General features: G+C 38.8%; 2 protein-coding genes and 1 long non-coding RNA gene across 3 annotated transcripts; all 3 read right to left on the bottom strand.

The window, feature by feature from the left end:
- Nucleotides 1-6,040: 6,040 nt before the first annotated feature.
- Nucleotides 6,041-8,090, bottom strand: LOC109205120. The gene is made up of 3 exons (XR_002064604.1): nucleotides 7,851-8,090; nucleotides 6,538-6,587; nucleotides 6,041-6,457 (listed from the first exon to the last, which is right to left on the bottom strand). It is a non-coding gene; the product is annotated as an uncharacterized LOC109205120 (long non-coding RNA).
- A 17,056-nt stretch (nucleotides 8,091-25,146) lies between these two features.
- LOC109205119 lies at nucleotides 25,147-28,938 on the bottom strand. Its single transcript, XM_019367796.1, has 13 exons — nucleotides 28,529-28,938; nucleotides 28,312-28,416; nucleotides 27,721-27,825; nucleotides 27,556-27,642; nucleotides 27,364-27,479; nucleotides 27,177-27,278; nucleotides 26,986-27,099; nucleotides 26,841-26,897; nucleotides 26,697-26,763; nucleotides 26,558-26,611; nucleotides 26,388-26,462; nucleotides 25,716-25,751; nucleotides 25,147-25,535 (listed from the first exon to the last, which is right to left on the bottom strand). Exons 1-13 carry the CDS (start codon nucleotides 28,649-28,651, stop codon nucleotides 25,392-25,394), a joined length of 1,185 nt encoding a protein of 394 aa, XP_019223341.1. The 5' UTR covers nucleotides 28,652-28,938; the 3' UTR covers nucleotides 25,147-25,391.
- A 1,277-nt stretch (nucleotides 28,939-30,215) lies between these two features.
- LOC109205118 (chloroplast sensor kinase, chloroplastic) lies at nucleotides 30,216-39,433 on the bottom strand. Its single transcript, XM_019367795.1, has 9 exons — nucleotides 38,868-39,433; nucleotides 33,750-33,911; nucleotides 33,374-33,670; nucleotides 32,973-33,038; nucleotides 32,791-32,859; nucleotides 32,550-32,642; nucleotides 31,919-32,112; nucleotides 31,199-31,472; nucleotides 30,216-30,932 (listed from the first exon to the last, which is right to left on the bottom strand). The coding sequence occupies exons 1-9, from the start codon at nucleotides 39,318-39,320 to the stop codon at nucleotides 30,678-30,680; spliced, it is 1,863 nt and encodes a 620-aa protein (XP_019223340.1). The 5' UTR covers nucleotides 39,321-39,433; the 3' UTR covers nucleotides 30,216-30,677.
- Between the last annotated feature and the right edge of the window lie 32,656 nt (nucleotides 39,434-72,089).

Raw genomic sequence — 72,089 nt, 5'->3', positions numbered from 1 at the left:
GTTGATGTAACCCGGGATTCTGAGGAGGAAGAGGAACAAGATGGAAGTTCCTTGATTAAAAGGCCGCGGTCCAGAAGACGCGTCTTTTCAGACGATGAAGCGACTCCTCCCCGTTATGTTCCCGTGACCGAGCCTGTTGAAGCCACCTTGGTGAGTTCTGATGATGATACTCCTGCGGCAGCTCATGACTCTGATGAACAACTTTTTTCTCATGGGTTTGATAGTGAGGATTTGGATTTGGTTTCTAATGAAGTACCCCTTGCCTCTTTTACCTTGTTTGTCCCTGTGGTGCATTCTTTGCCAGTTGTTACTGCTACTATTTCTGCTCCACCCTAAGCTGTTATGACTTCTTCTACAGTCCCCACTACTACCATTCCTCGTACTGAGGTTGGTTCTTCAAGTGGAAGTGGAGGGATGAAGCAGATTACCATTGAGGTCCCTGCCGATGGTAATCTTTTGAAAAAGTCAGGTCGGGCTGACGTATGGTTGAAACCCTTGATTGGTCCAGTCGAAAAGTCCAAGCTAGAAAGTCATAGTTCTTTGACTTGGATGAATGATATAGTGCAATCATCACTGAAGGTATCCGCTTCTTTTTACGCTTTATTCCATTCTCCTTTTACTAAGGTTCTTACCCCTTTCTTCTTTTTTAGATCAATCTCATTGGTACGGAAATGATGAAGAGGGTTTCTCATATGGAGCAGTTAATGCATGACTATCAAATTGAAGCAGGCAATTGGAAAGGACAATATGAAAGTCTTCAGGTGGAGATGGAAGTGTTAGAAGAAAGCAAGCATACCTTAGAGCAGCAGTTGAAGGTCTTGATTTCAGAGTTAGCGGTTGAAAAAGCTTCTTCCAATCAGGCTGGCAAGGATAAAAACCTCCTTGAGGCATCATTTTCCGAGCAGCTCTCCAAAGCCAGTGAAGAGATTAGAGGATTGAAGGCCTTGCTAAACGAAAAAGAAGTTTATGCGGGTGAACTTGTTCAAACACTCACCCAGACCCAAGAAGATCTTCGTGTGTCTTCTGACAAGGTCAGATTTTTGGAAAGTTCACTTGCCCCTTTGCGATCTTCTTATGATGTTGCTTTGGCCGAGAAGGAAGAGCTCAAGAATGATATTGACCAATGGGAAAGAGATTATGAAGCTCTTGAGGACAAAACTACTATTGAAATGAGTTGGGCTATTTTAAACACACGCCATGATACCCTTGTGGAGGCTAGCCAAGAGGGTTTTAATTTGAATGTCGAGTTAGCTAAGATAAAGGAAACCATTGAGAAAACTCGGCAAGGTCAAAATTTTCCTTCTCCCAGGGCTGATACTCTTGAGTATGTTGAAGCTAATATATATGCGGTGGATATCCCAGCTCCTTCAAATCAAATCGAGCCTTCTGTTGTTGATGATGCTGCTTTAGACTCTTCTTCCGCTCCACAGTGAAAGTTTATGAAGTTTGACTCCTTTTTTTTTCCTTGGTAGAATTTGTGGTTTTATCCCTGGTCCCATTTGGGGGTTAAGTTTTTGGTAATGACAAGTCCCCAGGTCTTTTCGGGGCATTTTGTAAAAAATGACAATCAGTTTATGACTAAGTTCATACTCAGTCTAAACTTAATATTTTAAAGTTTCGTTTCAACTTAATTATTTTGAGCTTCTATTTTACTCTTTTTGCCTTGTTTTTTTATATAAGTCCAAGGTCTTGTCTTTTAATATGTGGGTTTCTGTCTTACCCTTTTTGTGTTTTTTTTTATAAAAAATGCTTTATTACCTTCATAGATCTTTGAATCAAACATGAATTTTATAAAAGAGGGCCCTTTAATATACGACACTTAATGAAGATGACGTCTCAACTTCATAATGGTGTAAATATACGAAAAAAGAAATAGCAACACACATGTTTCTTGAAATAACTTTGATAAAATTTTCGTTTGAACTTTGTCAAGTTTAAATAACATCTTACATGTATCTAAATATCTTCTATTACTTTTTCGTAACTGTTTTCTTTACAACAAATTTGCAAAAAAGAAAATCCAAGGGTTTCTTTATGACCCATGGCTAAATACTGCCTTTAACCTAAACATCGTAAGATTTTGAAATCTATATGAAGGTTTTTTGGTTGGCTTGTGACTTGTGTTATTGGCTCGTGACTTTGCTCTGAACTTGATATTTGATGAGTAGACTTTTGGGCTTGACTTTAACTTTAGTTGTTTTCAGTCTTCTTCGCCTTCTTTATACATATATCATATGTATATTATATAGTCCCCCAAGTGTTTGAGCTTTGAAGTATGAAATCTCGAGCACTTGATTATTCCTTCCATGCGTTCCTTTTCCTGAAAAGGAAAAACATGCGGGACTTGGAGGTATGATTTTAGATGAAGACTGCTCAACCCATTTAAATTTCCATCGGAATAGTTGTAACCCTAGACCGGAAATTATGTTCTTTCCGCGTGTCTTTCAGGTCGTAATTCATCATTTAGTGTGGGCTAGCTTTTTGCCTATCATCTAAAATCGTTAGTAAAATTTTAATAATTCAAAAATAAAATTGTTAATGGGGATACCTGCCCGCGGGTAATTCTATTCCTTAGAAATAGTATCTCTTCAGATGAACAGCATTCCAATTTGAAGGTAGAATCTTGCCATCCAATGTTTCAAGCTCGTATACTCTTTTTCCTGCGATACCATGAACCTTATAAGGTCCTTCCCAAGTTGGACTTAACATTCCTGCATTAGCTGCCCTCGTGGATTCGAAAACTTTCTTGAGTACGAAGTCCCCAATCTTGAAGTATCTGAGACGAGCTTTCCGGTTGTAGTACCGCTCCATAACTTGTTTTTGTGCTGCCATCCTTATTGATGCAGCTTCCCTCCTTTCTTCAAGTAAATCCAGGTTTACCCGCATCTCTTCTTCGTTTGATTCCTCAGTAGCTTGAGTATATCTCGTACTTGGTTCTCCTATCTCGACTGGAATTAAAGCTTCAGCTCCATATACAAGTGAGAACGACGTTTCCCCCGTACTTGTTTTTGTTGTTGTTCGATAAGCCCACAAGACCCCGGGTAGCACCTCTAGCCAATTGCCTTTATATTCCTCCAATATTTTCTTCAAGTTGTTGATAATGACTTTATTTGTTGATTCAGCTTGTCCATTACCCAAAGGATGGCAAGGCGTTGAGGTAATCCTTTTAATTTGCCAACTTTGGAAAAATTCTGTGATTTATGCGCCTATAAATTGCGGGCCATTATCACATACGATTTCCTTTGGTAACCCGAATCGGCATATGATGTTTCGCCAGATGAAATCCCTGACCTCTTTTTCTCGTACCTGTTTAAATGCTCCTGCTTCCACCCACCTAGTAAAATAATCAGTGAGTACTAATAAAAATCTTACCTTGCCTTTGGCTTGCGGTAATGCACCCACGATATTCATTCCCCACTTCATAAAAGGCCATGGTGCAATGACCGGATGTAATAACTCAACAGGTCGATGCATGTTGTTACCGTATCTTTGACACTTGTCACATTTAGCCACAAAATTTTCCTCTTCTTCTTCCACTTTTGGTCAATAATAGCCGGCTCTAATCATGGTTTTCACTAAAGATATTCCTCCCGCGTGATTTTCACAATGTCCCTCGTGTATTTCTCTCATCACATACTCTGTTTGAGAAGGCCCGAGGCATCTTGCTAATGGACCACCGAACATTTTACGATAAAGATTGCTTTGCTTTAAACAATATCGAGCAGCTTTTTTGCAAAGTGCTTGAGCCTTTTTCTTATCTTTAGGTAAAATTCCATACTTTGGTACGTTTGAATATAGGTCCCTATGGGACGTCTACTCCACCGATGATCATGTGAATGGCATGTTGAGGTTCTTCAAGCTCATTCTTCCTGCCTGTATCTCTCTCCCTGAAGTGACTCTTAGCCCGATCACTTAGGAATTCTCGAAGGTGGCCCTCATTGAATAACCTAGCCACTTCTTCCCTCAGCTGCCTCCAATCCTTCGTTCTATGGCCATGCGTGCCATGATACTTGCACGTCAAGTTCGGGTTCCTTTGGGAGGGATTGGTCTGGATTGGCATGGGCCACTTGGTATCTTTGATTCTCCCAATAGCTGAGACGATCCCTGATGCATCTATGCTGAAGTTGTACTCTGATAATCGAGGGACCTCGGCAGGGTTGACATGCTTATCGAACCCGTTCTTGCTCATGAGTCCTTGAGAACCTTGACCCCGGTCACTTCTTCGATCGCTCCGAGAGGTGTTGTGGCTCGGGCCGTTGTTCCTTCGATCGGCATATGGTTGATACCGTTCCTTGTTGAATCTTGATCCCCGGTCTGTGTCCCTCGGGGGCTTGGCTGCGAATGTATTAGGATGGACCGAGCCCGATGGGGCTCCCAACTGGTCGTCCTCGACCCTAATATTTTTGATTGATAATGATTGTGTACATCCGACCATGTCACGGCTGGATATTCGATCAAGTTCTGCTTTAGCTGTCGAGACGCGATCGAGCTTCTTTCATTCAAACCTTGCATAAAGGCCTGAACTGCCCAATCATCGGAAACCGGCGGTAATTCCATTCTTTCCATCTGAAACCGGGACACGAACTCCCTTAGCATCTCGTTATCCCTTTGTTTTATTTTGAAGACATCCGATTTTCTTGTGGCCACCTTTATGGCCCCGGCGTGTGCTTTCACGAAGGCGTCCGCCAACATAGCAAATGAATTAATAGAGTTAGGAGCTAAGTTGTGATACCAGATCATAACTCCTTTTGATAGTGTTTCCTCAAACGTTTTCAATAACACTGACTCGATTTCATCGTCATTCAAGTCATTTCCTTTGATTCCACAAGTGTATGAAGTAATATGTTCATTAGGGTCAATTTTTCCATTATATTTCGGTATATCGGGCATGCGAAACTTCTTGGGAATGGGCATTGGAGCCGCACTTAGGGGGAAAGGTTTTTGTATGAACTTTTTCGAGTCCAGTCCTTTCAAAATCGGAGGTGCTCCTGGTATCTGGTCGACCCTTGAATTGTATATCTCCACCTTTTTGTCATTTTCTTCAATTTTCTTTTCTCCGGATTCATTTCTTTGGTTAGTTCTTCGAGCATTTTCATAATAGCGGGATCAGTTCCCGAGCCATTTTCATCGGGCCTTTTAGGCGCTGGTTCCGTATGCTGGGCGTCCACTGGTTCGGTGGTGTTTGGAGTTTTTTTTTACTCTGAAGTTGAGCAATGACGACTTGCTGAGCTTGCAGAATCTCGAATATCACTTGGAGGCTGACTCCTCCTTCTTCCATTTCTCGCGTTTCCTGGCCTCCAGCTCGGGCTTCCCAGTGTGCATTCCTCACGGGGTTTGTGCATGCATCCATGTTTAGAGCGTTATGTGAACTGATATCAACGGGCTCCAATTTGGCACTCCCTCAAGGTTTATGGGTGGTACACCGACCCCTATACCGCTGTTTTCTTTGAGTCCCTCACTATCATGAGCTGGTGCGTTTTGTGTGCTAGACATATCTCAGCCTGAAATCAAAGAATCTTTGACAAGAAAAAGTGTGAAGAATATCGTGTGTTATCAGAAAACTAGCATTAAAATAATCACTATTATCTTTAGCCCCACGGTGGGTGCTAAACTGTTTACCTCGAAAAATGCGAGTAACAATCAAATTTGATTTGTGGCTGTAAAGATACGTGATTTATTCCAATACTAGTGAATGTATGAATAATATTAAGCTTAAGTAAAAAGAAATTGATGAACCAAACCAGTGTTGTTAGAGCAAAAAAGACCTCGAGCTCGATTATCTCAGGGACCTCGAGGTGAGCTAAGTATAAAGTATGAACAATAATGTAAAGACAATAAAGCTGAAGAACAATTGTTGAGCACGTTAAACAAGAAAAGCAGAGTAGAATGTTCTATTGTAGAGGATGAGATATCCTTTTACAAATGATTGGGGTCCCTTTTATATAGGAGGAGAAAACCCCAATACAGTACATTCCTAATTGCGGTAAAGAATTCTATTGGTACAGGTGTACAACAACCTAGTACGGACATGTACCATTTCATACAAATCTTATCCTATAATTTATGCCTTGATCCACGTGTCCTTGAGAAATTCCCGCTCTTTCTTGAGTGTCCTCGAGATTGTGCTACCCTCGATGTAGGTCGTGCCAGGCCTTCGATCTGCTTCGTCGAGGTGTGTGTCCTTCAGCCGGGTCCGACCTCCACTTCGAGTCGCCCGGACTCGGACTCATAGCTCAATTTAAGACTTCGAGATCGGGCTCCTTTATTTTGACCATATACACAGAGTTACTTCAACATACAACTATATAACTTTTCCCTTAAACTTCTTAAACGATCCGCGCCAGTCATAGCTTAGGTATCGTCCTTTTGATAGAAAAGCTTTAGTGTCCATGCTTTCCCAAGTCAAGGATTCCTTTGCACTGGTTGCTCACATTCTTCTTAAGTGTTGTTCCAAGAACTGAAATAAAAAAAGAACAGAATCATCACTAAACTAATTTAGGAAATTACTAAGTAGCAAAAAGAACAACGTGATTGTACCTCGTACAATATCTTGAAGAAGAATATATTAGTCATGTGGTTACTACCTTCTGCAAGAAAACATAAAAACCATTTAATATCAGAAGCTTAATAGAAATTACCAAATCGGCATCATTAGCTTATTGAAAAGATCACTCCACTAATAGAGATAGAGTTATATACAACTGTAGGAAGTGTTTCGCAAATGATATTCACTTCCCAACCAGCCGTATAGGTGGACACACATCTTGTGCTATCTTTTCCTAAGTCCTAACTGTCATATTTCATTGTCCCAAGTAAGGTGGATAATACTTTCTATAAGCTAAAGGAAAGAGAAATAACATTAAAAATATTATTATGCGGTGTGACATTATATCTCAAGTATTATAAGTAGAAAGAAACATAACAATTTAGTTTCAGTTTTTCTCTTGTTTACAGAGAAATGATTGATTAGAATACAGAGTGCCATTTTACTAGATCAATATAGAGTAGTTTGTCGGGAACAATTTGAACATTCAAACAATGCCAATAATCTAATCAGTACAAGTACAACATCATTTCAACATGAAAAGATGCAGCAAAAGCACTGACTTTGAAGAGAAATCCTCGAGGTTTACACGGCAAAGGTAAAAAATATTACTAATCTTGTGGTCTTATACTATTGACATTTGCTTTTTTTTTTAACTTCTTGCCAAGAAATGTAGCACAAATAATTATCAGCTTGGTGATTCATAATGAAGCTCTGTTGTTGCAAGCGTGACAAGTAAAGATAGTGTCAAATGGCAGTACTTAGACAGCCTCAACTAGTGTCACACATAGTATATAAAGAAGAATGGAATGGTGGACAAATTACGAAGTGTACTTGCACAACCTCAAGTAGTTATCTGAATGTCATCTATACAGAAGAATCCTATTCCTTTTTTGAGAAGGAAAAAGGATTTCTATTCTATCAAGCTGCTATACTGATAATAATAAATTCTATTCTCCTTAGTTATGAGAAAATGACTATCTACGGAAGTGCAAATCCAATAAATGTTAGTTAATCCTTTAAAGCATTTAATCAAACAGTTGGTAGGAATAGAATAGAACGCAACAAAAATTTGCAACCATTTTAAAGGCAGTGAACTAGAAATTCAATCCAGAATAGCACCTAATATAGGTGAATAGAACTTACCCGAAACTTAATAACCTTGACTAAAAGATCGAGAATTATCAACAGTAGTATTATAGACTAGAGAACGGATTAAATATGATAGTTGATTGTATATGAAGGGAGGTTTAAATTTTGGTAAATTTCTGTCATGTTTAGAATTCTAGAACAGTCTAATACCAACCTGGTCGTCTCCCCTTTTGATTCCCTGCGTCATGCTGGAATTGGTTTATCCGCTTATCGAGCGCGACTATGAATTTAGAGAAAAATTGATTGGAGCGCTCGAAAAGTATATGAAGAAAATCTAGAAGAAAAATCCCATGGCAATCGTGATTTTGTGGTTGAGGAAAGGACAGAGATCATTAGTACGTTTATGAGAGAACATTAGACCGACGGCCTTCCTTAACGGTATCTCCAACGACCCAAAAAGTTATCTTATATTTTAGAACTCAATTATGCGCTTTTAAGCCTTAAAAATCTTGTTTTTACCCTCCTCGATTTGCATGCGTAGTTCGGGCGTGCTTTTAGAAAGCTTTTATGTTAAGTTGATAAAAAGAAGAAATTTTGCCTAAAAATTTCATTTGAGTTGACTTCGGCCAACATTTTTGGTAAACAAACCCGGATTCGTGTTTTGACAGTCCCGATGGGTCCGTATCGTTTGGGACTTGAGCGTGTGCCCGGAATCAAAATCGGAAGTGCGTAGCCCAAGATATCGGGCTTTGTCGAAATTTGAAAGTTATAGGCTTAATGAAATAGAAATGTTTGACCAAGGTTTGACTTTTTAGATATCGGCTCCGTATTTTGTTTCGGAACCCGGTATAGGTTCAATACCATATTTATGACTTGTCTGTGAAATTTGGTGAGAAACGGAGTTGGTTTGACGTGATTCGGACGTCCGGTTGAGAAATTAGAAGTTTCAAAGTTTTCTTGAAAATTTCATTTGATTTGGTGCTAAATTCGTATTTCTAGGTGTTATTTTGGCGATTTGATCGTGCGAGCAAGTTCGTAAGATATTTTTAGACTTGTATGCACTTTTAGTTTAGAGCCCCGAGGGCTCGGGTGAGTTTCAGATAGGCTACGGAGTGAAATTTAACTTGAAAAATGTTGCTGGTGTTCAGATTTTTGTTGCAAGCCTCAGACCTCGCATTTGCAAGGTCAATCATCACATTTGCGACCACTGTTGGGTTCGCATTTGCGAAGAGTGGCTGGGAAAGCCAGGGTTCGCATTTGCGAACCAAGCTTCGCATTTGCGAAGTAAGTCTGGGAAGGGCAGTGATCGCAAATGCGATCCTAGGATCGCAATTGCGAAAGTTCATGTTCGCATTTGCGAAAGTTCATGTTCGCATTTGCGAACCAATCTTCGCATTTTCGAAGGCAGCAGAGCTGTGAAGGACTTCGCATTTGCGATGGTTCCTTCGCATTTGCGGGCTTCGCATTTGCAAAGCCTGGGTCGCAAATGCGACATATGCAGCTGGGTAAATATGACTTAGACGGGATTTTTCATTCATTCTTAAAATTTTCAAAACTTAAAACCTTAGAGGAAAGTTTTCCTAAGAACTTTTCTTCCCCAAATCATTGGTAAGTGATTCTAAACTAGTTTCTTTCATTCTTTCACTTTATTTTACAAGATTTCAACTTAAGATCTAAGGTTTTCATGGTGGAATTGGGGTTTTTTGGGTAGAAACTAGGGATTTGATAAATTGGGGATTTAGACCTCAAATTGAGGTCGGATTCCAAAACCAATTAGATAACCGTGCTCGGGGGTGAATGGGTAATCGGGTTTTGGTCTGATATTCGAGTTTGGACCAAGCGGGCCGAGTGTTGACCTTTACAATAATAGCCTAAATTAAATTCTTTGCAATCGTGGGTAGTTCCTAAGGCTTAATTTGAATCGTTTGGTTGGTAATATGCTAGATTCTACTGGTTCAGAAGCTCTTTTGAGAGGAAAAGTTGTGGTTGAGCTTTGAGTTTGGTCGTTGGAGTGAGGTAAGTGTCGTGGTTAACCTTAGCATGAGGGATTAGGTCTTATTTTCCTATTTGCTACGTGTTTGAATGTTGGGTACGGCGTATAGGTGAGGTGACGAGTACTTATGTGTTGTTGTCGGATCATAGCATGCGAGTGGGCTTATTCTTGCAATTGTTGCTTTTCGTGATCATATTATCCATGCTTAGACTTATTAATCATTATGTTGATCGTTCTTATCATGTTTACGGACTTTGGTATTGATTCAAGGTTGAGGTTGGTGTTGTGGGGCCAAATGTTAAAGTAAGACTTGTTCTTGTTATTTCTATCTCCCAGTTGTTATTATTCATTGTTTGGTGAGGGAGAGTGTTAATGCACGAAGGGTGATTCCGTGCCATGCGTTGTGAGTGATAATGCACGAAGGATGATGTCGTGCCATATTATGAGAGAGTTAATGCACGAAGGGTGATGCCGTGCATTTTCCTTTACTGTGTTTACTTGTTCATATCTGTTCAAGGTATATCGGTTGCTCTAGTTCTTATTACTGCTGTGATTCTTTATCTTGTGATCCCCTCAGCATGTCCCCTCTCGATATTACTTGTCTCGTTCTTTCATTGATGTTAGTAGTACATATACTGTTAAATTGCACAGGTTTTATTTGTGGGTGCCTTGTCTTAGCCTCGTCACTAATTCGCCGAGGTTAGGCTAGACACTTACCAGTACATGGGGTCGGTTGTACTAATATTACACTGCACTCCTGTGTAGATTTTGGTATTGGTCCCAGTTGATTGAGAGGCATAGCAGCTCGGGCTGGACCACCTAAGACTCAAGGTAGATCTGTCGGCATTCACTGACCCTGAAGTCCCCGTCTATCTCTTTTGTTTGACTGTTTCTATCGTTCAAACAGTTGTATTTCTTTCAGACTTGTGCTTGTAGTAAATCCTAGAATGTTCGCGAATTGCGGCTCCAGATCCGGGTAGTAGTACCTATATTGAGGATGTTATAAATTTTCGGTTTCACTTTAACTCGTTGTAGCTTATTTGCTGTTAATTACTGAAATGTATAAGAATTGGCTTAATAATTCTCTAACGTTGGCTTGCCTAGCAAGTGAAATGTTAAGCGCCATCACGGTCCCGATGGTGGGAATTTCGAGTTGTGACAAGTTGGTATCGGAGCACTAGGTTGCCTAGGTCTCACAATTCACGAGCGGTCTTAGTAGAGTCTGGAGGATCGGTACGGAGACGTCTGTACTTATCTTCCAGAGGCTATGAAGTTTAAGAACAAATATCAATTCTATTCTTCTCTATCGTGCGATTTTGTTCTCTCATTGCTAATCGAACTCTTCTACTCTTAATCTCTCGCAGATGGCAGGAACACGTACGCAGCAGCCAGAGCCCCTAGTGGTAGCCCTACGAGGGGCAGAGGTTGAGGCCGAGGCAGGGGCAGGGCCCAGCCCAAACCTCGAGCAGCAGCACCAACGGCAGAGCCTCAGGTAGATTTTGATAAGGAAGCTCCAACCCAGACCCTTCCAGTAGGACCAGCTCAGGTCCCAGAGGGGTTCATCGCCACCCCGATACTTCAGGATGCTTTGGTCCGTTTAGTGGGCCTCATGGAGAGTGTGGCACAGGCCGGCACATTTCCTGTAGCACCAGCCGTTTCTCAGGCTGGGGGAGGAGCACAAACTCCTGCTACTCACACTCTGGAGCAGATGGCTCCCCAGTTTCAAAGTCCAACAGCTCAGCCTGTTGGGTTAGTACAGTCGGGTGTTGCGACACAGACCGATGATGGATCAGCTATGTCTTTTGAGGCTTTATGGAGATTGGATATGTTTACCAAGCTTTTCCCAGTTCACTTTAGTGGTGCATCTTCAGATGACCCCAGGATTATCTGGACAGCTGTCATGAGGTATTACGAAACATGGGCATAGTAGAGACCCATGAGGTTGATTTCGCTGCATTCCAGTTGTCGGGTTCTTCCAAGAAATGGTGGACGGATTATATGTTGACCAGACCAGCTGGGTCGCCGGCTCTCACTTGGGACCAGTTCTCTCAGTTATTTCTTGAGAAGTTCCTTCCTGTCACATTGAGAGAGGACTATCGGAGGCAGTTCGAGCGTCTTCAGCAGGGCTCTATGTCTGTCACTCAATACGAGACCCGATTTGTGGATTTGGCCTGTCATGTTATTCTTCTGCTTCCTACCGAGAGGGAGGGTGAGGAGGTTTATTGAGGGACTTGCTCAGCCTATCAGATTGCAGATGGCTAAGGAGACTGAGAGTGAGATTTCTTTTGAGACGACTGCCAATATTGCCAGGCGAGTCGAGATGGTACTAGCTCAGGGGAGTGGTCAGAGATTTGACAAGAGACCTCATTATTCTGGTGGATTCAGTGGTGCCTCGTCTAGAGGCAGGGGTACTTTTGGTAGAGGCCATCCTCCCAGGCCGTTTCATTCAGCACTCCAGGCTTCTCACGGTGCTTCAGATGGTCGTGGCCCTCATATGCATTATTCCGATCAGCTAGCCTACAGTGCACCACCAGCTCCTACTAGTGCACCTCCACTCCAGAGTTTCAGGGTGGTTACTCAAGACGACAAGGCCAGTTTTAGGGTCAGCAGTCATAGCAGCCGAGGTCTTATTATACTTGTGGTGATCCGAGGCACATTACAAGGTTTTGCCCTCGAGCATCGAGCAGTACTCAGTATTAGGGTTCTCGTGCCATGGTCCTGGCACCGGGTGTTTCACCACCCGCTCAACCAGCAAGAGGTAGGGGTCAGATAGTTAGAGGTCTAAGTTGGGGCATTAGAGGTGGAGGTCAGGCCGCTAGAGGTGGAGGCCAGCCAGACAAGGCCCGTCCTCGAGATGTAGTTTAGAGTGGTAGGGCCCAGCCCCGATGCTATGCTTTTCTAGCTAGGCCTGAGGCTGAGTCATCTGACGTAGTTATTACAGGTACGGTTTCAGTTTGTAGTAGAGATGCCTCAGTACTATTTGATCTGGGTTCTACTTATTCGTACGTGTCATCCTATTTTGCTTCATATTTGATTGTGCCTCGTGATTCCTTGAGTGCCCCTGTGTATATGTCTACCCCTGTGGGAGATGCTATCGTTGTAGATCGTATTTATCGTTCGTGTGTGGTTACCATTGGGAGTCTTGAGACTCGTGTAGATCTTCTACTTCTCGATATGGTCGACTTTGATGTCATTTTGGGGATGGATTGGTTGTCACCTTATCATGCTATATTGGATTGTCATGCCAAGACGGTGACCCTAGCCTTGCCGGGGTTGCCTCGATTGGAGTGGAGAGGGACTCCAGGCCATTCTTCCAGCAGGGTTATCTCTTATGTGAAGGCTCGGCATATGGTCGAGAATGGGTATTTAGCTTATTTGGCTTATGTTCGCTATTCTAGTGCGGAGGTTCCTTCCATGGATTCAGTACCAATTGTTCGTGAGTTTCCAGAGGTGTTCCTGGAGACCTGCCGAGGATGCCACCGGACAGAGATATCGACTTCTGTATCGATTGAGCATTGAGTGGCGCGAGGAGCGAGGTAAGTGTGGTGTCTAACTTTGACTCGAGGGATTAGGAACCCTGGACTTATTTGCTATATGAAATTCATGTGAGCGGCATATATGTGAGGTGACGAGTACTTATGTGCCGTCAATTTATCTATTTTTACTTGTTTCTTCCCCGTTCTTCTCATATTGTCTCTTTCCCTGTCGTAATTGTTTCATGCTTTACTTGTATTTCCATGCTTGGTTGCTACTTGTTAGACATTGATTCTCTTTGTTGAAGGTATTAGTTATTTCATAGCTTCGTTGTCTCATATTATTTGCTTAGGCTAGTTATCGGTACTTTCATGATATATTCTGGATTGGTCTCGCTGAGTAGTATTACTTGTGTAAAGTTTTGTAGTGTGCAAGCTTCCTAATTGTTTGGTTGGAAGTTAAGACTTGTGAAGGGTTATGTGATTTGAATTGTGAAGTTGTTGTACGTACTGAATAACTGATACTGATATGGTGGGACCGGGTTGCGCGCCACAATAGGTGTAATAAGGGGGAATCGAGGTGTAATAAGGGTGAATGGTGGTGTAATATGGGTGAACTGTGAATGTGATTATTGTGATATGGTGGGAGTTGCACGCCGTAACACTTTTATTTACATTCTGTCGTTTATGTCAATAAGAGGAAATAAGGGAGGAATATGAGATGTACGGTGGGATCAGGTTGCACGCCGCAACAACCTATATATTTATACTTTTCCTTGACTGTGTTAGCTGTACGGTAGTCTTAAATTGCACTTAAGGATTGGTAGTAGCTGAACACTGATGATGTGCTTCGAGAGCTGTATTCACTTCTTGCAAGTTACTGCTTTATTTTATCCTGTCTTCCTTTCTGCTTTTATTATATACTGTATGCAGGTTATATTGTGATTGCCCCGTCGTAGCCTCGTCACTCCTTCATCGAGGTTAGGCTCGGCACTTACCAGTACATGGGGTCGGTTGTACTGATACTGCACTCTGCACTTCCTGTGCAGATTTTGGAGCTGGTTCAAGCTTATCGAGAGATTTGCTGTAGGATCTATCGGCTAGGAGACCCAAGGTAGACCTGTCGGCGTCCGCAGGCCCTGGCGTCCCCTTCTATACCTCATACTTTACTTTTTTCTTTATTTCGCAAACAGTTGCATTCTCTTTCAGACAAATACTTGTAGCAAAATCTTAGAATGTTCGTGAATTGTGACTCCGGGTTCTGGGTAGTAATAGTATATGATCAAAGTTGTTATTTATTTACTTTCGCGTTCATTTTGACTTGTTTTAGCTTGCTTATTGTTAACCACTGAAATGTAAAAAAATTGGCTAATAAATCTCTAACGTTGGCTTGCCTAGCAAATGTGATGTTAGGCGTCATCACGGCCCCGATGGTAGAAATTCCGGGTCGTTACAACATCCCAAATGAAGATATGAATTCCATCAATATTTTAAAATCCCTTTGTATCCCACAGTTGGCCATCTTCAAAGATAATATATAATTGATGGAGCACTAATTTGAGAAGAAGAAAAAAACAAAAAGTTTAAAATAAAATAGAACACTACAAGTGAAAGAAAAAAAAGAACACAAGAAATTTTTAAAAAGGGCTCGATTGGATAGGGCAAAAGTAGGAAGACATATTAAACATGACATGACAAGGCGAGTTATAATTTAGGCAAGGTTAGTCTTTCCCTTAGTCACCCTACCCGTTTATCATCCTGTAATCTTTGCGTATATTTTTTTTCTTTTTCTAATTTTAACTCCTGAAAATCCTGCCTCCGCCGATGGGACAGCCTAAGCTAATCCGATGAGGCTAGAAGCTGACTTGGGCTGAGCTAAAAAGCTCAAGTCTTAAATGAGTTAAAGAATATATAGGAATTTACTGCTAATACAACTTATTTAGAAATTATTTAAATAAGTTAGAGTTTTTGACCAAAATTATCCCTTATCTTTAGGGGTAGATATAACTTTGTCCTTTAGATATAGCCCTGAGCACTATTCGTCCTCTTAGTTTACAAAACGTGCGCACATTTAATCCACTAACAAAATTAAGTTGTTTGTGAGAGGTAAAATTCGTTTGCCATCTCGTTTATCCCCCGGCATTTTCTTATTCCACTAAATCCATGAGCAACAACTGAATATGCTCAACCACTCAAATAAAAAAGACTTTTACATTTCAAATTCGTATAACAAAGCCTTACTCATGATTCAAGAAAACAAAACTGCCAAAAGCAAAACTTTATTTCACATGAGAGCTAAAAAATTTGTCTCCCATCTCGTTGCCTCCACCAACAAATCTGTTCTTACCAAGTCAATTTTTCCATCATTGAATACCTCTTGTTACGCTGTATTACAACAGTTGAATAAATCATAGCTTTCTGTTCAAGCAGAATTACGAAACCATCAACTGTATAACGCTGATGCTACCAAAGTTATAAAACATCAAATGTAACTCATATAATCGCACTCAACCCTGTGAAGTAACAGTAAACCAATATAATTCACCGAAGCTGCATAAGAACCAGACAGTTTTCCTCATCATTTTCAAAATATAGCAACATTAGTTAAACCCCAGAACATTCTGGTTTCAATTTTTCAATCCTCGCATTGTGCTAGTTGGGAAATTCAACCTTGTATTAGATGATGGAGGTCAACACGAGCGTATGATAAAAGAGAAAGCCTTATATCAGTATTTTTTACATCTAAGTATCAGTATGTGAGCTTCTTGGCTTTTAGTTTTCTCTCATCTGAAGAAGCTTTATTGAAGGAAGAAGAAATCGTCAGATTTGGGGTGAAGCAGATTTTTTTTTCTTTTTAAAGTTCGCCGTTAGATCTAAAATGGATGGGGTGTTTTTTGTTAATAGACTAATGTGCGCACGTTTTGTAAACTTAGAGGACGGATAGTGCTCGGGCCTATATTTGAAGGACAAAGTTACACTTATCCCTAAAGATAAGGGATAATTTTGGCCAAATACTACTTTTAGAAAATTATATTAAATACAATTTATTTTAAAATCTACAACTTTTTATATCCCTAATATATCTCTTGATATTCTCTCACCTAAAATGTATCCTAATACTATATATCTCATGAGATTCTCTCTCATCTAAAACGTATTTATCCTTATTAATTTTCTACTAATTTCTACATTAAAAAGTTTGAGTATATCCCAATATCCCTATCCTCTTCCCCCGCTTTTAAATATATATGTCGTTAGGGGTGTACAAAGGAAAACGACAAACCGCACCAACCCGATAATTCGAGTCAAACCGAGAAAAAAAAACCCGACTATGGTTTGGTGTTGGAAAAAAAACCCGACCATAATTGGTTTGGTTTGGTTTGAACTAAATAAAGTCAAACTGAAACCAAACCAACCCAACGTTACATATATAGAAATTTTAGATATATTTAATATATAAATATACTTATTGTGATGTAATTTATAAATAATTTTTAAACTTTTTCATAATTTTATCTTTTAACGTATTATTTCTAGGTTGGAGTTAGAACTTTTGGATGTTCCAATAAGTTTTATAGCCATTAATATTAGTAACTTAAATAATGCTGACAAAAGCCCAAACCAAAATCAAATCAATATTAATGCTAACAAAAGACATTCAATTCAATACTACTAACACAATGTATTGAATATCTATTTTTTGTTTTGCAATAATTTAGATAAAAATGCATAATCTATTTTTATTTTTTCTTTAGCGTTTAGTCATGTAATTAATACTCCCTTATTAGTCTACTTATTATAACATGACTTAGTACTTTTAGATTATGTTTATTTTTATTATGGCATTTTAATTAGCAATATTTATATTACATAATTTATTGTCTTTATTGTTGAATATTTTAGGATAATGCCATGACACATCTCATATTTTGTATTATTTTCTTGGAAAATACCTTATATAGTTGTATCTTACTAGGATTAAAAAAAAATTTGAGCACAAGTTATATATTTTGTGCTACAAGATTTTATCGGGAAAAAACCGAAAAAAAACCCGAATAACCCGAAAACCCGAGAAAATCCGAGATTGAAAAATCCGAGTTTTATTGGTTTTGTTTGGTCTTTAGATTTAATAACCCGACACAATTGGTTTGGTTTGGTAATTGCATAATCCGAACCAACTCGACCTATGTACATCTCTATATGTCGTCACGAATGCGTATTTTAGGACTCTGCGGTATTCTAGGGTACATTTTTTATTACATTGATCATGTTTATGTCGTAGAATATGTTATTATTTTAAAAGTTGTAGGTTATGAAATCTTCTATTAATGACTAAATGGCTTCGTGGCCACTTAAACTTGTACGAGATTTTAAAGCCGATATTTAAATTTTGGATTTTCCCATTTTAGCACCTCAACTCAATCAATTGAGTATAAATAAACCCGCGTGTAACTCAATTGCCTGAAAGAAGAACACGTCAAATGCTAAGACCATTTATTATTTTACATGTGTCATCTGTGAGTCCCTTTTTTAAAATTAATTTATCAAAATTTCTTTCTTATTTTACTTCTTTCACTATACAAAATCCCAACCATCACTTGACCGACTCAATCAGCCATGAACTTCTATAAAATTCCTTCCATCTTTAACTTCTAACAATATTCATAAAATTATTCCCCAAGTCAAAGAGTCGATGGGCCACCCACTAAAATTCGGTTAAGGCAACAAAAGAGCCGGCAGAGCTATATCAAAGAAGGATACGAATGGTGAAATCAGAAAGAGAGAAGAAGTCAGATTGCATAAGTAGAATTTTTCAACCAAAATTCGTCAATTTTCCGATAGTCTTTCTCTTGTTGTCTTCCAATTTGAGATCAATACAAAAAGGATAGAGGGAGTTAATGTGAAAGAAAGGATTGACAATTTTATTTGACAAAATCTATTGTTTTTCCTTGTTTCTCACTACTGCTGGGCTTTGGAACAAAAAGAGGAAGAAGCAAGGTAAGATTGGAGTGGGGGATAAAGAAAAGAAAAGGGGAGGTGGGGGAGGTGCAAACGTCAATGGGGAAAGGGGAAAAGAAAGAGAAAGGGGTGAGGGGAAATAAAGGTATTACTTATTTTGGAGGGGGGCTTATTTTCTTTCTTTTTCATTTATAATTTTTTTCTTCTGGCTTTACATTGTTTTAATCAAAATTATCGTAGTCACGCGTTTAGTTTACGTGACTTGCACACACTTTATTCATATCACCTCTGCCACTGCCATATGTGCATGGTCAACGGTCAAATAGGTTTATTAGTTACCAAATATGTAAGTTTGAGTGTTCAAATGAGAATGATGTAAGTTCGTGTATCGGCTTTACAAATGAAAGCAAGTTTAAGTGGCTACAAGGCTATTTCACCTTTATTAATCCATAAGTAAACATGACAATTCCCCCAACCACCTTCAACTGGAGGGCTAGATTCGGCCGCGCCAAATACATTTTGATGACTCTATGAACTTTTCTGGAGAATATGGCGGAGCTTGTGGCCACTAAGATCAAAAGCAATCAAATCTTGATATGTTATAGTTTCGACTAATTTCTATACAAGTGTACAACAAAATTTCCAGTCACGCATGTCTATCTCCGGTGTAAGAATCTTGAACATATCCTTCTACGTGCTAAGGAGGCAAGTCCGAAATTGGCTTTTCCCGAGAATTTTTATTTCCTTAAATATTTTTGGCGTAATACATACGGACACCTAAAGTTGGTACAATCTTTCACTTAGACATTTAAATTAAGCCTCTTTCCAATTAGACACGTTTCTTAGGCAATTCTCATACCAATTAGACGCATTATTTGCTGGCTTATTAATTAACCAAGCGCGTGTTCTGCAATCTCCGTCTACGTGGCAAAAGTAACCATTATAAATCGTGCCACATCATTTTTTTTGTCCACCTCACTGTCCACCTCAGCTATATAGTGTTATTTCCACTAAAATACAAATACCCCCTTCGTCCCCAACCTCCAACGTTCCCCCACCAGCCGATGTCTCCAATCCCGTCGCCGACATCACCCCTACTCCCTCTTCGTCGTTGTCCAATTTTTGTCGTCTGATCTCGTCTGCAAGCGGATCCAAACTCCAAAGCCTAAAGTTCATAAAACCCACTTATCAAACTCCTTAATGAAGAAAGTTCATAAAACCCACTTATCAAACTCCTTAATGAAGCCAAGAATTTCCGCAAAAACATTAAAATTACATAACAATGGCCAAGTAATTTTATTCTATTTATTAGGATGTTGGTCTCATTTGTTCATCACTTTTTAGTTGTCTTTGTTTGAGATTGATAGTTCTGCTTGATAGTTTTTTTCCTGCAGCTTTATTTACTTTTTGGTGTTATGGCAGTGAAATATTATGGTAGTTGGAGGAGAAGTTTTGGTGGGATTTTGGAATTGGGGGTTGGTGATGATAAATGAAAAATGGTTGCTGCTAGGTAATTTATGAGGAGAAGATGACTTATTGGAGTATTATTACGGAGGAGGAAGGTTTAAGATAGTGGGGGAGCTGATATGGTGGAAAAATGAAGAAGATGATGGAACACAGTTTGTGTGTGTGTGGTGTGGTGGGTTGGGGGGGGATAGGGTTTTTTGTGGTCAAATACATTTTTAATATTTAATTAATTGGAAAATGCCATGTTTATTTCATTCACGCGCTTAAGGAGACTGAGAAACACTTTCTTTGCCATGTCATAGTTTGTGTTTAATTGGTACAGTTTGAAATGAATTCTTGTGTCTAATTGGAAAGATGCCTAGTTTAAGTGTCTAAGTGAAAGATTGTGCCAACTTTAGGTGTCTCTATTACACCAATATTTTTCATAATTTTTGACAAAACACCCCCCCACCCACACCCCACACCGAAAATAAAAAAAGGAAATGAAGATGGAAATAGACGTGATTGCTGTTGGCTCTCTTGGGGCATGAAAGTTTGTAAGTTCATACCTTAATCTAATTCTAACCTAATAACATGAAACACGAAAAAACAATGGAAAAAGTATTTTGGATGGAAACAAAATGGAGATACACCAATAGCTTCCACAATTCCTCAGTTTCAGTCGGAAAAAAAGTAATTCAATTGGCAGATTTGTTATCTCCAGATGAATCAAAAAATACATGCTCTTTTAAGTTTGTCCACCTCAGTATCCACAAAGGATTAATCAGGAAATTTTTGTATGTTCTTGTCCTTTCAACAACTAGATAAGTGACAGTCCGAAGCAGACTCAAAATTTTAAGTTACTACACATCAATACATATACTATCCTTTGTATGGCAAATTTAATATAAACATATTATTTGGGGGAAAAAAAATCAACAATAAAAGTATATATCTAGTATATACATACGCATTGAGGAGGATTCGCATGATTGAACATATTTAATTTGAAAGTGACGCATCGATCGACTAACATAAATATAGTTTTAAGTAAAAAATAATGATTTTAAGTTCCACATTGGCCACCATCCGCGTCAAATGCATCATCTAGTAAAAGAACACTTAATAAAAAGTTACGCCATGAATGTGAGATAGGAGTTGAGGATTTCAAAGTTGTCTTAGACCTCCCAAATTTGGATGGAGATTAGAAATAAATCATCACAAATTACTTTGGTTGCTTACATAAAGGGAGAATTACACAGTTATCCACAAAACCAAAACTATTTACCCTTGTCTACCCTTTTGTTTTTTTACCCATCAAACTAATTACATTTCTTACCCATAGTAGTTTTTGTGGGGAATTTTTTCTTTATTCTCCAATTCTTTTTTATTTCTATGCTTCTTCTTTTTTTCTTTTTTTCTTTTCTCCTTTTCTTTTTTCTCGTTTTCTTCTTATTTTTTTCTTTTTTCCTTTTCTAATTTCATTTAACTTTTTTTTAAAATTCTTTTTCTCTTCATAATCTAATTTCATTTACTGTTTTCACTATTTTTTATTATTCCTTTGTTTATACTATTATTAAACAAAAATCAAATTGTGTATCAATTAAATGTAGCTAATACAACCAAAAAATATTAACTAATATATGATACCCGTATAGTATATAGTTATACCAACAGGGTACAATTGTACGCAAAGAGTTAAAAAAAATTCTTGTTTTGAGTTTCAAAATAACCACAAACTCAACAAACCCAATTTATGAGTTTCAAAGCTTCAAGGTCCTCCAATGGCAGATTAATGTTTTGCAGAAGTCAGAAGTCTTGGAATTCAAGTCATAGAATATATTAAAACGAAAAAAAGATTTGCATTTTCAATTTGCCCCTGACGCTGGATAAAAGCTTAAAGCCAATTAAAAGGGAAAAGACAAGTGAATTTACGGGTAATAAGTATATTACAGTATATTGCAAATTATTATAGTATACTATAACAGTATACTGTTGCAGTATAACTATATACTCCTATAGTATATTGTATACTGTAGCGGTATACTGTTAGGTAACTGTGTTCTTTTTCGATTATTACAATATACCGTTGCAGTATATTTGTAAACTATAATAGAGTACTGTTGCAGTAGAGCTATATACTCCTACAGCATATTGTATACTGTAGCAGTATAATGTAGTTGTGTTCTTCTTCGATTTTCAGCTGAAAATTTCAATCTCAATCACCTCAAATCAGCTCCAAATGCTATCAAATTTCAGTATGAACTTCCAGAAGGTACTATAAGCAATATTTAACGGCACCCACTTTGAATCAAACAAGAAATCTTCAAAAAAAGCACAAAATAGTTGGAAATTCATCGCAGGACTAATAGATTAAAAAGCAGAGGCAATACTTCCTCACGTCTTTCCCTCCCGAGTTTTTTTATAGAAATCTAGCACTCTAGCTTTGATATCTTTGCAAGGAAATTAGTTTTTCTATAAGCTTATGCGAGAAAGTTATACGGTGGAATAATTGGTATTTGGTACTATAAAATTTCTTTTTGTTATCAGTGGACAAGAGGGATAACTAGATAGTCGAAAGGTCTACAACTTCTGCAACAATCCAAACAAAGTAAATCATACAGTTGGACCAGCAAGCAATGATGTTCCAAAATCCACTGTAGCAGCACAACCGTCTTCACAGAAGCCTGTAAGGGAAAAGTATAAAGACACAAAGAAATTAAGACTCATATTCTTATCTTAGGCTCGTAATCAACAACAACGCTCACCTGTTAATTGGTTCCCAATAGAGAAATCTCCCATTTTAAACTGAAACAGAAAAAGAAAAAGAAAGGATGGGGGGACAGTATGATTTTATTTTATTAAGGTACTATGGAATTTTTTAAATGAAAGAAATGGCTGGGTGAAATAGCGTTAACTGAAGCATTGAATGAGGGGAATAAGCTAATGCATGGGCCGGGTAAATAGTTTGGGCCGCATGGGTAGGAGAAGTAAATAATTTGGGCCTGGACATTAAAGGGTAAATAGTTTGAAATTAATGGGTATAAAGTGAGATTTTCTATATAAAATGGGGCGTTGACTTTAACCCCATGGGCTTTACCCTCTTTAAACCAACCTCCTTCGTAATATGCTTGTAGAGAATTATTTAAACTTAAAGTAGCTTTAATATAGATATTTTTACATTCCTATACACTATATGAAACTATATTACTCTCTCTACTCAAGTTTTACTATAATTACATTTTATATACCCAATTACCATTTATGTACATTTTAAGGGAATTAATGATATTAATTAGTGTCCTAAAATAACTCTACCGTATATTCCCACTCCCCCCACATTTCTCTCTCCACATCTCGCCCACCACACCCACGTATCTTGCACTCACCCACGAGTTTCTCTTCACAAATCTCAAAATTCCTCCATTAACGCCTATCTCATCTCTTCTTAAAAAACCAAACGAAATTTTTACTCTTATTCAAAATTTCTACCTCCATTAACGTCTCTGATTAGCTTGATTTTCAATGAAGAAGAAGATATCTTCAAAGAACATCCCTACAAAAGACAAAGGAGCAGATATTCCTTCATTTGATTTGAGTGTTTTCTCAGCAAAATTGTTTCGTTTGTTTCCCTTTAATTCGAATTTGGGTTTTCGAAAAATATTATTTGTTTGAATTGGGTGTTGTTGCAAAGAATTGGTATTCTCTCTACGTCTATCTCTGTCTCTCAATCCCTAATTTTAGTAATGTAAAGCAAAGGAAAAGAGAGCAGCCATTCCACCATTGACAGACATTAAAAAGCTTTGAAGCTTTGAATTCGAATTTGGGTTTTCAAAAATCATTATTTATTTGGATTGGGTGTTGTTGCAAACAATTGAGAATATGGCTTGGAGTTTATATCTCAATTTTGAGGGTGTTTTGGTGAAGATTAGACTTGATTTTGGCTGAATTTCATATTGAAACTCGAAGAAGGAGAAGAAGAAGGCTTGATATACATTATATTTACGAAATTGTAGAAAAAATGTATTATGTTGTTTATATATATATTTTTATTTAACTATTGTATGAAAGTTGAACAATATTGTATAAAACTTATATTTAAGTTGTATGATATTGTAGTTGTATATAACTGAGTAGAAATAATGTATGAAAATTGTAGATAAGTTGTATAATATATAATTAGTTGTATGAAATTTATTTTTACTATGTATAAATCAGATACAAATTATACAAAAGACATATTGTATAAATTTTGTATTTAAGTAGTATGTTATTGTAGTTGTATTTAACTGGGTAGAAATAATGTATGAAATTTGTAGATAAGTTGTAGATAAGTTGTATAATATATAATTAGTTGTATGAAATTTATTTTTACTATGTATAAATTAGACACAAAATATACAAAAGATATATTGTATAAAATTTGTATAAAGTGGTATGATATTGTAGTTGTATATAACTTAGGAGAAATAATGTATGAAAGTTGTAGATAAATTGTAGATAAGTTGTATAATACATAATTAGTTGTATGAAATTTGTCTTTACTATGTATACAAAATAATGTAGATAAGTTGTAAAGTCAAATATTCTTTTTAATTTTTATCTACAAATCTCAACTTGAAGAATTCTGAGACCGCGCTCTGTCCCTTTATTAGCCCTGTACTCCAGCTGTAAAGCGAATGCCTATGGGCGCTCAAAATTAATTGTAGTAATTTTCACTCCTAAACTATGCTGCTAGCACCCCCACCGTCAAAATAGCACGGTATAGCCAGTTTTCGGACTGGTCATTCAAAAACAGCCAGTCTTTACCAAGTCAATGAAAAATAGCCACTATTTTGCTGTAACAGAGACCGGTCCAGCATAATATACTGGAGTCCGGTGCACCTGTGTATGAACTCCAGCATATTATACTGCACCAGTATACTTTGCTGGCTCCAGTATAATATACCGAAGACTGGATCACCGGTGCTCCAAACACCAGTATATTATGCTGGACCGGTATACTTGTTGGAACTCCAGTATATTATGCTGAAGTTCTAGTGTACTTATGCTGGAACTCCATCATATTATGCTGGAGTTCCAGCATACTTATCCTGGAACTCCAGCATAATATACTGGCGTATTTTTTCGGGTTTTGAACAGTATTTTCGCTCAGATTTATCTTTACATGAAAAGTGGCTAAATTTTGATTACTTTTGAAACTGGACTATTTTTGAACGACCAGTTGTAAATCTGGCTATTTTTAAATTTCACCCACCCCCACCCCATCCCCCAAAACCACATTTAGGGAACAGTTTCATCAAAGTGTTTGGACGAACTTAGGAAGAAATCAATAGCCCAGTCTGCTAGCGCCTCCATCATCAATGGCGATTACCAATTTTAGTTGCACAGTTGCGCTAGCAGCATCTCGTTTATTTAATTTGTTATCAAAACTTTTTTTTTTTTTTTCTTATGCTTCAAATTTTGAAGAGAAGAGGGGAGAGAGGAGAGAAAAAGGAAAAAGATGTGACTAAATCCAAGGCACAAATAATGAATTGGGAGCCTTTAAGGCGGACTATATATATTTTGTAAACAAAACTTGTTTATGTCGAGTAATTAACTAAACATGAACATTTAGGGTAATAAAGTTTCCAATAGTGTATAGGAATGAAAAACTCCCTTTAATGTAACCGTAATGGATGACCAATGTTTTTTTAAACTTAATTTATTATAAGTACATTGCAATCATGTATGCGATTATCAAAAGAATCTCTATAATATTCTTTACTTTAAAATTTTAATGTATCTTAAGAACTATTGACTATCTATTTTACAAGATGAATCACCTATTATCCTAGGCAAAATTGCCAAGAGTAAGTATAACCATCAATTTGACTAAATTAACTCAATGAGATGTGAAATTAGAAGGATCAAGTCCTTTTGACTCGAAATTGGAAGTATCAATTCCTTTTGACTTGAAATAGGCTTTCTCTGCATTTGCTACTCTTGATTGAAACATTGCCCATTCATTTTCACATCTCTCCCTCACCTGCCACAACAACACACAAGTTCAATTAATCACACAGCAATTCTCACCTGCTTCAAGTTTTAAAGTGGAAAATAATGAAAAACAAGTAGCTAAAGAGACATATTCCAAAGGAATAAATGAACAACAGTCAATAGAAAGATTATATGCCCAAGAGTTCAAATGTGACATAGGTCTACTTACCCCTTTCCATGCAGCCTTCCCATCTTTTGACTGCCCCTGTATAGAATGAATGAGGAAAGGAAAAAAGTGGTCACTTTGGTGTAAAAGCCAATATACCCAAGTAAATCTACTCCCTTTGGCATAAACTAAAGATGGCTTTATGTTACACTAACTAGCATATTACATGTCCATTAATATAGTTGGTTACGAAGTTGCTCGGACACGGATGCAGATTTAGAGATCGGATTCTTCGAAAAGTAAATTCTAAAATTCGGAGATACGGATCCTATTATGGATGCGGGTGCAGGGATCTGGCTAAAAATAATTCAAACAATATAAAAATATAAAAATATCTCTAAACTATGAGAAATTTTGTGGAATACTTAGGTGTAGCTTGTAAAGCGGAGTTCTTTTTTATTCTCAAGTTGTAGATAAGTAAAGGATTGATTTCTTGAATAAAATATGTTATTTTCTTCAAATTTACCCTAATTTTGGTTATGATTTCGGGAATCAAATTGTATATCCTCTCGAATTTTTCTGTATGTTGTGGTCAAAGTACTCAAAAGCATTTGACCAGATCCGGTACGGATACCCATACCCATACCTATACTAGTGTCGCGTCGACACGGGTGCGGCACCTAAACTGCCGTGTTGAAGCAACTTAGGTTGGTTACTATCACTTCATCTTGTTACCTGATTTCCAAGGGAAGGGACACTTTGATGAACAATCCATTGAGCATCTACAACTCCAATTTTCTCATGAGCAGGCTTCAAAACAGAATATGTATATATGCTTAGTGCCTTGAATACATGTGAAAGAAAGTAGCTAAGAAGACTGAATTCATTCGATGAGTTGAACTTACCTCAACACATTTATGAAGTGCAAAGTCAAGTCCCCAACCATGGACCAAGTCATTCTACAAGTCACAAAACAACACAGTCAATCTCAACATTGCACAAAGTGTAAGACCTTCTCCGCGTTTAACATGCAAGCTGAGATACCTGAATCATATGCCACACACAACGCCATGCATCTCGCGAAAAGACAGGAGCCATGATCTCTATGAATCTGAAAACATAGAAGAGTATGTGGTAAGGACAAAGTAAGAAGTGAAACAAAACAGCAAACAGGAGAAGTATTCATACGCTGAACATGGAGGCAAATGAGAGTCTGGACACACACCAGGTTTCTCTTCTGCTATCCTGATCAACAAGTACAAAAACAGTTAAAAGGATGAGAGCGAAACAGGACTCGATAGATAAATGATATCATGGGATTCCAAGCTCTTACATGTGAATTTCACCATCACCTCTTCTCTTTGTCATTTGCCATGTTGTTCCTTTCTTGGGATCTAAACCTGGCTGTGAAATCTCCAAACCATGCTTCTTGACAAGTCTAATGTACCTGAAAGTGTTGGACAGGCGAATTTAGAAAAACTAAGATATTGTGTCGTTAAACACGGGAAATTACAAAATACTTACTCCTTGGCATCAAAATTCTCAACTCCTAGGTCTTCATCCCAGATAAAAATATAGTCATATGGGGCGACAATGTCTGGATGCAGAAACCTTTTTGCATACCACCTTATAATGAGGTAAACTTCTTGTCACTAACATGGTTTAAAGTTGATCACAGGTAAAGTTGGTGTCACTAACATGGTTTACTTACCATTTTGTTTGTTTCCGAGCACTGACATGGATGGCTCGTTTTGACCACTCGAATTCATCCCATTCAGTCGTCTTACCATCATAGTGAAAAAGAAGAATCGTAAAGTCGTCTGAGAACTGCACAGGAAAAACGAGTGAGGAACTGGGAATAGAGAGGAGGGAGGGAGTTATAAAAGGAAACAGACTGATATACCTTTTTAACATTAGTATCAACATTATACTTCTGATTAATACCTACAGTAAATGTTACCAGATATTTTGGCTTGCTGGGTGGTAGGTCCTGCAGATAAAACATGATAAGAGTATCGGTCTATAGAGTTAAGCAAACATGACACAGAAGTTGTAACAGAACATTTACCTCATTGGGTTTTCCCCACAATCTCCGGGTATAGTAGTCGGACTCAGAAGCAATGATCTCTGGAGGTAATCTTTCTGCCCCTTTTGGGTTTGATTCAACCCAAATCTGGTTAGAATAAGGATTACTACTATCAGATAGAAAAATGTGATTATTATCTTAAGATTGTGATGCATTGTTAACAGTTGCTATGCAGGATAGGCTAGAATTTCCCCCCGGGCTTTGGTCTAGCTGTAACAGAGCAATGCATGATGTGTGGGTTAAGCGCATGCATTGGATCGAACCATGCCACAAACAAAGTCTGGTATTTAAGTTGAGAAAGGTAAACGGGCAGGCCCATTTTTCACCATGTTTCAAACAGTGTGCCACCGGTGGAGATTTCCAAAAAATAATAGAGTTGATGACCATATATTCAACTCTAGCAGGGATCTATCGAAAAACCATGTCACTCAATGTGCACACAAACTCCTTTTAAAGGAGAATAGCAAGAGTAAGTTCCTTCTGTATTCTTAGAAGGCATTTTGCACTAGTGTCTTCACATTTGATGTCTATAAAATTGTTATTTCTGGAAGAAGTGCAGAAAGAAGAAAATACCTTCACTTGATCTGTACCATTCTGAATTTTGGTAGAAGAATCAATGTTATTTCTGTCACTAGCAATTGGGAAGTTGCTTACAAACATACTGGTTGTAATATTTAGCTGCCAAATTGGAACCGAAAGAAGTTACTTAATTGGACGTATATGAAATTACAAAAACTGCACGAATAAGACCACCATATGATTGTATGAAAAAGGAAGGCGTTATCCATACCTTGGTTAATGAACTAGTAGGAAATGAAATTCCAATGAATAAGCCAAAAATGACACCGCAACATATGGAAACAATAAGCCTCATAGTTTCAGCTGGGTTTAAGCAATTGGAGCTGCACAACATACTTCAAGAGTTAAACAAACTATTATGGGGTGCTCGTGCGGAGGTTGGTTGAAGATGATGTGATGCAAGTGAACGCCTACGGCAAAGCTGTCGTAAAGTAAAGGTATGCGGGCTGCGAGCAAATCGAGGTAAACTCTGAATAGTAGATATGACCTCAAAATAACAGAGGTCAAGGTCCGCAAGTGAGACGATAGGAGATAAGCTTCATCATCGAGAGGGAAACAGTCCGGTTCACCAGCCCCAGAAGAATTGCCCATACACTAGATTGCCCCCAATAGATTTTTATAGTACTAGAAACCTTAAAACCACAGCAAAGATCCAAACCTCATGCAAAGTCAAGAGACATTTTGTGCATCCGCACTCAACTCACGTAACTTTACAAATCCACAAGCAACTAGAAAATTGGTCATGTGCCTCACTTAACTTTACAATCCTCAAGCAACTAAAAAAATGGTCATGTGCCTGGCTTTTGACTATAGCAACTTGATCAATAGATGAAGCACTAGCCTAATTTCAATTCCTCAATTCTATGTCCCCGAAAACAAGCCACTGTGAGTCTTATTTGACTTATTCTTTACATTCAACCTATTCTACAAATTCACGCCTCTTTAAATACAATACAACCATACTTTCTTGAATTTAAAGGTATAGCAATATATATAACTTAAAAAACATCTTCTCATCTGCACAAGTTAGCTCCAAAACAGACGAAGTGGATTAAGAAGCTCCCATCAAAACTTTTAACACAAAAGCACAAAGCTCAAAAATAAAAGTCAACTCTTGCCAGCAAAATCAATTAACCATAAAGACACTCAAAGGTTACACCTTCTAAACTTTTAAATGCTAAAGGCTGAGGATTTTTAAGAAAATTGCTATTATTATATATTTATTGACTCAAATAATTTTTGCTGACAAAAATGTCAAATATTATCTTTTTCTTTAAGTATAGTTTTTAAATATATTTTTTTAAATTTAAGAAATTGATATTCGAATTCAATTTAAAATTTTATACATTGGTGGCCTTCAATGGTTCAACCTTAAACCTACATTCTTTAGATGGCGAATGAAGTACTATTTACGTCAATAATTACTAAATTATTGAATCTTCTAGTACAAATAATTTGGAAATAATATCCATATTTATGCTAAAAGAATATCAACACATAGATCTAAGCACGTACCTCCATCTTCTTAATCGCTAGGTCAAAGATACAATGTTCTACTCTTTTCTTTCAACAATAAATGATTATTTATATTAATTAGCTGGATGAAAAATCAGTCCCAATGGAACAGAAAAATTACATTTTCCTATTATCTTTCAAACTGCTGATGCATAAGGTAAAGTGAAGTATAGAAGCAAAATTTGAGTCTTTCCCAAAATATTCTTCCTCACAATTTTGAATAGTAAATCAGAGAAAAAAGAATAAGCTAATAAAGAAGCTATCGCCATGGCTGTGGGGAGAGGATTTTTAGGAACTTGTAGAAACTAGTATTGAGATCGATCAATCGAGAGAGAGAGAGAGAATGTGTGTGTGTGTATATTTGCTAGTTTATCCAATAAAAGTCCCAGCAATGCAAAAAGTTTCATCTGGAGCATCTGTAGACGTATACTGATCTATACAACTGGCGAATTCTGTCCATGTAACTGGTCCATAGTCAATCAAAATATTGTGAGCAACACAACAGATAATAGACCGTAAAAGGGAACAGCTACTACGCTATAATATATACAAAAGAGTCTTCTTGCATTGTTTTTTCTGTAGAAGGCTTGAACAACGAGAGAAAGCGGTTGACAAAGCCAAAAGGAGCCTTCTAGTATCATTCGCTATACCTTCCACATTTTGCTCAGTTCCAGTAGGAGAGAAGTTAGTCATTTGGTAAATTTGTGTCTCTAGATGAATCAGAAAAGTACATGCTCTTTTAAATTTTTCCATCTCAGCATCCGCAGAGGATTAAGCAGGAAATTTTTTGTATGTTCATGTTCTTTCAACAACTGAATGAATGACAGTGGAGTTCCCAGTATTTGTTAATCCTCATGAGAAGGGCCATTTACGACAGATGAAGAAGATAAAGAGGGAAACCAGAGTTCTACACGGGTTCCCCCAGTTCCAATTGCAGCATCTGTTAATCTTGGTGAGATCACCCGCACGACACATCCATAACTCTCCAATATTTCTCGTGAAACAGTTAGTCCAGCCACAAAATTCCATGTCATGTTATCCTCTACCTTATCTTCAGAAAATAGATCTGCCCCAAAAGGTGCTAGAGAGTGCATCTGTGTCTATACAAAATGAGGAGAAAATACTTCAGTGCTAACTAGCACACAAGCCAGATGATAAAATCAATCATGAGCATATAGTTCATATCAATGCCCATCATCTGTCTATTTTAAAAGTTTTTTTTGAGAAGGTGTCTATTTTCAAAGTTATAAAATCCTTTACTATTATTAAGTTCCTATTTTCATTTTTAAGTCCCACAATGTATCATCTTTGTATCAAGGCATTGTCTCAATGATCACGAAATAGAATAGAGTTCATGACACTTTACCATATAGTGCATATCAAGGCCATCATCATCAATTATAACAAGAGCACCCCCTGCAGGTGCTCCAGTGGCAACAATTTCAACCTTTCCACCAGCTTGTATACGCAATAAAGCACCCTCGATCAGATTACCCAATGCCTGTCGTAAAGCAGGCTCTTCAATGGGCACCTGTAAAGTTCTCGGAACCTCAGAAAGTAAAACAGCTCTCCTCTGCTCGTGTGCTAAAGGCGCCACTGCTCCCACCAAATCCACCAGTACATCAGAAACATTGCATGGTCTTTTGGGCGAAGAGGTGAAGAGGAAAAAGACCAACCAAAATGAAAATGAAAAAAAAAGGAATTATTAACAATCTCCAAAACCAAAGAGTTGTTCCACACAGCACACAATCAAAACTCAAAAATCATCATTTGGCATCAAACTAGGAAAACAAAAAACGGCCATCCGTAGCTGCCTAAGTGAGTATTCATTAGACTTGTCAACCAATAGAAGAAGCATCTATACAGGGCAACTTTAAGGAAGAAACAGGAGGGAAAGGAGAGCCATCAAGCAAAAATCTCGGGAAGTTGATGGCTGAATAAAGAGAATGGGAAAGATTGAAATTCTTTAGTACGTTATTATGATGTCATATGCCTTAGCATTTTTTGAAGTTGACATAATGCAATTTGTACTTTCCAGATCCGTAGGTCTCTAAACCGAAAAAAAGTTTGAGAAACAAAAGTTTACCTGATTCCTTCCTGGCGTAAAGGTGCTAGAGCAAGAGGTGGCATCGGCATTTCTAGATCCTTGGATTTTAAAGAGAGAGATTCTTGCTCCTCAGACAAGTTACTGGATAACTGAGACCTCACCGACTCACGACCAGGATGAGTTGATTTAGGCATCTTTTTCAATGTTTCTTCACTATAACGCATTATATTAGCCTGAAAAATGTATAAGCCCATAATATTCAACAATTTATCTTTGTTATTCTCAAAATCACTTGTAGGCAAGTCAACAACTAAGGCAAACAAAGTTGACGAAGTCTAGATGGACCTTCTTAATGTGGACCTATATCTGTTGCAATGTATTCTAATTGATGTTTGAGAAGTTCAATCTTCTAGTGTTACTAATATCCTCCAGGGTTGAGAGATTTTAGTTCATGACTAGAATTTATTTCCTCTTTACATGGTCTCGTTGGAATTCCAACTTGCTCTTAGTATTGAATGCCTCAAGTTTGTACCCTTTCAAGTTTCCCAGAAAATTCTAGTTCTTTTAAACTGAAAAAGAGGCTTGCTTCAATCTTTCTCCTTCCCTTCTCGGTCAGAGACACATACAAGAAGTCAAGAACAAGGAGAGCGAGGCGCAGTTGGTGAAGTACCTTTGTTAGGGAAACAGCATCCTGGAGTCCCTTAAGAGAATCACTCAAGCAATCACCTTGCTCCAAGATGTCTTGAACAATATCATATGAAATCTGCAATAGGTCATATGTGCAGATTAATCCATCATTAAAGTAATTGATAAAAAAAAATCCCACGAAAAGTAACAATTATTTGGGGGAAAAAAGAAGATGAAGCAGGATAAAGAAAAGGTTGTGGGTGTAAATTTCTTGAGCAAAATACCTCACTCTTTCTAATCTGAGAAGATAACATCTTACTCAAAGTTCGAATACTGGAAAGCGAACCCCGAATCTGCACATTAAATATTCATAAAAAATCTATTATGTCCTGAAATCTGTATGCCGTACATGTCGACCACCTTAAATTGATGGCATATATGGGTGCAGCTGCAGTGCAAATCTTACTTGCTCAACCAAATTGCTCATCCTGATATTATTTTGCCAGGTGGACTGTTGGAGCAAAATTGCTTTCTGACAAGGACAAAATAAGTTAATTCTAAAACAAAATTATATCAATGCAAGATTTATGATGAAATTATTGTGCAAAACTGGAAAAAAGAGAAAACAAGAAAACTAAATAACAAAATGCTCAAAGAAGAAATTTCATGGCAACAAATACGAAAAAGTTAGAAGTGGTGTTATATCGTCAATATTTTAGCCATTTTTTAGATGATACTATTATGAGTTTTTGGATGTTACAGTAATTGCATATTTCAAAGAAATATTTATACATAGAGGGATGTAAATGAATTAATTGAATTCTAGACATAATATACTTAGCACCTTTTTCATATCATTGTTCGTACCTGATCCATGACATAAGCCATTGCAAGTGAACGGGAAATATTTATAGCATTTAATCTTTGCTCAGCTGTGAATTTTAACATCTCAAAGGAGTGGTCAGTTGAAGTTTGGATATTCAACGATTTCAAATCCGTGCTAGGAGGCAAGGAATAGAACTCCTCCTGGCCAGGCCATGCTTTCACATTAAACCCACCCTTATCAAATGCAGTTCTTGGGAGTTCCGCAACTAAAAACCCAACAATAAATGGGTGTTTTACCATAGGGAACACCACAGCTCCAAGCTCAGGAAGTAATTCTGCCTAAGATAAATAAGGCTACTCAAACACAGTAAAGTCATACATTCAGTGTAAAACAAATTTGAAGGAGAAACTGATGTACCTCTTGTCTCGAAAGAGCTGCTTCAGCCGCTCTTAAGCCCGCAGGAATGCTAAAGTTACCAGTTAGAATCACAAGATCAGTTGCATTAACACGTGGATGAAAAGTAATGCGACGCAACTCTAGCTGGTCCATTACATAACTACCTGCTGGTCTTACATAAACCTGCAATTCACTAAATTAGCACAAGGAAAGTAACTAAAAAGGCAAAAGTGTTTCAACCTTATATCTCCAAAAGAGCCAGGTGAGGGGGAAGTACTTTTCTCTTTAGTTTGGTTTTGTCCTATTGGTCTTCTATCATTTCGAAAATCCTAAAGAAAAATAGGTTAAATACCCTGCTGTTCACAACACATGAAGTCCAATCAAACATGGAAGATGTTTAGAGTTATCAAATGATACATCGTGAGATAGAGTTTAAACAAAGTATTATAGTAAAAATAGATAACTTGGTTTCGTTTATTGGTCGGTATTTTAGTGTTATAGGATAATAAAATGGTTAGAAATCCCTTTTTCTTTTCCACCTTTTCCTGAGACTGGTAGCAATGTAATAATAAAAAGCACTAAGGCAGTGCAAGCCATATGTACATGGAGGGTTGGATCAAGTATGATCCACCTTAATTACAAAAAGCCTAACATGTCTACCAAAGATTCTTACTTTCTACATGACTTTCTTTACACCAAAAATGGAACAAAAGGATACAATTCATCTTAACATCTTGGAGGGAATTGTATCTATCTTCAAAAACTCTTAAGTTCCTCTCTTTCCGTACTGTCCACCAAATGCAGGCAGGTATCAGTCTCCACCATGTCTTCTGCCTCAGAGAACCTCTATTATTGTTCCAAGATTTTAGTAAATCAACAGTGGTTACAAGCATGGCCCATGTGAGGCCCACAATGTTAAGGAACAGTTGCCACGATTGTCTAGTGATGGGGAAGTGTAGGAACAAATGGCTATTGGTTTCCAGAGCTCTGCCACAGAGCAGGCACCTAAAACAGAGCTGGAATCCCCTTCTCTTCAGGTTCTCTTGGGTTAGGCAGGCTTCTCTTCCACCAGCCATGAAAAACAGGCCACTTTAAAGGGAGCTTTAACTTTCCTTATATTCTTACATGGCCATCGATCTATGTATTGACCTGTGTTTGAGATCAAAGGATAGGCATACTTGACAGCATAAATCTCATTCTTGCAGTTGTTCCAAAGAAGGGTGTCTTCATACTCTTTATGTACTTTGAAAACTTCCAAACTCAATCAGCAATTCTCCACTAATTCCCGATCATTCAGTCTTATTCTGAAAGTGATGTTCCAGCCATGCTGTCCCAGGGTGTATTCATTTTAACATCAGGCATCCAATTTTCTTTTCAATCTTACACTAATTTATGCTGTTCCTAATGAAAGCTTATGTTGATCATCCAAACCCATTGATACAGTCTATCTAGCCTTGTTGGGGAAAGTTCAAGGAAAGTGAACCTCTCCTTTGTGAGGAGGTCTGTGTTGTTCTTTAATACTTTTAGAGTATTCTAACGGGTTAAAGAACACTTGTGCAAATGAAAGAACAAAAGCCATGTGCATTCTTAGTAGTGAGAGAGGACTATGCATTCATGATGCTCGAAATAGGACCAGTTGATAGGGTCCTAGTCCTAGCAAAAGTATGTTCAAGAGTATTGCCAGAAGATGCCTTCACCACCAGGCTATCAATGGATCCACCAATTTTTCCTAGCTGATGGCATCTCATCCCGTGGGCCCTCTGTGATCACTTTACTGTGTTGGGTCTTACTCCTAGTAAATTGGATGTGCCAAAAATTTAGGCTACATTTTTTTATCTAAAATCAAAGCAAGAAAGAGTGAAACTAATCACAATATTTGATACAAAGAACTAAAGAGGATTATAATCCCAAGAGCATCTCCCAATCTAACAAGAGCATCATTTCTTTCCTTTTTTCAAAAAGATAGAAGTTGCAATGACTAGAGATGATGCCTTTCTTGAGTTCCTTATCCTCGGACTGAAACTGCTCAGTTAAACTGAAGCAGCATAGACGGATCAATTTTCAGAGAAGAATAGTTCCTAAAGAAACTTAAGCACCACTTCACTACTTAATGCCTATTGGTGGACCTGACAAGAGCCGCGGTCCAGATGGCTTCACAATGGCCTTCTTTCAGAAGTCATGGGATACCATTAAGCACGATGTACTTGCCGCCATCAACCATTTCCATCAAAACTGCCACATGGTTAAGTCTTTCAACGCATCATTTATTGCACTCATCCCTAAAAGAAAAGGAGCTATAGAGCTAAGAGATTATAGACCTATAAGTCTCATAGGCAGCATTTACAAGATTGTAGCTAAAGTGCTTGCTGAAAGACTCAAAGGGGTGATAGGGAAGCTTGTTTCTGGTCATCAAAATGCTTTTATCAAAGGGAGGCAAATAACTGATGCTGCTCTTATAGCAAATGAAGTTTTGGACTGGAAAATGAGAACGGGGGAAGCTGGACTTTTGCTCAAGTTGGATGTTGAAAAAGCTTTTGACAAATTGGGTTGGTCTTATCTATTCTCAATACTTAGACAAATGGGATTCGGAGAGAAATGGATCAAGTGGATTAGATACTGCATCACTACAGTCAAGTACTCCATTCTTGTTAATAGAAGCCCAGTGGGATTCTTCTCTCCAAAGAGAGGGATTAGACAGGGGGACCTCTTCACCCTTCCTTTTATACTGGCTATGGAGGGACTGCAGTAGAATGCTTGAAAAAGCTAAACAACTACAATGGTTTGAAGGGTTCTCAGTGGGTAATAGCAGGAGCTCTCCTATTTCTGTGTCACACCTTCTGTTTGCAGATGATACCCTCATCTTCTGTGGAGCAGAAAAGTCTCAAGTCCTCTACCTAAACATCACTCTTATGTTATTTGAAGCTATGTCTGGCCTGCACATTAATATGCTCAAAAGTGTTATCTACCCAGTGAACTCGGTACCAAATTTGCTAGACCTAGCAGACATTATGGGTTGTAATACAGGCTCCTTCCCTACCACATATCTGGGTCTTCCTTTAGGTGCCAAATACAAGTCTACTGAGATATGGAATGCAGTAGTTGAAAAATTTGAGAAGAAATCGGCTACGTGGCAGAGGCAATACATATCTCTTGGTGGCAGGCTTACCCTCATCAATAGTGTATTAGATAGCATACCCACCTATTTCATGGCACTCTTTCCTATCCCAGCAAAGGTTCAAAAGCAATTGAACAGAATAAGAAGGAACTTTCTAATGGGAAAAGGGGAATAACATCAGTCACAAGATTCACCTGGTGAAATGGACCAAAGTCACACTTCCGAAAGCACTTGGTGGACTTGGAGTTAAGGACCTAGCCTTACATAACAAAAGTATGTTGATGAAATGGCACTGGAGGTTTAATCAAGATGATGCTCGCTTATGGAAGGAAGTTATCATAGCAAAATATGGTAGACTCAACCATTGGTGTACCAATAGAATTAGAACTCCTTATGGCACAGGATTATGGAAGAGCATACACAATTTATGGGGAGCTTTCTCTAATAACATTCATTTTCAGATTGGCGACGGGGCCACTACAAAATTCTGGACTGAAAAATGGATAGGGGACTCAACACTAAAGGAAGCTTTTCCAAATCTCTTTCTTATTGCAGGAAATACAGAATCCTTTGTTGCTCATAACAGAGAAGGCAACACATGCGGCCCGATCCTCAGAAGAAACCTGCAAGATTGGGAGGTGGAGGATTACATAGACCTGCTAAAGTTATTGGAGAATCGCACTATAAACACCCAGCTGAAGGACAAACTGAAATGGGGAAACTCAAAGGAAGGAACTTACTCTGTCAAGGCAGGGTATGCTAAAATGTGCTCCAACAGTATGATGATTGATCTATGGCCTTGGAAACTAGTATGGAAGACAAAACTGCCACCCAAAGTCTGCTGCTTCAGCTGGTTGTCCTTAAAGGATGCATGCCTCACCCAAGACAACCTCACCAGAAGAAATTTTCAACTGGCCAACAGGTGTTACATGTGTCAAGTGAACTCAGAATCTGTTAACCATCTTTTCCTCCATTGTTCAGTAGAAACAGACATATGGAACATGTTTCTTAGTATTTTTGGTCTACACTGGACTATGCCATTCAATGCCAGAGAGGCATATGTGAGCTGTAGCTCAAGGGAAGTTGACAGAACCATCAAGAAAGTCTGGAATATGGTACCTGCAAGCATTTTTTGGTGTATCTGGGTCGAAAGGAATAGTAGATGTTTTGATGGATTATCAACTTCAATAGGTTGCTTAAAGGCTAGATGTTTGGTTAATTTTTTCACTGGGCTAACCTTACTACTGTAAATAACTCTGATGTTTTTTTGGACTTTGTTAGCTCTTTAGTTTTGTAGCACTTAATTGTAAATGAGCTGTCAAACTCACTTCTTTTGTAACTTTTGCATCTTCCCGATGCCTTTTATGATATATTCTACTTACTTCATCAAAAAAAAACTTAATGCCTATTGGTGGAAGCTCATACTCTTAGAAACAGAATATACAGGTTGCATTCTTATAACAGAACCACTAGATAGACTTAAGGCTAGGTCGCTGTCCAGAGAGCGAAACAAACTGAACTAAGTTCTACAGGTTGCCATATGTAATTTTCGAAGAGCAGAGAAAAAGGAGCAGTAGCATTAATAGGCAAGCCATACAAACTTAACTGGAAGTTTCACTTATCTTAGACCTTAATGCAGCTTAATTCTGGAAATGGAAGACCTAACAGCAGGCACAACGAATTCAAAACAGTACAAATTGCCAAAGAACAACCAGCAACAAAAACCGAAACATAAAGCTTCTTATTCCAGGCAAATTAACATAGATACACAAAATACAGAAAATTATCTTACTCTGAAGAAGAAGCATTAATTAAAAACAAAAAAGCAAACAGAATTTCTTACGATAAGAACCGTTTAAATTCATGAAGACCTAAACATAAAGCTTCTTAAGGTAATGAAATTAAATAGTCATATTAGAATATTAGAATGTTATTGTGATTAAAAAAAGATGTAGAAAATTATTTTTGAACTACTGAATAAAGCATTAATCAAAACACAGTGAACAAAGGTAAATGTTACTTACGGAAAGAACAGACTGAGGATGGACTATACGGCGAAAGAGGTCGAATTGTTCAACGCAAAGTCTCTTGAAATCAGAACTCGGTAATACCAAGCCTCCGTCATCCTTTTCAATCCTCTGCACGAACTCCACCGGTGAAGTCGAAGCATTCCGTATGGCCGCAGCAACAGCTGACGCCGACGAAACCATACAGTCTCCATCGCCGTCGGAATCATCATCGGAGCACGTGCCGCTGACGTGCCGGAGAGAAGTATAGGTGGAGGAGGTAGCGGCGGCAGTGGTGAGAGCAAGTGGTGGTAGTCTCTGTGAAGAAGCGTGAGTAACTGTAGTTGCTGCTTTGTAGAAGGTAGGGGAGAAGAGGAGGGTAGGTTGGTGGTGATGGGGTGGGGGTGGAGGTGGGTGGGTGGGATTGGATAATGGTAATGGATTCTGCGGAGGAAATGCAGAGAGCAGCATTTTCTTTACTGTGCTAGATCGGATGCGAAAGCTGTGTGGCTCGGTGTCCACACATGGAGGAAATTGGTCCAATGCCGTCCTTCTATTGGTCCTCAAGGGTCTTATTGCTGTGGGGTCCCACTGACTACCAGTTTAGTTTTCTCTTTCTTTCTTTAAACTAGTATCCGTACGCGTGCTTTGCGGGCAAAATATAAAACATAACATTTAAAAAGAAGTATTATTTGGAATTTTTTTTATTATTGAGCCTATACATTGACAATCATAAGGAATTATGAGATAAGCAAGAATAAATGTAGAGCTTTCAATTTATAAATTTGTTCTCGACATCAACACTAGTTGCAAATGCCATAATTATAAATAGTAGTATAGATTTATGAACAGCTCTGAAGGCTAACTCCTACCTGAGCAAATACTTAAACTGCTACTCAATAATTAGACGTAAATCATCTCCATGTTATAACGTATGGATATGTGAAGTATGCAGTCACATTCACCACGGCATTTTTGACAGTTGAGCCAAGGTAGGCCTCAGCAATTTCCTTCACCTTTGTTAGCACCATAGAAGAGGTTTCTTAAACAACAAACTGCTTCTCTGCACTCCTGTTGTTTACAACAATCATTAGCTTATCACCAGGTCCAGGAATAACTTTAACAGGCCACAATTTCATATAACCCTGTAACAAATCTTATGAAATAGCAAATTACATGGAAAGCACAAAAGTTTCAGTAAAAAAAAATATGGACAACTAAATAACTGGGATATATGTGTCATTAATAAATATGAGCAAAATGAAGTGTAGGACCTTAAACTCGTATAACTTGTTCCTACAACGTGTTTGATTAAAAAAGTCAGACTACTCTCTGGCAATAGATAAAGCATGCATTAAAATATGATATCCTTGGAGATAAATACAGTTTCAAAACTCTCTTGACTTAGATTACTCCTTTATTTTTTTAACATGTGTGGCTTAATTTTTCGGGCAGAATACCAATGACACTTGAAATAAGTGCAACAAGTAAAAGCCAGTATGCCTTTAGTATTTGTGAAGCATGATGGTTAGGGTGGTGGACCAACTGATAAGGAACTCTTAAGGAATATTTTAGTATATATGTTGGTGGTTGTAACGATATTGTCAATGATTTTACACTGTAAGAGGAGAATTCGTCAATCTTATTTTCATATAGCTAAAAAACAAATTAGTCGTTGTAATTGTAAATGTGTTGAGTGAAATCATAATACGGTCACGGTAAATTAGTATTGTATTATGCAAGGGTGTCTAAACAATAGCCAATCAACCGGTTCGAGATTGAAACAGAGTTGATTGATATTTGTAATGGTTTCTAAATTGTGTTGTATCCAAATATTTCTTTATCTATCTTGATATATATCTTTACTAACTACTAAGCTACACCATGGCACATGAAATTCTATAGTTCGACTACATTTTAGCTCATTGATATGAAGAAAGTCGTTCGTGAATATATAGTACCAGACTTTATTAATTACTTTTCTTTACACATATCATCTAGATCATATGGTCTTCCCGAGAAATGGTTAGCTTTGGATTGAAACTTCTTCAAGTTGGTATTACCTATATGGGTTCTTTGTTTTATAAGTAGAAAAAATAAAAACTGTTTAAAATATAAAAATTAATTACTTTCCAATTGCATCATAAGTTACTGCGAGATTGCTATATACAGTTACACACCAACAGTATGTTGATGCAGAAGTTTTCACCTACTTGCTATTTTGAGAGTAAAAGGATTTCTTCTTTAACACCAGTATGCATGTTCTTTTCTTTTTTTATTTATGTATCAATCTGGACCGATTAGTAACTTACGTATTTTCTCTACTAGCATATGAAAAAATTGTGTTGAATCTTCATCAAGCTGTGCATGATATGTTTACACACACAAACTGCAGACATTTGTAATTATTAGTGGCCTGGAGTAGCAACTACTGTGACTCATGCTATGTAATGTTGTTGTTGTAAATTGATATTTTCGTTATTTGTTATACTTGTATATTCTGAATTTCCAATCTTTCATCTTCTTTCCTTATGATTGACTCTTTTACACATGGAATAACTCTTTGTAAAAGAGATGATTACCGAGAGTGTAAAATCTATTCTTTTTGCGACCCCAAATAGTGGAGACATGGTTTAAGCCATTTTTTATTTCAGCAAAAATTGATCAACTCCAAGTCACCCTATTTAATATGGGGAACAATTCTTGTTTTCAGAAGTCGAAAAGTTGGTTGAGTTTACTACGAGTTTAAGGTGATTCTTAGTACCCTTTTCTTTTATGTAATGTTCTTACTGATTTTTTTCAAAATAATTGCAGTAGTTAATTATAGTAGATCAGGAAAATTTGTCTTTGTTTTCTATTCTATACTTCATAATTTTGAGAAAGAAATGGAAGAGATTTCACAATTACCCTTCTGGGAGGACACATTTTACTTTCCTTCCCTCAAAACAACTCATTTACTGAAAATAGTAGGAACCAGAACCAGATTTCCAAGAGCTTCTCCACTGCAAGTGCAGTAACCATATGAATCTGAGCATATGGAAGATACAATTCGGTAGTTTTAGTGTTTTGCAGGGTAGCCAAAGATGTGGTGACATTTAAAATTTGAGTTTGGCTCAATAGCCTTAACAATGCACTAAACAGATGACGTATACTTAAAATTATAATCCATCTAGGTATATCTACTTATGTTTGTAATCATTTTATACATGTGAGGATTCAATAACTCATCAAAATTCATACTTGTAATTTCAGTTAATACCTTCACTGCTTAGCTGAGATATTTAAGTTGGTAAGCTGCACATTCTACAAATGGATTGACGTTTATATGCGCATCACAGGTTGATCTGCTAGCACTAGAAAAGAATGGCGAATAACCAATGTTAAAATAAGTAACAGAGGCATAATAGTAATGTCAGTATGTACGCTGCTAACAGAGTTGATTGATAGTCTAATGGTATCTAAACTGTGTAACATCCAGACATTATTTTATCTATGTTGGTATATGTCTATACTAACCACTAAGCTGTACCATGTAACATGAAATTCTGTCAAAGATCTATGTATTAATGAGTTATTTAGTTAACATGAATAACTTTAATGCATATTGAATTTATAACACAAGTAGTGATCCCCGAGTCCCTGAATGACTGATTATTTTAGTTTTACAATGGCTTCTTTAAATGAAAGAAGCGTATTGGGAAACACAAAATCAATTTCACACAAAAATTAACAACACGAACACACACACAGAGCAAAGCAGAGTAAAGCTTTACCTGAATTTCTGCAAAGCTGTTGACAATGATATACATTGCAGTATTTAGACATTTTGATTGAAATCATGTTCATCTTTCAAATATCTAACCATTGTTAGGCTCAATGGAAACTATTTTTGATCGACTATATATTTCTGGAATTATGCATGCATTGCCCACGTGCATATAAAATTTGAGGTAAACTGTGATTGTATTTAAAGGTTAATTAGTTAGATAAGTGTAAAATAACAACGAAACTAACATATAAGATTCTGCAATGAAACACCAAATTGTTCATTAAAAGTGTCTTTAAAATTACACCACATGAATAAGAATCTTCGCTACCATGAGAAATATTTTGTGAAAAGGTAATGTGTTGTGCCTGCAAATTCCTATATATTATGCTAATATGAAACTTACTTCATACACACTGTTATAATTTCTCAAAAACTAATCTTATTTCCGTTCAAATAAATGTAGAGTTCATAGCTACTGTGCAGCAGAGGGGTGCTGCCATTATCAAGGCTAGGAACCAGAAGAAGACAATATCAATGTAAATTAAATATAATACTTCACAAATATATATGGTCTGGTACTAACATAGTTTTAGCTTATTGGAGGTTTCTGCACCTAGGAGACTAATCCTATTTCACATTAGAAATCTCATAAATAATCTGTGTGACATTCAATACTAAGCCATAGGATAGAAGATCCAATATTATCGCCCAAACAGTAGTATTTAATAGCAAAATCGTCGACTAATCTAAATATCGTCTCCTCCGCTTCAACAAAGAAGCATATTAGTCACACACAACTACTGGAAAAGCAACTCTTCCCTATTAGTTTAGAACTATCGAATATATCTTGTACAAAGATTAAATGGATTATATTCTTCAGAAATCTGAACTTCCCCAACACATTCATTCAACAACCGGTTACTTCAAATAACTAACATGTCGCATAAAAGAATATTAACAGAAAGAGTGAAGCCACTGCTGATTAAATTCATGATTCATAAAGATGAATTTAGATTAATATTTATACTATTTTACTCCAGAATGAACTTGGACAAATAATAGAAAATGTCCCTTACAAACCTACTTAGCAAAGAAAATACATAATTGTGTAGCTAAGGTCATTTTAGTACAGAATCATGGATTCTTTTCTTTTTTAATCACTACGTAAACCGTGTTACTTGAGAGTTGACAATTCAAGTCGTCATCTGCTACTACTGTTGATGCTTTATTAGCGGATCTACTCCTCTTGTCATAGATCTTGAAAGGAGATAGTTTTGCGGTGCAATCATCACCATCTTACAAACATTGTAATATTTTTGGCAGAATTGCATATTTTAAGAATTTACAGTAGTTTCACAGAGTAAACGATTGTCAACAACCACTGTAATTTTTTTTGGCAGAATATGCCTATTTTTAGATTTTGCAGCAATTTCAGAGACATATAGGAGGAACATTATATTTCGTTTCCTAGATTCATTATTAGAATGTATTATATTGGTAATAAATTGTTTGTGCTGAAATTTTGTCTACAATTATAAATTTCGAAATAGAAATAGAAATAAAACTACAACACATAATCGCTTCAAGTAGATAGTTTCATATATTTGAGGATTGCTGGAAATTAATAAATAATTGATAAAGTAACGTTAGAAACAGAAAAAGAAATAAGGGTGCTGCGCAAATAGTTTCACGTGGATAGTTTCATCTATTTGAAAATTTTGGAAATTTTTTGAACTATAGCAACAAAGAAGAGGAAGTATAAAAATAAAATCAATTATAAATATGTTACCTTCGCATCTTGTAAAATCAACTCTATAGAATATGGCATTTCAGGCTTAAGCGATCTGAGATTTTTCACATTCGAACTACTCTAACTTTCAAATTCCATTCATCGAGTTGCTTGAAATTTGTCTAATATCATGAAATTTTGTCGCTATATTTGCAAAGTTTTGTATTCTAAGCAAAGAAAAAGGGAGTAGAAAAAAAATTAAAAGGAGGAGCCGCATAAAAGATTATTTGTAGTCATGGAGGACGCCCACATTTGGGAAGAAGATCGTGGTTTTTTTTTTTCTTCCGGTTTGTCACGACCCTATTCCCCGGACCCGGTCGTGATGGCGCCTCTCGTGAAGACAAGGCCAGCCAATCAAACCCAATTTACCTTTTTAAACAGTTAAACAACACAAAGCGGTCTAAAACATGATTTAATAACATTAAGTAGCGGATAATATCAATAACGTGCGGAAGAACAATCCAACACAGCCCAAACCGGGGCGTCACTAGTCATGAGCATCTGCTAAGGTCTAAATACAACTGACAAAGTGTGAAATGTACTAAGTACAGACTAATAGAATAAAGAGAGAGAAAATCAGTGCTACGAACGCCGGCGCTACCTTGCTAAACTCCGATGGCTCTGCCTCCGATCAACCAATACCCGCTATCGGGTTCAGAAAATACCTGAATCTGCACACAAGGTGCAGGGAGTAAAGTGAGTACTCCAACTCAGTGAGTAATAATCATAAATAAAGACTGAATGATAAGAAATCATGAAAAGTGCGTCAACATGCTGTATAGAAGTAGTACAAAACCAGTAAGAAAGTAATGAAGCTGTAAAATCCCTTAAAACATCTTAGCTCAGTTTGAACTTCTTTGAAAATGACTTTTTCAACAGTTACGCAAATGAATGCAGAACAACTAATGCGGATAAGCACAGAAATCCGCCCCTCGGGCACAAATACACAATTAAACAGGTAAATGACAGGCAAATAAGAAAGATAAACATATAAGGTTCGCCCCTTGGGCACAATGTCAACGAATCCGCCCCTCGGGCAATATCTCAGAACAATACCAGCCCCTCGGGCAATCACATGGAAAAATATCAGCCCCTCGGGCTATCACATAGAACAATACCAGCCCTTCGGGCTATATCTCACATCACAATGGTTACCCGCGCTCACTGGGGTGTGCAGACTCCTGGAGGGGCCCCTTACGGCCCAAGCGCAATAACAAGCCATCTCGTGGCATCAAATCTAGGCCCTCGGCCTCATATCAATCAAGCCACCTCGTGGCGTACATATCTCAGGCCCTCGGCCTCAAATCAGTATCAGTGTTTCCTCACAACATAGGCCCTCGGCCTTACTCAGTCAAAAATCCTCACAAGCCCCTCGGGCAATAGTAAAACAGTGTTTCTCAGCCCAAACATCATTTAAAATATCATTTAAGTTTCAAAACTGAGTGAAAATGGCTGAGTAGTAAAACAGTGAAAAATAACATGACTGAGTTCAAGTAGTAAGTCAAAACAGTGAGGAAATATCAATAAAAAGCCCCGAAGGGTTCAAATAGTTAGCACGAAGCCCAAATATGACATTCAACCCAAATCATAATGATAGCAAATAAGTTTCAGTCAAATACGCGGTAAAATCATCAACCGGGACAGACCAGGTCACAATCCCCAATAGTTTACGACCCCACGCACGTCAACAAGCGTGTGCCTCACCTCAATATAGGACTACGATGTGCAATCCGGGGTTTCAAACCCTCAGAATATCATTTACAATCATTACTCACCTCGAACCGGCTAAATCTCTAGCTCGCGATGCCTTGCCCCTCGAATCTTCCTCCACGCGCGTCGAATCTATCCAAAATCAGAACGAGGACGTCAAAATATGCTAAGGGAACAAAGCACAAGCGAAAACAATCAATAAAGGGCACAAATCCCGAAATTTCCAAAACCCGACCCCCGGGCTCACGTCTCGAAAGTAAAAAAATTTCACACCAATAGATTCCTTATCTCCCCACGAGTTCATACATATCAAGAATACTAAAATCGGAGATCAAATGACCCCTCAAATCCTCATTTAAAGGCCTCTTAAACTCAAGCCCTAATCCCCCATTTTTAGCCCTTTAATTCCTTAAATTACAGCCTTAATCCATGAAATACTACCATAGAAATGTGTTTTAGGTCCAAAATCCTTACCTCAATGAAGTTCCCTTGAAATCCCTCTTTCAAATCGCCCAAAAAGCTCCAAGGCCGAAGTAAAAAATGGTGAAATAGCTAAATTTCGCAAAATGAAATAACTTATATGTTCTGCCCAGACATTTCCGCATCTGCGGTCCAATGTCTGCTTCTGCGGTACCGCATTTGCGGGCCGAACCACCGCTTCTGCGGTTCTTCACTTAAAATCCAAATTATCATCTGCGATAGGACTTCCGCATCTGCGGCTTCGCAGATGCGACCATCTTGACCGCTTCTGCGGTATCTGCTCACCTGACCAATTTTTGCTTCTGTGTCCAACTCTCCGCTTATGCGGCGCCGCACCTGCGGTCCCCAATCCGCAGGTGCGAAAATACCAGAAGCAGCAATTTCAGCTCCTGCAACAAAATTCCAACTTCTCCGTTAACCACCCGAAATCACCCCGAGGCCCCCGAGACCTCAACCAAAAGCACAAACGTAACCTAATACCTTATTCAAACTTGTTCCAATCGTCAAAATACTTCAAACAACATCAAATCAACCAAAACACCTCGGATTCAAGCCTAAGTTTCTAAAAATCTTCAAAATTACGCTTTTGATCAAAAACCCTACCAAACCACGTCCGAATGACCTGGAATTTTGCACACATATCCCAAATGACACAACGAAGCTACCTTAACTCTCGGAATTCCATTCCGACCCCTATATCAAAATCTCGCCTATCAACCGGAGAACGCCGAAATCTCAATTTCGCCAATTCAAGCCTAAACCTTCCACGGACTTCCAAAATGCATTCCAATCACGCTCCTAGTCCCAAATCACCTAACGGAGCTAACCAAATCATCAAGAATTCCGATCCGAGATCATATACGAACAAGTCAAATATTGGTCAAACCTTTCGAATTTCAAACTTCAAACTGGGAATTGTTCTTCCAAATTCATTCCGATTACCCTGAAAACCAAAACCAACGATTTGCATGAGTCGTAATACATCACACGGGGCAAGTCATGCCCGAGAACCGGCGAGCAATGTGCAAAAGCTCAAAACGATCGGTCGGGTCGTTACATCCTCCCCCACTTAAACATACGTTCATCCGCGAACGTGCCCAGAGTTGTTCCAAAAGCCAACCAATCGCTGAATAGCCTTACCATGCATATACCCGGGGGTGATCCCACGTCACCCTATCTCATATAGGTCCGATAACACATAGAAACTGAAATTTCACAATCCAATCTAGCCCGTCAACCATAGAACCACATTTCCACTTCTGAAATCTTCAATGCGATCAGAATCTCACATTTACACTGGAAATAAGCCTGAACAAGCTGTAATAACCCATACCTGCAACCTCAGGTGCAATTACATGACGTACCACATAACTCAAACGCTTGCAGCGATAACTTCTAATCACAGCAGCTGCACACAACAACCGAATACCGATAGAAAACCTCTTATCAACTAAGGCCTCATTCCAACACTTTCATGCACTACAACTGATAAATGAAACACGCAATAAACCATAACCATTTCTCAGATCAACCATTCATGAAGCCACTTCTCCTTTGGCAAGGACCATAGCAAATTTCTGAGCCGAACCTCGATATTATCCTTCTAACATGCTGAAATCGAATCAGTTTATACTCATTTCAAATCCCGACGATCTCATCTAATCCAACACCACTACTCTGGTGACATGACACATCAATACAATCTAAAGCCATAACTGGCGCAATCCGCGCACCAATAAGAAACGATCCGAACATACTCAAATCGTGAAAGTGACTCAAATGAAAGAGCTGTACTGCAAGCTCACCAGTACCACCACAACACAAGGCTGAGAACCCGTCTCACATCCTAGGAATAGAACACACGAATCTAACCCGCAAGGTCATACCTCCACATAACTTCGCTGCAATGTGCGACCCTATCCAAACACTGGTCCACATGAAACACCTCAAGTCACTCTGCTTGAAATTGACGACCACGCACAATTGATGCCTAGAACCAAAGCAAATCATCATGACCACAGTGAAGCAAATACATAACACTACTCAACCCAAAAGGATATAACCGATACGCCATCCGCCGAGCAATATCCAATATTCCTCCCGCTCGAGCTCCGCTGAGAGACCCCAATAACACCGCACTGCATGTGCCTATAACCAACAAATCCAAATGCCCCGCAACACGGAAAAGTAACTCATATACCTCCTCAGAACACAATTGGCTCAATAACAATCGAAGCACACATCCCTCAGCAATACAACTCGGAGCCAACCCAAGTTAGAACACATATCCACATTGGCCTACCAACGGACCCCTCATCAAGGAACCCTGAAGCTGCTCCCTCAACTCCTTTAACTCTGTCGGTGCCATATGATACGGTGCATGGCATCAAATCAATACCGAAATCAACAGCCTTGCCCGGTGACATGCCCGGCCACACAAGAATACATCCGAAAAGTCCCTCACCACCGGAACTGAATAAATGGTAGGAGTCTCTACACTAACATCCATCACGAAAGCCCAAATAAGAAAAACAATCCTTCCTAGCCATCCGCTGGGTCTTCAAACTCCAAAACCACCCTACTAATACCATAACATCCGTCGAACCTCGCCACTAAATCCGTGGCATTCCCGGTATAGCCAACATCGCCGCCTTAGCATAATAGCCCAGAATAACACGACAAGGAGACAACCAATATGAGCCCAATATCACGTCCAAAATCTAACATACCAAGCAACGAAGATCCACGCAGGTCTCCAAACCCCGATAGTCACTACACAATGCCGATACATACGACCCGCAACCACAACATAGCCTGAATATGAGAACTCCCAGTCTCCAACTCCATATAGCACACGAATCACCATACCTGATCCCAATTCCGCCGTCCGAATAAATACCACACCTCTAATACCCAATCATTCCACGAGAGATACTCTAACATTCTTCTGTGCCTCCAAGCAAACTCGGATATCAGCAGTTGATCTAACAAAAAAGTGCCGCAATACTACCAAAGTACCCTCATCTTAATCACATTGCCTTTTTCTAAAACATATACCCTCGTCAAATTACCTCCAACTAGCAATACCATTCCCTTAATCATCTGAAGATCATCCCCCTAATCATCTGAAGCTCACTTCTCTAATTATCTGAGAATGCCCGTGTTGCCTAGGGATTTTATGACCTTCTGTTCAGATCTGAATCGTAACCTTACATATGCAAATCTCAATCCTTCACAATATATCGCATATACCATGCCGTCCTAGAATAACATGAGAACTTCATCTCCCTTCCGAGCCCCAAACATCCACGTACTCAACTAGCCAAGAACTTTCAATTTGATCCCATCTAGGAGAAAATCACTGTACATCCCATGCTCCTCATTCCAGTAGAAGATATACATCTCTAACCGTGGTAGAAATTATGAAGAACTCTACAAATCCCCTTTTGCACAAAATCAAACCATCAGGACTGACTCCTTCTAACTCAACCAAGCTACACAAGCCGTCAAAACCCAAGAGCATTGGCACGAAACACCTGTGGAAACCCACCACTTCATAAGCACCCAAGAACCGATCATATCCAATACCATGTTGATCTAGCCTACTACCAAGTTGTCCTAATCCTCTGAGTCCCTTCTGAGTTACCTTCAAATCTATATGTTTCCTTGCTAGCACATGACGATCCTTAACTAAAACTTGCCCTACAACTTTAACGTAAAACCACACCACCTAAGGCTCATAAGCCGCTGAATTCTCTCTTAGATATTTCCAAAAGCACCACATTCAAAATACTTACCCTGAAAGGACTTCCTGCGAATCCAAGGCCATTACCTTTACCTTCCTGATACTGTTATACCGAACCCCATAATGATATAGGAATACTACTAGACTCGACACCTTCCGGTGCGACCTCAATTTCTAGCCAAGAATACAACTCGAAAATTTCCACTTATTACTTGAAAAATCTTGAACGCATTAGAACCATTCTCTAGAGTCATCCACTTTACTCAAACTACAATTAGCCCGATCAAATGAACCGAACAACCCGTGCCTCATTAGCACTCTGACACCGCACAATATAACCTCATCCAAATGCAACCAAACAACTTCCTGCTCTATGCACCGAGCATTCCTTACCAACAACAACTCAAGACATTCCGTGAATTCTCACACACCTATGAAGCATACTATAACCTTTACCAAAAAATTTCCTTCACTCGAGCCATCCTCGGTCTCAATCTCCGTAGGCCATAACTGATTCACCAGCGCGCCTCCAACTGAACCAATTTAGCACATAACCATGCAATCAACAACTCAATAGCAAACTCCCCCACTTGGTTCGAAGTCATAGATTGAAAAACACACAATAACTCATAATGCATATACTTTATTGCTGCGATAATACCATAGTGAGATTAAACTCAATCCTTCATCAACTCGTGAAACACAGACCATCTAGTACTTTAAATATTCTGCAAATCTCGCATTCACTCTCGCAACAGTTAAACCCACTCTCTTAAGCGACCCCAAATTTAAATTTCAACACATATATTTCACTTGAAAATGGGATCTTCTAACAGACAACGTAAGGATCACACAACCTCCGAACACTTCGCAGGAGATAACCCACCTGTTTTGCCTCAACTAATATTTCTGTATACCTTCCACCGTCATATTCATCGCGCAATCACTTAATCTTCCTGATTCTGAAAACATGAAGGATTCACTCCCAACTAGAAAACATGAAGGATTCATCACACACCCATAACTCGGGGCTATACCTCGAATCAAGATGGAAATCAAGCACCTAATAGTTTTTCTATCCTCCAACAAACCCTTCTCGTCGCTTCCAAATCAGACGAATACATCTCGCAGTCACATCACCCTCATCACGTAACTTTCCAGTCATTACTCCCCTTAATAGGGACACAACAGAACATGTAGATCCAGAAACACGTGCTCACACAATCAGCACCTCGGTGCTCAAGCTATAGGCAAAATCCGGCCTCGAGTCCTCCAGACTAGCCCAACATAAGCACATAGATATCACATCTCCCCCCTCAATTAGGGAATCATAAGCCATCGATGCATATCTCATACTGAGCGCTCGTTCGCGCATACGAATGCGTGGAAGGAATTTCAAGAGTTACTTTTCAAATTGAATCAAGGACACACGATAAGAATTCAAGAATGTGAAGTTTTTCCTAAAGGTCCTGCAGCCTCTCGAGGATAAATACAGACGTCTTCGTACCGATCCGCGAGACTCTACTAAACCTGCTCATGACTTGTGAGACCTATGTAACCTAGGCTCTGATACCAACTTGTCACGACCCTATTTCCCGGACCTGGTCGTGATGGCGCCTCTCGTGAAGACAAGGCTAGCCAATCAAACCCAATTTACCTTTTTTAAATAGTTAAACAACACAAAGCGGTCTAAAACATGATTTAATAACATTAAGTAGCGGTTAATATCAATAATGTGCAGAAGTACAATCCAACACAGCCCAAACCGGGGTGTCACTAGTCATGAGCATCTACTAAGATCTAAATACAACTGACAAAGTCTGAAATGTACTAAGTACAGACTAATAGAATAAAGAGAGAGAAAAGCAGTGCTGCGAACGCCGGCAGCTACCTTGCTAAACTCCGATGGCTCTGCCTCCGATCAACCAATACCCGCTACCGAGTTCAGAAAATACCTGAATGTGCACACAAGGTGCAGGGAGTAAAGTGAGTACTCCAACTCAGTGAGTAATAATCATCAATAAAGACTGAGTGATAAGAAATCACGAAAAGTGCATCAACATGTTATATAGAAGTAGCACAAAACGAGTAAGAAAGCAATGAAGCTGTAAAATCCTTTAAAACATCTTAGCTCAGTTTGAACATCTTTGAAAATGACTTTTTCAACAGTTAGGCAAATAAATGCAGAACAACTAGTGCAGATAAGCACAGAAATTCGCCCCTCGGGCACAGATACATAATTAAACAGGTAAATGACAGGCAAATAAGAAAGATAAGCATATAAGGTTCACCCCTCGGGCACAATGTCAACGAATCCGCCCCTCGGGCAATATCTCAGAACAGTACCAGCCCCTCAAGCAATCACATGGAACAATATCAGCCTCTCGGGCAATCACATAGAACAATACCAGCCCCTCGGGCTATATCTCACATCACAATGGGTGCCCGCGCTCACTGGGGTGTGCAGACTCCTGGAGGGGCCCTTTACGGCCCAAGCGCAATAACAAGCCATCTCGTGGCGTCGAATCTAGGCCCTTGGCCTCATATCAATCAAGCCACCTCATGGCGTACATATCTCAGGCCCTCGGCCTTAAATCAGTATCAGTGTTTCCTCACAACATAGGCCCTCGGCCTTACTCAGTCAAAAATCCTCACAAGCCCCTCGGGCAATAGTAAATCAGTGTTTCTCAGCCCAAACATCATTTAAAATATCATTTAAGTCTCAAAACTGAGTAAAAATGGCTGAGTAGTAAAACAGTGGAAAATAACATGAATGAGTTCAAGTAGTAAGTCAAAACAGTGAGGAAATATCAATAAAAAGCCCCGAAGGGTTCAAATGGTTGGCACGAAGCCCAAATATGGCATTCAGCCCAAATCATAATGATAGAAAATAAGTTTCAGTCAAATACGCAGTAAAATCATCAACCGGGACGGACCAAGTCACAATCCCCAATAGTGTACGACCCCACGCTCGTCAACTAGCATGTGTCTCACCTCAACATAGCACTACGATGTGCAATCCGAGGTTTCAAACCCTCAGAACATCATTTACAATCATTACTCACCTCGAACCGGCTAAATCTCTAGCTCGCGACGCCTTTGCCCCTCGAATCGGCCTCCACACGCGTCGAATCTATCCAAAATTAGAACGAGGACGTCAAATATATGCTAAGGGAACAAAGCCTAAGCGAAAATAATCAATAAAGGGCACAAATCCCGAAATTACCAAAACCCGACCCCCGGACCCACGTCTCGAAATTTAGATATTTTTACACTAATAGATTCCTTATCTCCCCACGAGTTCATACATATCAAGAATACTAAAATCGGAGTCCAAATGGCCCCTCAAATCCTCATTTAGAGGTCTCTTAAACTCAAGCCCTAATCCCCCATTTTTAGCCCTTTAATTCCTTAAATTACAGCCTTAATCCATGAAATACTACCATAGAAATGTGTTTTTTGCTCCAAAATCCTTACCTTAGCGAAGTTCCCTTGAAATCTCCCTTCCGAATCGTCCAAAAGCCCTCAAGCCGAAGTTAAAAATGGTGAAAACCTTCAAAAATCGCGAAGGAAAGCTTATATACATTCTGCCCAGGGGTTCCCGCATCTGCGGTCCAAAACCCGCTTCTGCGGTACCGCATTTGCGGTCCACCCTCCGCTTCTGCGGAAATCACTTAGGGACCGAATACCACATCTGCAGTCCACTCGCCGCATCTGCGACTCCGCAGGTGCGGTCCCTCTATCGCATCTGCGTTCCTGACTCCTCCCCTCAAATCCGCATCTGCGGCCATTCCATCGCATATGTGACGCCGCACCTGCGGTCCCCAAACCGCAGGTGCGAAAATACCAGAAACAGCAAAACTTCAGCAGCTTTCTAAACTTCAAAATGGTCCGATTGACCACCCGAAACTCACCCGAGGCCCCCAGGACCTCAACCAAAGGCACCAACATATCCAAAAACCTTATTCAAACTTGTTCCAATCATCAAAACACTTCAAACAACACCAAATCAACCAAAACACATCGGATTCAAGCCTAAGTTTCTAAAAATCTTCTGAATTCCGCTTTTGATCAAAAACCCAACCAAACCACGTTCGAATGACCTGAAATTTTGCACACACTCACATAATGGAGCTACTGCAACTCTCGGAACTCCATTTCGACCCCGATATCAAAATCTCGCCTACCAACCGGAAATCGCCAAAATATTAACTTCGCCAATTCAAGCCTAAATCTACTCCAACCCTCCAAAACCCATTCCGATCACACTCCTAAGCCATAAATCACCTCCCGAAGCTAACCGAACCATTGGAACTCACATCCAAGCCCTCTAACACATAAGTCAACATACGGTTGACTTTTCCAACTTAAGCCTTCTAAAAAGAGACTAAGTGTCTAAAACTTCACCAAAACCAATCCGAATTTAATCCGACCAACCCGATACCTCAAAACACGGATGAACAAAACAATAAGAAGTAGAAATAGGGGAAACGGAGCGGTAACTCATGAGACGACTGGCCGGGTCGTCACAGTATTCCTAATGAAAAGGGAAAGAATCCACACTAGGTTGGCCATGGTCGCCAAGACTTTGATGGAAGGAATCTACGGGCAAACATACACCATAGTCCCCATGATCATAGCCGACAACTACAGGGCTCTGGAACGCTGTCAAAGAGGGGTCAAGCATTTCGAGGGTTGTAACACGTTGCTGCAGTTGTGGTTATTAGAACATCTTCAAAAGGGGCAGTATCGCCAGGAACTTCCGCGAAGGGCTTGGAATGACCATATTGCCTTCCATCACCCCAAGCGGATGACCTACAGTCCGGAAAGGTTTGCTCAGCCGGAAAGTGCCAAAGAGTGGGCGGAATTCTTCGATAATCTGACCGAGGAGCAAGTGCAATGGATGTTTGAATTGTTCCCTATAGACGAATTTATCATCAGATCCAGGGACGCTCCACACTTAGTGCTGATTGGGTTGAGAGGGATATACCCTTATGTCCCTATCCGAGTTATGAGGCAAGCAGGGAGGAAAAAGGTTGTGCCAAGGGTTGCCAAGATGAGTCATTTCAGAGCAGACTTTCAAGACGACGACGTTCCTTACAAGTGTCAAGCTCAGCACATGTGGCACTGCAAGATCATTGTGGAAAAGAACACCATTGAGCCCGACAAGTATCATGCAGGGTGCGAACCTCTTTACCCGGCATGGTTAGAAGACAATCTAAAAGGAATGGTGATGCCGGGAGCTGGCCGAGGGAATAGAATCATTTATGAGGAAGCTGAAGCTCAAGTCAAATACAATAGGCGCGTAAGAGGGTCCACGACTCTGAGAATGAGCACGGGGAAATACATGAGAGGAATGTGAGGTTGATCGAAGAATGGAAAGAAATGGCAGTCACTTCCAACAGGAAGTTGGAATATCTGGAGCGAGGAATAGTGGAGCTGGAAGGTAAAGTCATAAAGAGGATTGAGGATTGCCAGAATACTGAAGGAGCTGAAGGAGGACATCTGGCCAGAGACTACTTGCTGCTGGGTCTACGCGAGCTGGGGGACCTGTACGATGAAGTCAGGAAGATCGAATCTGGGGAAGGTCCTTCTGGGACCAAATAGGCTAGGTTTATTTGCTTTCCTAAAATGTAATAAGGCCAAGTGCCAGTAGTGATTTATTTTATCTTAATGTCGTTTTGGGATTCGTCTATTTTTCATATTATGAAATGAGGCATTTGTTGGCATCTAAAATTCTCCAAATTTATTTGTCACTAGGCCTACCTCGGGCATAACGAGGCTCCCCAATTAGGATGCGAATTTAAATTCCCGCAATATGTGTTTAAATACTGCAACACTTCAAAATCCTCACTAACTTGTTGCCTTTTTGTTTTTCCTTATTTTTGATTATTCCCATCCCCTTAGGTTGGTTCACTCATACTGGCATCATCAGCGTATCATTACCAGATCTATAGGCCCTCCACCTCCTCCTCCAAGAAATACAAAAAGCAAAGGCAAAACAAAAATGGACGACTTATGTGGTATTCGAAAGGAGAATGTTGAGAACGCAGAAACTTCAGACGGTCGGAGTACTCCGGCACCAAATGATCTAGTCTTGAGATTGGAACAAAAGANATTCAATAGGTAAGTTATTCTTAACCAATTTTCTTTCAATTTTCTATTATATTCAAGATTTCAACCTAAAATCTAGTATTTTTGTGGTGGAAATTGGGGGTTTGGGTAGAATTAGGAATTTTTGTGAAATTGGAATTTAGACCTCAAATTGAGGTTGGATTTCGAAACAAATTACATAACCGGGATCGGGGGTGAATGGATAATCGAATTTTGGTCCGAATTTTGGGTTTGGACCAAACAAGCTCGGGAGTTGACTTTTTCAATATTAACCTAAAATGAATCTTTTGCAATTGTGGGTAGATCCTAAGCTTTATTTTGAATCATTTGACTGGTAATTTTCTAGATTTGGTTGGTTTGGAGGCTTGTTTGAAAGGCAAAGCCATGGTTGAGCTTTGAATTGATCTTTGGAGCAAGGTAAGTGTCGTGGTTACGCTTGCCTTGTGGGATTATGACTTGTTTACTTATTTTCTACATGTTTAGATGTTGGGTACAACGTATATGAGCACTGACGAGTACTTATGCATCGTTGTTGGGTTAAAGCATGCGGGTGGGACTTGTTTCTTGTAATTTATTGCTTTATTTGATCATGATATCAATGCTTAGGCTAGTTTAATTACTAAATTTATCGTTCTTTCCGCATTTATGGACATTCTATGATAATTGAGTATTGTTTCTGAAGTTGAGGTTGGTTTGTGCAACCATTATTGACGTAAAGTTCGTCCTTGTTTATTTCATCTCCCTATTATTGTATGTTCATTGTTATATGGTAAGGGAGAGTGTTAACGAAGGGTGTTGATGTGCCATGTTTGAGTTTTAATGTACGAAGGGTGATGCCGTGCCATATTGTAAGAGTTAATGCACGAGGGGTGATGCCGTGGCATATTTTGAGAGTTAATGCACGAAGGGTGATGTCGTGCCATATCTATATATTTATGATGAAAGTGAGAGTAAAAGCACTAAGGGTGATTCCATGCCATTATTATTGTTTTATAGTGAGGTTGAGATTAACAGCACGAAGGGTGATGCCGTGTAGTTTTGTTCATTATGTTTATTCGTTTTGCTAGTTAAGGGTTTATTGACTGTTTTCTTGATATCATTCCCTGTTGTACTTATCGTATCTTGTACCCCCTTTCGCATGTCCCCTCCCAACAGTACATGTTTAGACTTTATTGTTGTTATGTTGTACGTATATTGTTATTTGCACATGTGTATTTATGTGGGTGTCTTTTCATAACCTCGTCGAGGTTAGGCTCGACACTTGCGGAGTACATTAGGTCGGTTGTACTCATACTACACTTTGCACTTCTTGTGCATATTTTGGTACTGGTCCCAGCTATTCGTGAGACGTTTCAGCTCGGATTTGTTTTGGAGACTCGAGATAGATCTGCTGGCGTCCGCAGACCTTGAAATCCCCTTCCACTTTCCCCTATTTACCGTTCTTATCATACGAGACAGTTGTACTTATTTCAAACTTTGTATGGAGAAACCCTACAAGCTCGTGAGCTTGTGACTCCCAATCCAGGGTGTACTTAGATATTATTGGTTATTATGTTATTCCGCACTCAGTTTTAGTTTTATTTTGCCTTAATTGACTTTACTTATTGAAATTAATTAAAACTGGCTTAAAGATCCTGTGACGTTGGCTTGCCTAGCACGTGAAATGTTAGGCGCCTCCACGGTCCCGAAGGTGGAAATTCCGGGTCGTGACATTACCCCTACTCTGAGAAGATAGAGAGGTTATTTCCGATAGACCCTCGTCTTAATAAAATGAGTATTGTTGATCAAAAACCATATAATAGTTTTTTTCCATTTGTCCTAAAAAAACAAAAATAGAGAAATCCTACGAATATGATAGGGAATATTCTGTGAATATTAGTAAACTATTTGGGTTCCATTTCCAAATTCCGCTGGTGAATTAGATTGAATGAACAAAAAAAACCTCAAGAAATATTGCCTTCGACCTGACTCATTCATTCATCTCAGTTATTTTCAGTACTTGGGCCAAAAGGAAAAAAAAAACAATTGTAAAATGGAACAACATGTTAAAATAGATGTTTGTTCAACATAACGTCACATTTATGGAGCACGAATAAATGTTCAACAAAAAGGGTAGCTAGACATCACTTGAGAAATAGAGGAGAGGGTAATTAAAAAGAGTGTCGTCCTATTCTAAAGGCACGTGATGAAGAGGTTATTAAGCTTTGTCTGTGGAAAGACAAAGAGAAAAGTTGACGAGGAGACTGCAGTTGTGTGGGATTCAGAGTAGTTGTTGTTCGAGGTAGAAGACTGCACAGTCCGAAAGCGGAAGTCGCCATTTTTCATGTTTTTTTTTTTTTTGGACTCTTTGAGGACTTGGGATGAATATGAATTTGCTTTTCTTGAGAGAGTTGACGAGGACTGGACTTTGGCTTTCTTCATTATATAGTTGGTCTTTTGGGGTAAGGAGTGCCATATTTACGCCGAAGTTGCTTGGCATGTCCTATGCCTTTAATTTTCGGCCTGCCCCATGCGGGATTGATATTCAATTTTTGTCTTTGTTTTTGTATATATGTTGTCCCTTTTCTTGGTTAGTCTACTCGTTCCCTTATTCCATTCCTTCAAAAAAAAATTGCGATTTTAGATTGAAAATGGAATTCTAAGGATGGCTTAACGCGGACTTACTTATCCAACTGTCCAAGAAGTGTAGTGAAGTGTAATCAATGTCAACGTGTCAAAATTGATATTCCAAAAAAATCCAAATGTAACTTTCTATAGATTTTTTTTTCACTATACTTTAGATTGGAGCTCCATTGGAATCAAAGATAAATACTTCGTGACGTCGAGAATATAAATGACTCCTAATATCTAACATATGAAAAAATTAAGATATTTAGATTTGGTATAGTAGATGAGGATATACATGGGCCACGTGTCGAAGCATGACTCTATGATTTAACATACATTGAATTTTTCTAAATTTATTGGTGTAATTAACATGTTGTTACAAGGTAATTTATTTTCATGTTATTAAATTTATTTTTTTGTGAATAGTTTTTTTTTTGTTGATAACTAGGGATAATATATATTAAAACTTACCGAATATTGTCGTTCACATCATTCAAAATAGAAACAGCCTTAAGGACATTGGTATTGCCCAGGTCGGCTAGGATATAGCATATATCAAAACTAATGTTCTTAACAAGATAAACATGGGCCACCCTATCTATTTCCAGATTATTTATAAGAAAAGGGGGTGGTGTAGCTAGTAGTTGATAAGCAGCTGCTTGATTGAGTGCATGCCGTGCCAATTTGTGTGCCACTTTGTTCCCTTCTCTGAAGTTATGGATGATCGATGGCTCCTTCAGCTGGTGCATTAACCACCTGCATGATTGTAAGATAGAATTGTGAGGGACAACATTTGACAGTAGTTGTTTTATTACCTCAGTTGCGTCAGTTTCTACGACCAGAGGAGTTAGTCCATGAGTTAGAGCTAACTTGAGACCTTCCTTGAGAGCCTCCAGTTCAACTTGTAATGGTGAGGTAGCTGGGACAGTGCTTTGGTAACCCAAAATCCAATCCCGTGCTTGGTTCGTAAATACCCCTGCAATACCCCCTAATTTGAAGTTGTCCTTGGAAGCACCATCAATGTTTAGCTTATAGAAAGATTATGGAGTTTATGCCATGCAACACATATTGCATAGGAATGAACAATGGCTTTTTCTTTATGAGTGAGGAGCTTGTATTCTGATGCTAGGTTTAGGGCTTGAATTGGATTATAATTATAGGAAAAGTTGTCATGGTTGTTTTTATTCCTGTTTCGCAAAATCTCCCAGAGAATAAAAGGGAAGAGTTCCTCCCACCTAAGGTGAGTATAGTGGTTAGGATTGCCCAGATCCTTTATCTTATATAGCCAGTGGGAGGCATTAATAAGAGAGGACCTATTTAAACCAATCAAATTCCAAAATTTCAGGACAACCTTGCAGTTTAAGAAGATATGCACTATGGTTTCATTTTTGTTTTTACATCCAGGACATATAGGATCAATGTTAAGACCAATATGGTGAAGGTAAGACCGCGTTGGTAGTCTGTTGTGATAGCATTTCCAAAGCAGGAATTTAATTTTGTTAGGGCATTGTAAGGACAAGATCCAACTGAAATCAGTTGAGCTACTTGAGCTGGTCCTAATAAGGTTGTAACAACTTTTTGAGGAGAATTTCCCATCCCCCGTTAGTCCCAAAACAATAGATCGTAAGAGTAGTTGGTAGGGTGAATAGATAGTATACTATTATTGATGTCTAAGGGGAGGTCAAAAGAAATTTTGCTAATATCCTAGTTATTATTATGCCAAATGTCAGTAATGGTTAGATCGCCAATGGATGAGGGAAGAGGACCTTCAACTAGTTGTCTAAAGTTTTTTTGGTTTTGGGATCCAGTTTGAATCCCATATGTTCATGGTGGAGTGAGTATGGGGTATCCATTTGGTGCCCTTGAAACATACTTCCCATCCTTTAATAATACTTTTCTAGATGAAAGAAGTGTTTTTAAGATTTAAGGAGGAATTGTAAATGGAGGAGAGGGTTTTTTATCAGGGTTTATTAGGATTTTGAATCAGTCTCCAAGCAAGGTTAGCTAAGCAGACTAGATATTTATCCTTAGATGAGTGGATGCCAAGATCTCCATTATGCCTTTTCTTGGTTCAGGTATCCCAAGAGATTAGATGCATTTTTTTGGATGTGTTTGTAGTACCCCAGATGAATTTTTTTCGAATTTTATCAATATGTTTTGTAATTTTTATTGGGAGGAGATTATATTGCATGGCATGATTTGGAATATTATTTAGGGCTGATGAGGCACGGGTGGTTCTACCTGCAATTTTTAGGGAATTTTGTAACGACCCGGCCGTTCGTTCAAGAATTAACACCCCGATCCCCTATTAACTGCTTTCCCCGTGCTTATTTCTGCTATTGTGAGTTGCCGGGAGGGTTCGTTTTTGTCACGACCCTAAACCCAGACCCAGACGTGATGGCGCCTCTCGTGAAGACAAGGCCAACCGACACATTTCCAATTCGAAGTTAAATAGCTAAATAGCAATAAGACAGGCTAAAACCTGACTTAATAATACTATGTAGCAGATAATATCATAACATTGCGGAAATACAACCCAAACACAGCCCAAACCGGGGTGTCACTAGTCATGAACATCTAAAAGTCATAATAGAATTCTGATAAATCCATAACTAGTACAATGTCTGAAAGGAAATAGAGACGATAAAGGAGTAGAGACACGGGGCTGCGGACGTCAACAGCTACCTCGAAATCTCCGAAAACTCACCTGAATCTGGAGGAATCAACACTCGGGAGCGGGACCTGGTGCGCCTGAATCTGCACACAGGGTGCAGGGAGTAAAGTGAGTACTCCAACTCAGTGAGTAACAAATGTAAATAATGACTGAAAGTAAGAAAACACGCAGGGCACAAGGCATTCTATGATGAAGCAGTAAAAATCATTCAAAAATAGTAAACCAGTGAAAAGACAAGTAAAATCCTCTTGCAACAAGTGAACAGGTAATTGACAGACAATTAAGGTACAGTAAATAAATAGAAGCTCGCCCCTCGGGCATAGTATCACCACATCCGCCCCTCGGGCAACATCTCAGAGCAATAACAGCCCCTCGGGCTCAATCTCACATCACAATGGGTACCCGCGCTCACTAGGGGTGTGCAAACTCCTGGAGGGACCCCTTACGACCCAAGCGCAATAACAAGCCATCTCGTGGCATCAAATCTAGGCCCTCGGCCTCATATCAATCAAGCTACCTCGTGGCGTACATATCTCAAGCCCTCGGACTCAAATCAGTATCAGTGTTTCCTCACAACTTTGGCCCTCGGCCTTGCTCAGTCAAAAATACTCACAATCCCCTCGGGCAATAGTAAAATAGTGTTTCTCAGCCTAAAACATCATTTAAAATATCATTAAAGTCTCAAAACTGAGTAAAAATGGCTGAGTAGTAAAACAGTGGAAAATAACATGACTGAGTTCAAGTAGTAAGTCAAAACAATGAGGAAATATCAATAAAAAGCCCCGAATGGTTTAAAATAGTTGGCACGAAGCCCAAATATGGCATTCAGCCCAAATCATAATGATAGTAAATAAGTTTCAGTCAAATACGCGGTAAAATCATCAACCGGGACGGACCAAGTCACAATACCCAATAGTGTAACGCTCGTCAACAAGCGTGTGTCTCACCTCAACATAGCACTACGATGTGCAATCCGGGGTTTCAAACCCTCAGGATATCATTTACAATCATTACTCACCTCGAACCGGCTAAATCTCTAGCTCGCGACACCCTTGCCCCTCGAATTGGCCTCCATGCGTGACGAATCTATCCAAAATCAGAACGAGGACGTCAAAATATGCCAAGGGAACAAAGCCCAAGCGAAAACAATCAATAAAGGGCACAAATCCCAAAATTACCAAAACCCGACCCCTGGGNTGAGGATACTACGAGATCCTCGGGAGTACCAAGAGATCCCAGCACATATATTGAGGATACCAAGAGATCCTCGGGATACCAAGAGATCCCCCAGCACACATATTGAGGATACTGAGAGATCCCCGGATGTTATCTCTGTATTGAGCTGTATTCCTTCTGTGATTATTTTTGTCTCTGCTATAGCCGTTATTATTCTTTTTATCTTGTATTACTTCATACTGCTAGCATTTAATTATATTAAACAACTTCAACTTTTTCTCGCTGGTTTTTTTTCCTAATATGGGCCCTCGGCCTCATAAACCAAGCCACATCGTGGCATACATATCTCAGGCCCTCGGCCTCAAATCAGTATCAGTGTTTCCTCACAACATAGGCCATCGGCCTTACTCAGTCAAAAATCCTCACAAGCCCCTCGGGCAATAGTAAATCAGTGTTTCTCAGCCCAAACATCATTTAAAATATCATTTAAGTCTCAAAACTGAGTAAAAATGGCTGAGTAGTAAAACAGTGGAAAATAACATGAATGAGTTCAAGTAGTAAGTCAAAACAGTGAGGAAATATCAATAAAAAGCCCCGAAGGGTTCAAATAGTTGGCACGAAGCCCAAATATGGCATTCAGCCCAAATCATAATGATAGAAAATAAGTTTCAGTCAAATACGCGGTAAAATCATCAACCGGGACGGACCAGGTTACAATCCCCAATAGTCTACGACCCCACGCTCGTCAACAAGCGTGTGCCTCACCTCAATATAGCACTACGATGTGCAATCCAGGGTTTCAAACCCTCAAATCGGCCTCCACGCACGTCAAATCTATCCAAAATCAGAACAAGGACGTCAAAATATGCTAAGGGAACAAAGCCCAAGCGAAAACAATCAATAAAGGGCACAAATCCCGAAATTACCAAAACCCGATCCCTGGGCCCACGTCTCGAAATTCAGAAATTTTCACACCAATAGATTCCTTATCTCCCCACAAGTTCATACATATCAAGAATACTAAAATCGGAGTCCAAATGACCCCTCAAATTTTCATTTAAAGGCCTCTTAAACTCAAGCCCTAATCCCTCATTTTTAGCCCTTTAATTCCTTAAATTATAGCCTTAATCCATAAAATACTACCATAGAAATGTGTTTTAGGTCCAAAATCCTTACCTCAATGAAGTTCTCTTGAAATCCCTCTTTCAAATCGCCCAAAAAGCTCCAAGGCCGAAGTCAAAAATGGTGAAATAGCTAAATTTCACGAAATGAAATAACTTATATGTTCTGCCCAGACATTTTCGCATCTGCGGTCCAATGTCCGCTTATGCGGTACCGCATTTGCGGCCAAACCACCGCTTCTGCGGTTCTTCACTTAAAACCCAAATTCGCATCTGCGATAGGACTTCCGCATCTGCGGCTTCGCAGATGCGGCCATCTCGACCGCTTCTGCGGTATCTGCTCACCTGACCAATTTTCGCTTCTACGGCCAACTCTCTGCTTATGCGGCGCCGCACCTGCGGTCCCCAATCCGCAGGTGCGAAAATACCAGAAGCAGCAATTTTAGCTCCTGCAACAAAATTCCAACTTCTCCGTTAACCACCCGAAATCACGCCGAGGCCCCCGGGACCTCAACCAAAAGCACAAACATAACCTAATACCTTATTCAAACTTGTTCCAATCGTCAAAATACTTCAAACAACATCAAATCAACCAAATCACCTCGGATTCAAGCCTAAGTTTCTAAAAATCTTCAAAATTACGCTTTTGATCAAAAACCCTACCAAACCACGTCCATGACCTGAAATTTTACACACATATACCAAATGACACAACTAAGCTACCGTAACTCTCGGAATTCCATTCAGACCTCTATATCAAAATCTCGCCTATCAACCGGAGAACGCCGAAATCTCAATTTCGCCAATTCAAGCCTAAACCTTCCACGGACTTCTAAAATGCATTCCGATCATGCTCCTAAGTCCCAAATCACCTAACAGAGCTAACCAAATCATCAAGAATTCCGATCCGAGATCATAAACGAACAAGTCTAATATTGGTCAAACCTTTCGAATTTCAAGCTTCAAACTGGGAACTGTTCTTCCAAATCCATTTTGGTTACCCTGAAAACCAAAACCAACGATTTACATGAGTCGTAATACATCACACGGGGCAAGTCATGCCGAGAACCGGCGAGCAAAGTGCAAAAACTCAAAATGACCGTTCGGGTTGTTACACAGTTTCTTTGCGAAAAATTTATCTATATGTATGGTAATATGAATAAGAATTTAAAAGGGGCCAATTCCAAACGTGAGGGTAAGTTTTATTTTTTATTGAATTTTCAGGTTTAACAAATTGAAAAAATAGCCCAACATACATGGGACTCAATAAAATGTGTAGATGTAAACGGAATTGGAAGTTTCAAATTTTTTTGACTTCTTTTAACAAATAAAAATAATAGCCCAAAAAATGAGGGACTCAGATGTTGATGTAAACCGAATTAGCATATTTTAAAATTTCTACTTTAAATTATTTTTTAACCTCCAAAATAGTTGGAGGCTTGTCCTAAAATTGGACACATGTTTTATTATTGTTTTGACATTTGGCATAATAATATGAATTTGCTTGACCTATTATATATAGATAGACTAGTATTCATATGGAAGAAAATTAAAGGGAAACGGTACAAAATTGGCCCTCTACTACGGTATATTGTTTACTTCTGCCACCCGTTATACTTTTCGTCCAAATCTATCCCTATCGTTAATCAACTTTTTAAAATTACCCCTAACCCTGACGTTATGACACTGTAGCAACTGACCCCTCAAATAAACTGTCATGTCAGCATTGGGAGTAATTTAATCCTCAAATAAATTATGTTTCTTTATCAAAATTAGAAAAAGATAAAAAAAAGAAAAAAAAAAAGAAAAAGATCCCCTACCCTACCTACATCAAACCTCTCCTCACGATAAACCCAGTTCACCGGCACCTTTCTATCAGTAATTTTGTGTTCTAACTGTTAATTAATCCCCTCGCCAGCTTCATTCTTCACCTTACTTTTAAGTTCTCTTTCATCTTTTTGCTTGTTGCCACCATATTTTTTCTTTCCTTCTATTCTTACTCCTCACTTCGTTGCGTTTTTCTCGTCCTCTTTCTTCTCTTGTTATCACTGAATGTAACTCTACTTTTGAAATCAAAAATAAAATTGTTGGGAGTCAGCCCATAATTCCTTGCATATCTATTTCTCTCAATCTCATTTATTTAAACAAAAATTGAAGTAGGTATGGTAGAAAATTTAAAGCTTTAGACAGGCTTAACGGAATTATTTCTCAGCGATTTTAAAAACCACGATAAGAGGTTGGGTCAAATTTCGAGCTGTCAGTGATGCCTGGGGGAGTAATTTCTACTGTTAAAAATAACTGTAGTGAGATTTCAGACATGTCTAAGTACCCATGACCATTCACAAAGTCACGTCAGCGCCGGAGATGATGCGATTGAAGTTGGGGCTGCTGGCAGTGGTGAAAAGTGAAAGCAATGAAGATTATTTTCCACAAGCTCACCAAAGAGGAAGAAGACTATGGCGTTAAAGAAGTAGAATAAGTGATGTTGAAAAAAGAAGAAAGAGAAAAGCAAAAGAAAAAAGGAAAATTGCCCCTAACCCTATGGTAAATTTTCTAATTTTAATAAATGCAATAACTAAGATATTATTAAAAGTGGTGATATGGACTCCACCTTGGCATTTTATTTGGTGGGACCTGCTGACTTGGCTGCTGATATGGATAAAATATTATAGGGTTCAGCTGCCACAGTGTCCAAACGTTAGGGTTTGGGGTAATTTTAAAAAGTTGATTATCGGTAGGGATAGATTTGGACGAAAATAACGGGTGGCAGAAGTAAACATTATACCATATTAGAGGGGCAATTTTGGACCTTTTTCCAATATTCAATATAATTTTTCATAAAAAGAAACTCATATCTAGTATTTTTGCTTTTATGCTTCTAAACTTAAAATATACGGTATCAAGGCCTAAGCTATATGCCAAAAAGTTTTGTCCAAGAAAAGAATTCAAACATAGTTGCATTAGAAAATTAAGTAAATTTCAATTACTTATTACTAGAGATTATTAGACAAAATAAAAAAGAGAAAAGCTTAACCATTTTTTTAATAGTCAAATGATGCATTGATTGAAGATGTGCCACACCCCCTACAAGAGAGGCAGGAACTTAAATATTTATTGCGATTTGCGATACTTACAGATACAGGTCTGATCCAGTAAGATTTGATTTTCTATAAGGAAACCAAACAACATGATTTATATGATTTCCAAATCAGCATTTGCATAATATTATAGGACAATTCATCCATCTATGCAATCTCTTTGATTTATGGAATCATTTTAAAAATAACAAAAATCAAGGAGCGGACATGAATCTAAAAAGATTTGTTTCCCTCCTTGGTTTACAAATCCAGGAGACAGACGGGCAACTTGATAGATATTGCATAATGTTGTGTGAGTTAAATAAACAAAACTAATATACATTTTAAATACCAAATACCAAAGCTGGATTTAAATTGTTCCTGTTGCATTATTGGATTCTCAATCATAGACAGATCGAGGATTTAAATTTAATGAGTTCGGCTTTTAAGATTTTTAGCCTTAAACTCATTGTATAGTTAAAATTATGGGTTCAAATCCAATACTTGTTTAAATTTTAATAAGATTTAAAAATAAAATTCATATTCTGTATCGAAAGTTACGAATTCAATTAAACTCATAGCCGAAAGGACGCATCCATCCCTGTTCTCGATACACAACCAATTATTAGCTCATGACCCATGTGCCTTAGTTCCTTCAAGATTTGATTTAAAGCTCTTTAAGCTTTGAATCTCTAATGTTTAAGTTGACCAAGGGAAATGACTTTTAGGGTGCATAACATGGCAAATACCAAATTATTATACTGGAGTCGAAAATTTTGGTATATGGTATTCGATATTTTGGTATTTGGTTTAAGTTTTTAAAATAATTTGATATTAGGTATGATATTTGGTATTTAAAAAAATAATATCGAAATATCGATACCGTACCGAAATATATACTAAATTACACATTACAGATATGATTGATTAATATACCAAGTTACACAATACTTTTCTTTGGCATTCATGTTGAGGTTGACAGTAAAGCCCATGTACTTCTTTAGGAAAATAGGGGAATAAGGTAGTTATGCAAATTTTAATTATTATTCTCTAGGTTGCCAAGCAGTTTAACATAATATTTCTGTCACGACCCAAAACCAACCCGGTCGTGATGATGCCTATCATAGAACTAGGCCAGCCGACACATTTTTAAAACAGTTCAACATTTCATTAAAAACTCAATACAACCTTTTTCAACTGGAATTCCATATAAGATATAAAATCGAAAACCAAAATGCGGAAAATAAAAGCCCGGCCTCGGATGTCACTAAGTCATGAGCAATACTACAATAATTACGAAACAAAAATAAGACCAAAATAGTCTGGAAATAGCCAAAATGTACTAGAAGGAATATAAAGAAGGAGAAAGGCGGAACTGCGATCGCCAGGCAGCTACCTCGCTATCTCCGGTGATAATCTGCGACTGGAATAGTCAACAGCCGCTACCGTGCCCTAAGATACCTGGATCTGCACACAAGGTGCAGGAGGTAACGTGAGTACACCAACTTAGTAAGTAACAAGTCCAAACAATGGACTGATAGGTAGTGACGAACTAAACCTCAGTAATTATAACACATTTAAATTATACAGGAAAGAAGGCATGCTGGCAATTCAATATCTTTAACTTGACAGTAAAGAAAAGTGCTAATCCAAACAATGCGAAGTATGAAGCTCAGTAAAACTCTACATGTCAATGCCAGAAATGTATGAAAATGCACCGTGTGCTCCCACTCTCAAGTGCTCAACCACTTGGTACCGCATATGGCCATCCGGACCAGGGAAATCCATCCCAGAATATATATACAACACTGACCTCAAGTCAACCGGTACCGAGGAACAAGGGTAATCCAACCCTGAGGAGAAATCCATCTCCAGGTATCAGTACTTCGGACAAATCCATGTCCAGGGAAATCCATCCCTCAATAATATCATCCGCGCTCACTGGGGTGTATAGACTCCGGAGGGGCTCCTTTCAGCCTAAGCGCTATAACAAGCCAATGAAGGTATAATTAATAATCTTCTGCGGCGTGCAGCCCGATCCCATAATTGTCACTCAAATTCAGGCTCTCGGCCTCACTCAGTCATAACTCTCCAGTCTCACACACACGGGCTCGCAATACCTAGAAACTAGCCCGAAACAATGATATGATGTGCCAAATAACAATAATCGAGACCGAAACATGATATAATGTGCATGAACAAGACTGAGTACAGAATATCAAGGAAGCTAATGATATAACAGCAAGAAGCAACCTCTCAGGTCTCAACAGTATCGGCGTGAAGCCCTAACATGGTAATTAGCATGATTTACAGTTCATTACTTAATCACTTAATAACTACATAGATACCAGCAAGAAATAGTCACTAAGCGGTGCCATGGAATGATCCAGGCCGCAATTCTTACGGTGCACGCCCGTCACTTGGCATTTGCGTCACCTCAATATTTAATCATAGAACACATAGTTCGGGGTTTCGAACTCTCAGAACCAAGTTTGGAAGCGTTACTTACCTCAAACCAAGCTAAAGCTCTGACCCGCGATGCCTTTACCTCTCGATCCGGCCTCCAAATGCTCCGAATCTAACCAAAATCAGTATATTATCATCAATACACGCTAAAGGAATGAAACCCACACGAAAATTATCAAATTAGACCAAAAATCCCGAATTTGGCTCAAACCTGGCCCCCGGGCCCACGTCTCAGAATCCGACAAAAATTACAAAACTAGAAACTCCTTTCACTCCCGAGCCTATACATACCAAAATCATCAAAATCGGACCTCAAATGGTCCCTCAAATCCCCAATCAAAACTCTCCAAAACTCAGGCCCTAACCCCTTCACTTCTCTCCAAATTCCCACTAAATTCCATGATTAAACAGTGGAAAAATCATCACAAACACAAAATATAAAGCCCAAGTGACTTACCTCACTGATACCTCTCGATTCCCTCTTGAAATCACTGCTCTAAGCTCCAAACTCGTCCAAGAATGGTGAAGAATGAACTGAAATTCGCGAAGGAGATCTTATATACCTTCTGCCCAGAACTTCCGCATCTGTGGTCCATAAGTCGCTCATGCGACGCCGCTTCTGCGGTCAAACCAATCACATCTGCGGTTTTCACTTAATCGCATCTACGTCCAACTACTCGCACCTGTGGTCACGCGGGTGCGTTCCTCCTTCCGCACCTGCGGCTCTTGGCTTCCTTGGCCTTGGCCGCTTCTGCGGCTGCTATCCCGCTTTTGCGAACCTCGCACCTATGGTCCCCACTCCGCAGGTGCGGTTATGACAGTTGAAGGAAATCTTCAACACTTCCTCAAATCCCATCCTTGATCCGTCAACCTTCCGAAATCAACCCGAGGCCCTCGGGACCTCAACCAAACATGCTAACAAGTCACATATTACCATTCAAACTTATTCAAACCCTCGGAACACTCAAAACAACACCAAAATACCAAATCGCCCTTGGATTCAAGCCTAATAATTTTCAAACTTCCGAATTCCGCAAAGGATGCCGAAACCTATCAAACCTCACCCGAATGACCTGAAATTATGCACACACGTCACAAATGGCATAACGGACCTACTCCAATTTTCCAAAATTCTATTCCGACCCCGTTATCAAGATTTCCACTGCCAACCAGAAAATGCCAAACTTCTAATTTCACCAATTCAAGCCTAAATCTACCACAGACCTCCAAATTACATTCCGAACACGCTCCTAAGTCCAAAATCACCTAACGAAGCTATCCAAACCATCAAAATTCACATCCGAAATCTTCTACACATAAGTCAATATTCGGTTGGCTTTTCTAACTTAAGCTTCTAAATAAGAGACTAAGTGTCTCATTCCACTCCACGACTACTCCGAACCCGAACCAACCAACACAATACGACAAAATACAGCTGAACAACACATAAAGAAGCAAAAATAGGGGAAACGGGGCTGTAACTCATGAAATGACCGGCCGGGTCGTTACAATTTCAACGGTTTTGGGGTATTTCTTACTTCGTTACTCTTGTTTTGTTGTTGCATATGTTAGATTAGTCCTTGTTGCATTCTCTAATTTCAACAATTAATACTAAGCAAGTAACATGATATTTCCAATGATTAAATATATTATTTTATTTACCTTTTTTCTCTTAGTTGATAAATGGTTTTGGACAAAGATTTTGTCAACAGTCGGTGAGTTTAGAACGTTTTCATTGAGTACTTTTATTAAGAACATTACAGTCTATGGCTCTATGAACTAGTTAATATTCAAGCGGAATAAACCAAAATTACCGAACCGAATAAACTGAATCCGGAAGGAGAAAAGCCGAACAATACCGAATGTAATTAGGTATGGTATTCGTATAGCATTTTAAGATACCGAATACTGACAATACCGAACCAAACTAAAAACTGTACCGTACCGACCGACGAACACCCCTACTTTTAGCCAAGGTTGTGTTTGGCATGACAAAAAACAACAACATACCTAGTAAAATCCCACTAGTGGGGTCTGGGGAGAGTAGAGTGTACGCAGACCTTACCCCTACCCTGAAAAGGGTAGAGAGGTTGTTTTCGGGAGACTCTCGGCTCAATAGAAGAGACAATAACATCAGAAAAGAAATAAGAGAAAAGACATGTAACAAGAAAAGATGCCAGAAAGAAAATAACAACACGAATAAGTGAAAGGACAAAAACACAAAACTATGCAAAACAACAATGTGAACACAACATAGACCGCTAACAAAACTAAACAAAACTCTATCAAACTACCCGGTACAAAGAGGGAAGAACTCTCGACTACCCTATAGCCTACCACCCTAATGCTCTACCTCCACATGTTCCTATCAAGAGCAATGTCCTCGAAAATCTGAAGCTGCACCATGTCCTGCCTGATCACCTCGCCCCAATACTTCTTAGGCCGCCCTCTGCCTCTTCTCGTACCTACCAAAGTCAACCGCTCACACCTCCTAACCAGTGCATCTAGGCTT

Source organism: Nicotiana attenuata, unplaced genomic scaffold, assembly GCF_001879085.1.
Source record: "Nicotiana attenuata strain UT unplaced genomic scaffold, NIATTr2, whole genome shotgun sequence".
Lineage (NCBI taxonomy): Eukaryota > Viridiplantae > Streptophyta > Magnoliopsida > Solanales > Solanaceae > Nicotiana > Nicotiana attenuata.
The sequence above is the reverse complement of the archived record's forward strand: the minus strand, read 5'-3'. Positions and strand labels throughout refer to the sequence as shown.

What these genes read in the sequence shown, in the direction of transcription:
- LOC109205119 (XM_019367796.1), bottom strand. Translation starts at nt 28,651, where the DNA reads ATGTTGTGCAGCTCCAATTGCTTAAACCCAGCTGAAACTATGAGGCTT. An exon ending in ATGGTACAGATCAAGTGAAG is followed by an intron (nt 27,826 to 28,311) that starts GTATTTTCTTCT and finishes TATTCTAACCAG; the next exon opens with ATTTGGGTTGAATCAAACCC. An exon ending in TTGATACTAATGTTAAAAAG is followed by an intron (nt 27,480 to 27,555) that starts GTATATCAGTCT and finishes TTTCCTGTGCAG; the next exon opens with TTCTCAGACGACTTTACGAT.
- LOC109205118 (XM_019367795.1), bottom strand. Translation starts at nt 39,320, where the DNA reads ATGCTGCTCTCTGCATTTCCTCCGCAGAATCCATTACCATTATCCAAT. An exon ending in TTACGCCAGGAAGGAATCAG is followed by an intron (nt 31,473 to 31,918) that starts GTAAACTTTTGT and finishes TTCGCCCAAAAG; the next exon opens with ACCATGCAATGTTTCTGATG. An exon ending in GCCTTGATATGCACTATATG is followed by an intron (nt 30,933 to 31,198) that starts GTAAAGTGTCAT and finishes CATTTTGTATAG; the next exon opens with ACACAGATGCACTCTCTAGC.